Raw genomic sequence first — 60729 nt, 5'->3', positions numbered from 1 at the left:
AATGGAACAAGAAACAAAACTAATTAGTCCCTTAAAAATCAAACCTGAGTTTCCAAAAGAGTTTCATAAGTGAGTAGTGCACAAATATTAATCGTGCAGAAATTCCTAGAAATTCAAGTAAAAACTAGAGCATGAGAACATTTAATGTCAAAACTTCTCCTAAACTCAAGAATACGAATATTGCAACTAAGGTGAACCGCCATTGGCTAGGTGAGCATGTATGTCAATCAAACTTGTGTAAAAGATATGTGATAAGTGCTTGTGTGATATGAATGCGAAGCATTCTTTCCTTATGTTGAGCATTACTTTTCTCTGGTTTTTACACTAATATGTGTGTTTTTATGTTACTTTCATGCAGGTAGGGTTGTGAGGCCGAGTATGAAGGAAAGAAACCAATGTGGATCATAATGCACCGATTTTGGAGGAAATCTTGCTAAGATTCAAACGCGAAGACATAGGTCGGGTGTGAGATGCTAGAGTGTGTGCCAATCTCCTCATATTTGAGTTAACACAACCATTTGGAGGGGCACAAGGGCAGTCACACTCAAGCATTCTCGGCTAGGGTTTCGAGAGGTATTGGCTAGGGATTTGGAGAGGTTCTACGGCTCCGACATCGTCATTCCTTTGGAAGAAGGTTGGTAGGGGAGCTTCCGTCGAGGCGTATCCTATACCGGACAAGGGAATCCTTGGACGACGTGTAGAGGACTTTCCACAAGACCATCGACACGACTATCGAGGGGGTTTCTCTATGGATTCATTGATTTTACATTCTATTTCTTTGATTGTACTTAGCTCCATGGACAGCTAAACCCCTAGTGGGTACTTGGGTATTTGTGAACCCTAGGATGTATTTGTTTCATTGAATCTCTTTATTATGCTTTCAATTAATTGATGTTTGTTGTGAGTTCCAACCTTGAATGCTTGATTATATGAACATTTCCCCTAGAGTGACAATAGGGTTGAGAGTTCTTGTTGGTAACCTTGTGAGTGAGTGACACACCACGAGCGTTAGACAAAGCTAGGTTGGAGAGGGTTGAGAGGGTGAGTCGAGAGGTACAGGAGCGCCCCCTTTCCCCTCCGACGTGATAGATTCTACCTCCGTTCCTCAAGTTCTTTGCGGCCATAGTAGAGTGAATGGTCTAAGGGATGACCCTCCACTGGGGCTTAGTTGTGCGTGCAACGGAGTGAAGCGTTGAGGCGATCTTAGTATCTAGGGCTTAATCGTGGTTAGGGACCTTCCACCTGGACCAAAGGGTTAGGTCTATAATTAGGAAGAGATTTATCACTTGGAATCCCTAGAGCTCATTGCAACTATATTCGAGTGCGAGGTTGAGAGGTTATCTAATCTCTCCTCCGGGACATGTATAGAGTTAGCCATAGTTGACCTTAGATTTGGGACTATATAATTAAGGATTTCCACGACTCACCATTGCATTGATTAGGAAGCATAATAGAGGGTTCTTGCACTTGAAACAATTGTCCTAGGCGGAGCATTATCCGAGTACCCCATCTTTATCGATTGCCTTACCTCCTCCTTTACTCGTGCTCTCTTACTTGTTGTTTTTACTTTTGAGAATTGAATCATTGTCACACTTATCACTACTGATCTTTCACATAGCTAAGAAGCGGATTAAGTGTTTTTATTCCCTACTCCCTGTGGATTCGATACCCAGTCATCCAGGATTATTACTTCGACAAACCCGTGAACTTGCGGGATATACGCAAGGGGACCTTGTCATGTTTTTGGCTCCGTTGCCGGGGAGTAGACGTTTAGAGATACTTTGCACTTCGTTTTCTTAGCTATTTCACCATACATTCTATTTCATATCTTCTTATTCTATCATCGTTCTGATTTCTTTTTCCTTCTTTTTGGGTGTAGCTCCAGGTTATGACCCAAGGGAATCCCTCAATATTGATTGAAGGAGATCCTGAGCTAGAACTTACACTTAGAAGAAAAGGTAAAGAGCCTGTGCAAGAACAGTCTAATTTAGCTGATTTGGAAGTGGAAGAATCTGAAAACATGGCAGAACAGAATGAGCAACAGCGAACATTATCCAATTATGCCAGACCTTCAGTGTTGGGGACACAGTCGAGTATTATGCATCCCCCGATTATAGCTCAGAACTTCGAACTGAAGCTGACATTCATCCACATGTTGCAGCAATCCGCACAATTCAATGGTTTAGCCGATGAAGATCTAAACAGTCATATAGAGAGCTTTCTTGAGGTGTGTGATATGTTGAAGATAAACGGGGTGACGGATGATGCAATCAAGTTGTGAGCCTTCGCATTTTCCCTAAAGGGGATAGCGAAGCAGTGGCTACACTCATTACCTAGAGCATCAATTACCACGTGGGAGGAGATGGTAGAAGCTTTTCTGGCCCGTTATTTCCCTCCCGGAAAATCAGCAAAGCTTAGGAATGAGATCTCATCCTTTCTTCAGTCGGAATTGGAGTCTCTATTCGAGACATGGGAAAGGTTTAAGGAGCTCCTAAGAAAGTGCCCGCAACACGGATTCCCGGAGTGGATAATTGTTCAGACCTTTTATAATGGTTTGAACCCGAGTACAGGCCAACTCTTGGATGCGGCAGCAGGATGTACCTTAGGTAGCAAGACCCCCGATGAGGCCCGTCAGTTAATTGAAGAAATGGGGTTAAACAGCTACCAATGGAATGTTAGGGAGAAGAAAAAAGTGGCCGGTCTCCATGAAATAGATGTGGTAACTTCATTGGCAGCTCAAGCGGAAAATTTGAGTAAGAAGTTAGATCTTCTAACTTCAAATAGAGTGGCGGCCGTGACTAATTACACTGGGTGTGGTGGAGGACATGCTCTCTTCGATTGCCCGATCTCTATCGGTGATGTTTCTTCGGTGGAGAACGTTGATTTTGTAGGTAATGGCATGAGACCTCAAGGAAACCCATATAGCAATACCTACAATCCGGGTTGGAAGAATCATCCCAATTTCTCATGGAGTAATCAGGGTCCACAAAAGGACATGGGGCCACCGGGTTTTCAACAACAACAACAAGCCCCTCAGGTGGAAAATAGAGTCTTAGGTTTGGAAGCCCGAATGAATGACTTAGAGAAGCACTTGACTCGATTTGTGCAATCTACAAATATAAGGTTTGAATCAGTCGAGGCTACACTTCGCAACCACACCACCTCTTTGCATAACCTTGAAAATCAGGTGGGGCAAATTGCGAAGTCTATCTATGAAAGGCCACATGGAAGCTTGCCGAGCAATACAGAGACCAACCATAGAGAGCACGTGAAGGCGATCAGTTCGAGAAGTGGTCGTGAGGTTGAAGGTAGGCTTCCGAGTGAGAAGCCAAAAGAACACGCACCCGAGGTTATAGAGATAGAAGAGGGAACAAGCAAAGAGAAAGAGGTGGCACCCCTACCTTTCAAGCCAAGAATCCCTTATCCCTCTAGATTGAAAAATGACCAAGGGGATAAATAGTACAAGAAGTTCCTGAATTTGTTCAAGCAACTCCACATCAATATTCCTTTTGTTGAGGCATTGGCCCAAATGCCTAAGTATGCGAAGTTCTTGAAAGACTTGCTGACTAATAAGAGAAAGTTGGAGGAAAGTGCTTCAGTGATTTTAGATGCTTCATGCTCGGCGGTATTTCAAAAGAACATGCCGAACAAGAAGAAAGACCCGGGAAGCTTCATCATTCCGTGTAATATTGGTAATCTAGGTGAGGAAATGGCATTGGTGGACTCAGGGCCAGTATCAACGTTATGCCATACACCTTCTTTCAAAAGCTAGGCTTGGGCGAGCCTAGGCCTACTAGGATGACTTTGCAACTAGCGGACCGAGCAGTGCGACATCCGAGAGGCATCATTGAAAACATGCTTGTCAAGGTGGACAAGTACATTTTTCCGGTTGACTTTGTAGTGCTAGACGTCGATGAGGATGCGGATGCACCTTCGATACTTGGGAGACTGTTCTTGTGGACTTCCAAGGCATTGATTGACATGGACGGCGGAGAGCTAACTTTGAGGGTTTGAGATGACAAGCTCACATACCGCCTTGCTGAAGCCATGCGGTATTCTCTTGATTTTGATGATACTTTATACTTTCTAGACACTACTGATGAGATTGTTGATGAATACATGCAGGAAATGTTCAATCCGAATCCATACGAGGGTTTGTTCGACCAAGAGGAGGATTACGAAGAAGTAATGATGCTTGGTTCGACGGAAGAAGTACCATCTACCCCGGGGATCTTGAAGAAGGTGCTCCGGAAAATGAAGAGGGCTAGGAGATGCCACCGGAAACACTCCAAGGCTATTGGAGACGCCCGTAAACTGAAGGAGTTGGATGAACCATCGCTAGGTGGTCCGAAGCCTGATAATTCACCCTCTATCCTCAAGAGACTTTTCACATCATGCTTTCAAGTCATGGGTAAGAGGGCAACCTTCATCTATGAACCCCTGTGAGGTAAGACAAGGTACGTCAAGCTTAGTGACATTAAACAAGCGCTTCTTGGGAGACAACCCAAGTGTTTACTATTTTCTTATCTTCTAGTTTAGTTTGTTTGCATGAATAATTTGTTAAGTGTTGGTGTCTTGATTTTTAGATGCTTGTGCTGAGATTTTCTTGTGGGCTTTGAGTATTCATCGTGTGTTTTCATGTGGAATTGGCGAAGTTATGTCGTTTGAGTTTTATTCCATGTTTTTCGCTAGTAAAACTTGCATACTAGGGCAGGCTCTAAGTGTGTAAACATGTTCAGAAACTTTCTGCAGAGCCTGCAGGTTTTTCTAAGGCATCCAGTGAAAATGTACGGGCGTGTGGAATTTCCGCACGCCCGTGTATTTGTATTACGAGCTCATCTAGAGAAGGCACAAGGGCGTGCGACTGCCCCTGTGAACGACCATGTGAATATCGCACGCCCGTGGGTAATTTCCGCATGGGAGTGTGATTTCCTGCAGAGTTTGTCATCTTCATCTTTTCCCAAACTTGAGAGAGGGTTTTGGAGAGGTTCTACGGCTCCGACATCGTCATTCCTTTGGAAGAAGGATGGTAGGGGAGCTTCCGTCGAGGCGTATCCTATACCGAACAAGGGAATCCTTGGACGACGAGTAGAGGACTTTCCACAAGACCATTGACACGACTATCGAGGGGGTTTCTCTATGGATTCATTGATTTTACATTCTATTTCTTTGATTGTACTTAGCTCCATAGACAGCTAAACCCCTAGTGGGTACTTGGGTATTTGTGAACCCTAGGATGTATTTGTTTCATTGAATCTCTTTATTATGCTTTCAATCAATTGATGTTTGTTGTGAGTTCCAACCATGAATGCTTGATTGTATGAACATTTCCCCTAGAGTGACAATAGGGTTGAGAGTTCTTGTTGGTAACCTTGTGAGTGAGTGACACACCACGAGCGTTAGACAAAGCTAGGTTGGAGAGGGTTGAGAGGGTGAGTCGAGAGGTACAGGAGCGCCCCCTTTCCCCTCCGACGTGATAGATTCTACCTCCGTTCCTCAAGTTCTTTGCGGCCATAATAGAGTGAATGGTCTAAGGGATGACCCTCCACTGGGGCTTAGTTGTGCGTGCAACGGAGTGAAGCGTTGAGGCGATCTTAGTATGCAGGGGCTTAATCGTGGTTAGGGACCTTCCACCTGGACCAAAGGGTTAGGTCTATAATTAGGAAGAGATTTATCACTTGGAATCCCTAGAGCTCATTGCAACTCTATTCGAGTGCGAGGTTGAGAGGTTATCTAATCTCTCCTCCGGGACATGTATTGAGTTAGGCATAGTTGACCTTAGATTTGGGACTATGTATTTATTGATTTCCACGACTCACCATTGCATTGACTAGGAAGCATAATAGAGGGTTCTTGCACTTAAAACAATTGTCCTAGGCGGAGCATTATCCGAGTACCCCATCTTTATCAATTACCTTACCTCCTTTACTCGTGCTCTGTTACTTGTTGTTTTTAGTTTTGAGAATTGAATCATTGTCACACTTATCACTACTGATCTTTCACATAGCTAAGAAGCGGATTAAGTGTTTTTATTCTCTACTCCCTGTGGATTTGATACCCGCTCATCCGGGATTATTACTTCGACAAACACGTGCACTTGCGGGATATACGCAAGGGGACCTTGTGAATATGTGCAACATGAACTCCCCCTCCCCCCCCCACACACACTTAAGATGTAGATTGCCCTCAATGTGGGAGTGGGCAATTAAAACAATATTTCCCTGACTCCTAATGTTGTGTTTGATGGAGCTAAATACTTTGGAGTGAAGTTCCAATGGGTTGTGTCCATGACTAGTGCTCAAGTGCCATACTGACAAGACCATCGATACGTATATAAAAGGGGGTTTAGTGAAGCTCAATAAAAACAAAAACAGCTCGAGTATATACAAGATAAGGCAATGAATACAACTCGAGACAACAAAATGAAAATAAAAGACATACTCAGAAGGAAAATTCTTTCTGAGTATTTCAAGTCAGGTCTTTCGCCTGGACCAAAGGGTTAGATCTACATATAGGAATATGATTTATCACTTGGAAATGTACACAGTGTGAGGTGTTGAGACTGAGCGATTTCTCCCCAGGGGCATAGTGTAGAGTTAGTCAAGGTTGACCTTAGGTTTGGGACCGTGTATTTTTGGATTTCCACAACTTATTAAGCATCAGTCAGGAGACATAATAGTTGGTCTTGCACTTGAAGCAATAACACTAGTGGTAGCAATGTCCGAGTGCCCCACTTTCTATCGATTGCCTTTCCTCTCACTTTATCGTACCTCTCATTCTTATTTCTTTTAGTTCTTTTCATAACAATTTTATTCACACTACCATTTATTCATTTTCACAATTGTTAGATAGCAATTGTTGTGTTTCTACTCACTATTACCTTTGGATACGATACCCACTCACTTGGGATTTATTACTTTGACAAACCCGTGCACTTGCGGGTCACACACAAGGGGCGTTGTCAATACATTTAGGCTCTTATCAGTTATCAAGTAATACCTCTTGGGTAGGCATGAAGGGTCATATTCCTCAATGAACGGTGAGAGTCTCCTATTACTTCCTTTTTATTTAATCAATAGCCTAATATCTATGGTGTTTCTTAAATATACTATTACAAACTAGTTACTAAGAAACAATTGAGGATCATAAAGTGCAATTGAAAGAAGTAGGTACTCATATGAAGAATTCCTTAGCAATTACTCATGATGCGAAAGCAATTATAACAATGTTATCTAGTGATGGACCGGTGGAATTCAAAGGCCTATTGGTCCCAATCTCTTGGCAATCATATCTAAAGCACAAGAAACTTGAGATAGAATCTCTTTTAACCTAACCTCCTATGTTCACCTTAAGGTCAAGAACTCCTCTAAAAGGATAGTCAAATAGTAATTCAAAAACCTAGCAATACCTAATCTCTTAGCACATACATAGATCTAACAAGGTATGGGTGTTCTAATGAGAGGGAATCTCATCCTCACTTCATCAACCCATTAATAAACAATTAATCATGGAATGAATCACAATAAACTAGTTCAAAAATATATTGCCAATGAAAGTTAAAGTTCACAAGAAATAGCCGAGGTACACTAACATAAAATTCCCCCTCAATTGGGGTCCTATGGATAAAGAATAAAGATTAAAGAATATAAAATCCATAAGAAAGTGTAAAGAATCCTAAAACTAACTCTCTCTCTCCAATAGTTCTCTAATGGTTGAGGTTGAGAAGATCCCAAGGATGTCATAATGGTGCCGAATATCTTCGCACGCCGTCCACTATCAATACATATTACCTCCCTCTTGGGAAATTCTCCTTAACTCACTAAAATAGAGTTGATCCTTGTTTCCAACTACATTAATCTCTAGAAATCCATTTGCCTTCAAACAAAGTTGGCAAAAGAATCCTCCTCATAAATTAAACCTAGGTCTATTTACAGACTTGGGTCCTCCACGGGGTGACAATGCCCGTTGTGAAGGCTATTGTGATCAAGTTTGATTTTTTGGGCCCAAAATTGTGTCATGGCACGGTCTAGTTTTAGGCGTTATATGCACTAACCACGAGTGTTATATATGCCATGACCGTTGTTAAGGCCGTGGTGGCTCTTGTGATGTCTTCTCGTGGATTTGCACACTAGCACAACCTGACCACGATTGTGATGAGGGCATGGTAATGTTCTTAAAGTCATATTTTCATCTGATCTACCTCAAATTGCCTCATCTTTGGCCCTAAAGCGCAATTATACCCCATAGTGAATGAAAGAATGAAATTATGTACTAGTTTGGTGCTAATCATATGAACTTTTATGCTAGACATAGTGTAAATGATATATAAAATATGCATGTTCAAGCACTTATTAAACCTTCCCACACTTAGGTGTTTGCTTGCCATCAAGTAAATAAAAACAAAATAATGCACATGATGAGTGCTTGACCTCAGGCTACGAATGAAGGAGTTTTACTATTTTAAGGAAACAATAAAATGCTATCTAACATAAACATGTTTTGCAAAGAATAGTCTACTCTATAGAGAAAATAACTCTCTCAAGTGCTTGTCTCTTATTTACTATCTTACAGTCTAGATTTTGTTGCAAAAATATCAAGGTTTAATTCAACTTATCTCAATACTAACTAAGTCTTCATATAAGTATGCACACTTTGTTTTGTTCTGAGGTAGCCCTTTCCTATGAGGTTTAGGCGGCATTCACACTACCGGTTTACAGTTAGTAGCTTTCACACTTCCCAAGGGGTAGGCCTCTCTCCTGATAGGGCATACATTGTATCTGACTTGTCAAGAGTGACTATGCACCACAAAGAAGGTAGGTCTTTCTGCTGTAAATACAATTTGACCAGGAAAAGCAATAAAAATAGTGACACCCCTACTATAGAACATCACTCTCAAGCCATACGGTGCAAAGTGCTCTAAAGAACACAAGAAAGAGTAAAAACATGCAAAGTAGACTAACTCTTGAGAGACATGTAAAAAAATACTAAACTAACATATATCATGTCTCTAGACTAGAGAGACTCCAATAAATGAGTGTAATGCCTTCATTCGTCTACACTAGCATGTATCAAGCACAAGTACCAACATTGTTGATGTGAAGATCAGTAAGAAGACCATGGGGAATTGTGGAAGATATTCTAATAACAATTAAGAAGCTTGTATTTCCCATGGACTTTGTGATTTTGGATGTGGATGAGGATGTAGAGACCCCACTTATTCTTGGAAGGCCTCTTCTGAACACTTCAAGGGCTCTCATAAATTAGAGAGATGGGAAGATGACCTTGAAGATCTAGGAGGAAGAAGTAGTGGTTATCCTCCCGAGTGCCATGAAGCACTCCATGGATCATGATGATGAATGTTATTTTGCACATGAACTTGACTTTTATATTTGTGATCTTGTGCAGGATGTATTCATGGTAAATCCTTTCTAAGTGTACTTCAGGGAAGAGCTTACTGAAGAATTATTACAACATGCAAGTTCGTCTCCTACACCGCCCAAGAAAAAGAGTAAATCAACAACCACAACAATCAAGAAAATGAGGAGTAAGGTAGAACTAAAAGCTAAACATTACATCAAGGTAGACAACTCCCCTCTCCTAGACAAAGGTAATGTAGAAGTGTTCTCTTTACTCATTCTGAGCAAGCTAAAAGCCTTCTTAAGATAAGGACAGGTACGTCAAGCTCATGATGTAAAACAAGCTCTTCTTAGGAGGCAACCCAAGTTAGTTCATCTTGAAATGGATGATCAGAGTCAAATTCTTAATAGTTGGTGGTTCATGTGCCTATTTTGACCCATTTCAGCTAGTGGCATACATTAATAATGTGGTAGCTATTACTTCTCACATATTCTTATCATGTTGCAATACATGATGCTTCTCAATCTTAAGTATTGCATTGACTCAATGGATTTTATATTCTTGAACCCAATGGTGTATTGTTAGGACACACCCCATATTGCTTTAGGACACACCCCATATTTTGATGCTATTGCTTTAGGACACACCCCATATTGAGTGGGTTATTTAGTTGATCTTGGTTAGAGTTTTAGATTAGTTTAGGGATAGAGTTAATACTGAAACTTAAGTCTTATTTTGTGCTTGTCTCACGAGTTTTATGGATTTAGTAACTTTTACGGAATTTATGTTGCCACTATAAGTTTATATGTCCACCTAAGGAGATTTGGTTGTTATAGTGTTTCCGTTGGAGTTTGGGACTTAGAGATTTCAAGTAAATAAAGTCACATATAAATTATGGTATACATAAACATATAAACTTTAGATTTTTGACACTTTCAAATTTATTTATCAGATTATTTTCATTTATTTATTTCAATAAATTATCCATTGCTTATTTTATAATTTATATATTTAAATAAATTTTTAGACACTATTTTTGAATTATTTATTTCTTCAATTATTTTATTTATTTATTGGGGTTTAACTCTCCATAGAGCTAGTTACAATCAATAATGAAATCGAATGTGAAAACAAGTAATCCATAAAAAAAACCACTGAGTATTCATGTCGATGGTCTTGTGGAGTAGCCTCGTCTTCTGCAAAGGTCCCCTTGTCCGGCCTAGGGCACACCTTGCCGGATCAATGCCGACAGAAGCTCCCCCAATAACCTTCTTCCAAGTGGAGCACGGTGTCGAATCCGTAGAACCACTCCAAAGACTTGCCAAAAGTCTCTCAAAACCCTAGACGATGGGCTTCCAAAAGACAGAGAAATGTTGGAGAGAAGGGTGAAAAGGATCTCTAAAAATCTGGCTGAATTGAGGCTTAAATAGGGTTGGAATCGGGCATCCACATGCCCCTGTGGATTCTCCACACGGGCCTGTGGAATTTCCACACACATGTGGGGATTCTCTACAAACTTGATTTTCGGCCAATTGTGAACAAGAACTGTTACAGTGTATTGCTATAGTTATTTGTTATAGGAACCTGCTGTAGTACTCCACCAAAACACTCCCAATTCCACACTTTTCATCGTGACAACATAAACAGACACATGTTTATGCCGCAGATTATGACTCTTCCTTAATCAAAGGCCTCATTGGTGAAGATCTTGCTATCAATGCACAAGTCAGGTTATGCAAATGTGACTACCTTCGTGCCGCTCCAACTCATTGTAATGACTTGAATACGTGGAGGTTGGCACACACTCATGAATCTTAGAGCCCCACTTGTGTCTTCGCGTTTGTTTCTTCCAAGATTCCACCCAATAGTACGTTCACTATCTACTTTTGGCTTTTTTTTATTAATACTTAGCTTCACAACCCTACATGCGCAAAAGAACACAAATACACATGTATTAGCACTTAAACCTTATAAAAGTAATGCTCATCATAAGAAAAGAATACTTCGCATTCTTAACACACAAGCACTTATTAGTAGTATGTGATCTTTTCTTCTCCAATGAGCAGTGTCATCTTACCTCTATCCATGTCAGTGAGTGCCTTGGAGGTGCGTAAGAAAGATCTTCCCAGAATCAATGGAACTGCCGCATCTTCATCAACATCTAACACAACAAAATCTACAAGAAAAATATACTTGTCAACCTTCACTAAAATATCTTTGATTATACCTCTAGGATGATGAACAGAATGATCAGCCAACTGTAATGTTATGCGGGTTGGCCTTGGCTCTCCCAACCCTAATTTCTGAAGCAATGTGTATGGCATGACATTAATACTAACTCCTGAATTGGCTGAAGCTTTTTCATCCCCCAAACCTCTGATTGCACATGGTATGATGAAGCTTCCCTGATCTCTTATTTTGTTTGGTAAATTTTTCTAAAGCATTGCCGAACAATTGTCTTCCAAGACCATAGCCACACTCTCCTCCATATTTCTTTTGTTGGTCAAGAAATCCTTTAAGAACATTGTATAGCAAGGCATTTGGGACAGCACCTTAACAAACGGAATGTTGATGTGTAATTGCTTGAAAAGATATAGAAATTTTCTATTTTGCTCATTAACTTGGTCTTTCTTCAACCTTGCCGGATAAGGATTCTTGGAGTGTGTGAAAGGGGTGACACAGCCGGCCCCTTCTCCTTATCTTGCACCTTGTCTTTCTGTTTTTCTTGAGGAATTTCAGCATTCTTCCCAGTGGGGGCTTTAGCTAGAAGAATTTCAGAGTTATTCTCATAAGTGAGCTTCTCTTGAAGCGCTTGACCACTCCTTAAAGTGATTGCCTTCACTTGCTCTCATGGGTTAGTCTCGGTGTTACTTGGCAAACTTTGCAGAGGCCTTTCCACTAATGACTTCGCTATTTTTCCTACTTGATTTTCCAAATTGTACAATGAAACGGTATGATTTCAGAGTGTTGCCTCTATGTTTTGGAACCTTATGTTGGTTAATTGAATGAACTTTGACAAAACCCTTTCTAATTCTGAAACTCTCTCCGGAATCAAAGGTGTTTACTGAAATCTTGGTGGGGCAGTAGCTTTTTGCTGCCCTTGGTTACCCCATGAGAGATTTGGATGGTTTCTCTACCCTTGGTTATAGTTCTTGCTATAAGGATTACCTTGTCCTCTTCCCGGATTGCCCACAAAAACTACTTGTTTAACTAGGGCTGAAGTAGTAATCAAGATACGACAATCAGATGGCATATGCGAACCCCTTCAACCATTACAATTTGTGATTACGGCTACCTTTGATGAAGTCAAAGTTTTCAATTTCTTGCTCAACGCCTCCACTTGGGATGGCAAGGATGTAACCGCATCGATCTCATCAAGTCTTGCCACTTCCTTCTTTTTTCTTGCATTCCATTGGTAGCTATTAAAACCTATCTCTTCAATCAATTTTCAGACTTCTTTGGGGGTTTTGTTTCACAATGTCCCCCATGCGACAACATTAAGAAGTTGTTTGGTTCTTGAGTTCAACCCATTGTAAAATGTGTGAATTACCATCCATTCGGGGAACCCATGTTGTGGACACTTCCGCAAGAGGTTCTTGAATCATTCCTAAGTCTCAAATAAAGATTCGATCATCATCTGAACAAATGAAGATATCTCATTATGAAGCTTTGCTAATTTTCCTAAAGAGAAGTACCTTTCAAGGAAAGCTTCGACCATTTCATTCCATGTTGTGATAAAACCTCTTAGCAATGAATGAAGCCATTGTTTGGCTTTTCCCTTCAATGAGAATGGGAAAGCCCTCAAGCGAATTACATCATCTAAAACCCTATTAATCTTTAACATGTCACATACTTCAAGGAAATTCTCAGTATGATTGTTTGGGTCTTCATCAGCTAACCCATTAAACTGTGCGGACTGTTGAACAATTTGAATGAAACCCAGATTTATCTCAAAATTTTGGGATTCTATCGGTGGCCTAACAATACTCGATTGTGTGCCACGAATTATATGTCTAGCGAAATCTAAAAGTGTTCTTTGTTGCCCTCCTTGTTCTGCCATATTTTTAGAGTTATTCTCAGCAGTGAGCTTTTCTTAAAGCTCTCGACTACTCCTTAAAGTAATCGCTTGGATGGTTTCTCCACCCTTGGTTGTAGTTGTTTCTATAAGAATTACCTTGTCCTCTTCCTGGATTGCCCATAAAAACTACTTGTTCAACTGGGGCTGAAGTAGTAATCGAGATAGGACAATCGGATGGCATATGCAAACCCCTACAACCATCACAACTTGTTATTGTGGCTACCTTTGATGACGTCAAAGTATCCAATTTCTTGCTCAATGCCTCTACTTGGGATGCCAAGGATATAACCGCATCGATCTCATGGAGTATGGCTACTTTCTTATTTTCTCTTGCATTCCATTGGTAGCTATTCAAACCTATCTCTTCAATCATTTTTTGGGCTTCTTCAGGGGTTTTGTTTCCTAATGCCCACCTGCGATAGCATTAAGAAGTTGTTTCTTTCTTGAGTTCAACTCATTGAAAAATGTGTGAATTACCATCCATTTGTGGAACCCATGTTGTGGACACTTCCGCAAGAGGTCATTGAATCATTCCCAAGTCTGTAATAAAGATTCAAGCATCAACTGAACAAATGAAGATATCTCATTACGAAGCTTTGCTTATTTTCCTGGAGGGAAGTACCTTTCAAGGAAAGCTTTGACCATTTCATTCCATGTTGTGATAGAAGCTCTTGGCAATGAATGAAGCCATTTTTTGGCTTTTCCCTTCAATGAGAATGGGAAAGCCCTCAAGCGAATTGCATTATCTAAAACCCTATTAATCTTTAACATGTCACATACTTCAAGGAAATTCTCAGTATGATTGTTTGGGTCTTTATCAGCTAACCCATTAAACTGTGCGGACTGTTGAACAATTTGAATGAAACCCAGCTTTATCTCAAAATTCTGGGCTTCTATCGATGGCCTAAAAATGCTCGATTGTGTCCCCTGAATTATAGGTCTAGCAAAATTTGAAAGTGTTCTTCGTTGCACTCCTTGTTCTGTCATACTTTCAGAGTTATTCTCAGCGGTGAGCTTTTCTTGAAGCTCTCGACCACCCCTTAAAGTGATCGCTTGGATTGTTTCTCCACCATGGTTATAGTTGTTGCTATAAGGATTACCATGTCCTTTTCCCGGATTGCCCACAAAAACTACTTGTTCAATTGTGGCTGAAGTAGTAATTGAGATAGGACAATAGGATGGCAAATACGAACCCCTGCAACCATCACAACTTGTGATTACGGCTACCTTTGATGAAGTTAAAGTATCCAATTTCTTGTTCAACACCTCTACTTGGGATGCCAAGGATGTAAACGCATCAATCTCGTGGAGTCTGGCCACTTTCTTCTTTTCTCTTGCATTCTATTAGTAGCTATTCAAACCTATTTCTTCAATCAAATTTTACGCTTCTTCGGGGGTTTTGTTTCCCATTGTCCCTCCTGTGGCAGAATTAAGAAGTTGTTTGGTTCTTGAGTTCAAATCATTGTAAAATGTGTGAAATACCATCCATTCGGGGCAACCCATGTTGTGGACACTTCCGCAAGAGGTCCTTAAATCATTCCTAAGTCTCAAATAAAGATTTGAGCATCATCTGAACAAATGAAGATATCTCATTATGAAGCTTTGCTTATTTTCCTGGAGGGAAGTACCTTTCAAGGAAAGCTTCGACCATTTCATTCCATGTTGTGATAGAAGCTCTTGGCAATGAATAAAGCCATTGTTTAGCTCTTCCCTCCAATGAGAATGGGAAAGCCCTCAAGCGAATTGCATCATCCAAAATCCCATTAATCTTTAACATGTCACATACTTCAAGGAAATTCTCAGTATGATTGTTTGGGTCTTCATCGTCTAAGCAAATAAACAGTGCGGACTATTGAATAATTTGAATGAAACCCGGCTTTATCTCAAAATTCTGGGCTTCTACCGGTGGCCTAACAATGCTCGATTGTGTCCCATGAATTATAGGTCTAGCGAAATCTGAAAGTGTTCTTTGTTTCCCTCCTTGTTCTGCCATATTTTCAGAATCTTCAACCTCTATTTCAGCTGAAAAATTCTATTCTTGCGCAGGTTCCTTGCCCCTTCTATGAAGTCTTCGCTCAATTTCGGGATCCTCTTCAACCAATGTCGAAGAGTTCCCTCGGGTCATAACCTGTAGCTGAAATCAATAAAACGAACAATGAGAACAGTAAAAGAGAGAAATATGAAGTAGAAAAGTAAATGAAAATGTGATTGACTAAAGTAACCAAGTCCTAGGGTTCCTAATATCCCGTTCCCCGGTAACGGTGCCAAAAACTTGACATGTGTTCGAATTGCATGTGAACCGCAAGTACACATGTGTCGAAGTAATAATTACCTCAGTGAGTGGGTAGTCAAATCCATAGGGAATGGTAGTATTAGTATTAACCACTTCTCGGTTATCTAGTCAAAATCGATGAATGTGATGGAGTGAACTAATTGCAAGAAAAGTTAACAAGCAAACAAATGGGCAAGAAATAGAGTAAAGGAGTTCTCAATCACTGAAATGAGGTACTTGGGTGATGCTCCACCTAGGATCTTCCATGAAGCTCAAGATTTGCTAAATGCCCCTAAACCTAGTCTAATGAGTCGAGGTAATCCAAAAAAACAATTGGTCCTTGTCTCCAAGGAACTGGAACTAGTCCCATACGAGGTCCCGACGGAGAAATTGCTCAATCTCAACACCTCACACTCCATATAACCACACTAAACTCTAGGGATACCTAAGAGTGAAACTGGTTCCTAAACATAGATCCAACCCTATTTCCCAGTGAAGGATCCCTAACCCTCTACAAGGTCCCGGCGGAGAAACTGAACAATCTCATGCCTCACACCAAATATGGTTGTATAGAGTATAGCGAATACGGAGATAGAAAACACTCAATCTGAGAGGAAAGCAGACACTTCACTATCTCGTGACTCACCCTCTCAACCCTCTTTAACCTTGACATTCTAACTCTAATGGAGACCTCTTGCATCAAAGTAATAGATTAAGCAATGTAAATCAATCACCAAGATCAACAACACATGCAGGCAATGAAATCACAAGATTAAAACTCAAATCAATACAAAATCATAGATCCTAAGGTTTACATGACCAACTACCTACTAGGATTTAGCCGTCCATGGGCCTAATTACAAAACAATAATGAATACAATGGAAAACAATGAAACCCATAGATAAAAAACCCCCTTGAATTCGCACAGATTGGCCTTGATGGGTATTTCAACATCTTGAAGGGTTCCTCTCCGAAGCTAAGTCACCAATGGCTCCCAAAGTGTTATATGGTGAAGGAACATATCAAAGTTGGTGAAGAACTCCATCCAAATTGGCAAAGACCTCCATCCAAACCCTAACCACCTTGCCTACAAATTGCTCTCCAAAAGCTCCACAAAAAGTACCCCAAAAATACGGCAAATGGCGTATTAATAGCTTAGATTCGCGACTGTTATGTGCCCATGTGGATTTTCCATGCGCCTGTGTGGGCTACAGGAATTTGCACGCGGGCCCGTGAACATCAACTTCGCTACAGTACTGCTACAGTGAAATCACTACATCGCTTGCTTCAGTACATTACTATAGTGATTTTCACAAACGCAATCCAAACATTCTCCTCTTGAGGGCATATAATCGGGCACACGATTATGTGGTAGACTTTTTCTTCATCGATGTGTCTTTGATAGGTCTTGCAATCTTCACAAAGAGAAATAACGTGAAGATGTGACTGCTTTTGTGCCCTTCCAACTAGTGAATTGACTTAAATCTCCTTGAAAGTTGGCACACATCTACCCATTCACGAACTCCTCTTGTGTCTTCATTTTTAAATTACGCAAAAACTCTCAACATCATGCCTTAATAGCCTATCTTTGCTTCCTTTCGAATTTTCAATGCATTTACAACCTACATGCATAAAAGAACACCCAATACATGATATAAGACATAAACAATATATAAAATGATGCTCAATAAATATAAAACACGTATAAAAAACATGTTTACTAAAGCATTTATCAATGGTGTTGAAGGCCATAGAACCACTCCAAAAACCTTGCTAAAGCCTCTCCAAATCCTAGCCTTGAGCGCCTCCAAAGTTGGGAAAAAAATGGGAAAAAGGTTGGAAAAAGATTCTTCAAAATATCTCAAATCACGACTTAAATTGGGTTAGAATCGGGCATCCACACGGGCGTGTGAAATTTCCACATGGGTGTGTGAATCTCTAGGAATCAAATTTTCAGCGAGCTATGAACAGTAACTGCTAGGGTGATTTTCTATAGTATTGTGCTACAGCTATTTTCTATAGTGCTTTACCAAAATGCTCCCAAATGCACACTTTTCATCGAGGCCACATGAATGGGCAGACATCCATACGGTAGATCACGTTGTGTCTTCAATAAAATCATATTTGACGAAGATCTTGCTAGCACTGCACAAGTCGGAACACATGAGTGTGACTACCTTTGTACCCCTCCAATTTGCATGTTCACTCGAGCACAACAGAGGTTGGCACATACTTGCATGTCTTTAAACACAACTTATGTCTTCCCGTTTATTCACTCTAAGATTTCATCAACCAATTTCATCCACGATCTACTTTTGGTTTCTTTCTTTCATACTTGACTCCACAACCCTACATGCGCAACAAAACACAAATACACATGCATAAGTGATAAAACCTGAGAAAAGAAATGCTCAATGTAAGAAATGAATAATTCATATTACTATTACACAAGCACTTATTATCTTCCAATCAGCTTGAGGTTGTCTTCATTTCTGTGAGGTTTCCCGTAAGGAATCCCAGACTTGGCTTTTTCTTTCATTCTTTGTGCTTCAAGCTGTTATACTGATTCTACAGTGCTCAGGGCTCTAAAACACTATTTTTAATGCCAATTTCTTCTCTAATTGGATTGTGGAGCTCATCTAGGCTTCTTCTATGCCTTCAACACAAAATTAACCAATTAAACCATAAAAGGGCATTGCTTCATCAATAAAATACATAAACCATGTGCATAAATACATATAAAATACATACATTTAGTTTTTTATCAAGTGGCATCCCATTCATCTTGGACACCTTCTTGCTGAGGCATTCCTTCATCAAGGGCAATGTGCTAAACTAGGTGCTATCTTTATGGGCCCCTATGTGACTAGGTTGATTTGTAGTCTGGGTTTACTTGAGTGCACGAGGGGCATGCCCATAGTAGGAAATATGGCACCCCTTGGGCTACTTGTCCTATGAGTGATAGGATTAGTGGAGAGCAGGGGTAACAGTTACAGACTTATAAGAATTCAAGCCAGACTGAGAGGGATGAAGGGTGAGATTCAAGCCATACATCATGAACAGCGCAAGATGTGAGGCCAGCTCTACCAGCGGGTGAGCATATTAATCATAAAGAATGTCATTTACTCGTTGAGCTGGAACGCAAAGCCTACTGGGCCATTAAATAGTTAAATTCTGGTCATAAGAGGAAGCTCCAACTGAATGAGTTAGATAAATGGTGGTCTATGGCTTATAAGAATTCTATTCACTACAAAGAAAAAGTGAAAGAGTACCATGACCGACACATTGAAGTCAAGGTCGCACGCATCATTCAAGGGTTCACAAGTGTTCCCTTATGGTGCCATTGAGATAACTCATCCAGTAAAAGGGACATTCAAGGTCAACCGTCATCGGTTGAAGCCCTACTTTCCATGCAATATACCAAAGGAGACTCATAAACATCTACATGTACATATTTACATGTATTTGTGAGCATAGTTTTTGTATATTATTGATGAACCGGTGCCCTTTTTATTGGTTAATTTTTCAATTTCATGTTATAGGCAAAAAAGAAGACCAGGTGAGCTCGACGATGTGATTTAAGAAAAATTGACACCAAAAATGCCGTTTTAAGGCCCCGGTACGGTAGTAGCAATGTAGTAGCCTGAAGCACGAAGACTTGGCAAAACTTCAAAGTCTAGGGATCCTTACGGGCAACCTCATAGCCGTGAGGAAGACCTCAAGAAATTCAGAGAGTAGCAGTACTATAGTAGCTTTTCTGTAGCAGGTTTACTAATGTGTTCTCCGCAAGTGCACGAGTCGCACACAAGTAATACAGTGGTACCCTGCGAGGGGTAGGGTTGTCAAACCTCAATCAGTGGACTAAAAATACGTACTTAACACTGATCTCTAGTTAGAAACGTATTGGAGATTAGAATAACTAAGAAAAATACAAGTGTTCAAAGCATACAAAGTGACATAGTTTCTATCCTAGAGCACCTTTTCCGGTTAGCCCCTTATGGGTGGGTATAACATGGAGGAGATAACAATAAATCCAGAGAAAGAAGACATGACTCCCTTCTCTTCAAGATTTATCTCCGATGTCAAGCTCCGTGTGCTAGCACCACTTCCCTCGTGCCTCCAACTTGCTCTTTGTTGCCTTAGAAGGTGTGGGTCAACTTGATCTTCACCCTCATCAATGTCCTCCGGGTGGAGAAGAAAATCCCCGAATAAAAATGGATATAAAACCCTAGAAACTGGAGTTAAAAAGGCAAATTTCAGGCTCGACACATCAGTACATGAGCGTGTCTGGATTGTGTTGTGTCGGGGAAATTCTGAGTGAAATGGGCAAGGGCTCGCCTTGAAGATTCAGTAGAAGGGACACGATCGCGTCTTGCCCGTGCGGTGGTAGGGCACGAATGTGTCAGGAGCACCCAGTGAGTGTCACTTCTTCTTGAATAAAATTATCTTCAGGCTGAGTTTTTCAATGGCACAGACATGATCATGTCTAGACCTTGTCAAGCTTGAGAACACCCCACTACATAGATTTCTTACTGGGACACACATCAAGTTCAAATATTCAGTAGGGAGGACACGAGCGTGTCTCACAAGTGTCTAGCTTGGGTACTTAAGCCCTTTCCAAGTATTCTTTTGTTTTCTTCCCAATTTTACTCCAAATTACGTTGAGCCACCCTATTCTTGCACACACAACAAAAATACATAGAATAGCACCGCATATGCATAGATGTAAGCTTGAGAACAAGTACATTGATTAATTTAGGGCATGAAAACATATATATAAAGTGCACTCATCATTTACTATAGTAGTATTATAGCAACTTATTAAAAGTTTTGTCCCATTTTCTGAGCATCCTCATGGCCAATATGTTAACCATGAAGCAACCCGCATGCCATCCCGAGATCTTTAAAAGAGAACTTAGGGCATCATCCAAGGGGACTTTTGGCTACCATTTTTCACACATCAGATCTAGGGCTTCAAGGGAGTTGGAGAGGGTGAATTTTAGGAGCAAATCAAAGGGAGAAGAAGGTTACACTCACGGAATAAGATAAAGGAGCTTGCCGGCGTGGAGCCAGCGGATTCTCATCACTACCTTCTAGTCTACATCTTAATTGAGTTTGCTTTGAGCTTTGTCTTATATTTCTTGTTTTCTATGCTTTCTCCTTTGTTGATGATGAACTAGACTCCCAAGGTCATAGGGTATTCGGAGAACCTTGGGATGAACTTGCATGTATGGATGCTTTAGTTTACATTTATGGCATTTGTGTGATTTGTGGTTTAAGAACCTTGCGATCTTTGATATATTAGTATGCATGAGAACTCTGTGAATCAATTTCTATGTTGTACTAGATTGCATGACCGTTGCCCTAGTATTAGACACACTTGGCTTAGAAGGGATTCATGTATGAAAATGTTATCACCATTAGGTATTTCGAACCCCTCCAACCATTAGGGATGTACCTACTTAAGAACTGGCTTAAATTTGAGATATCCCAATACTTAATGCAATGATAGGAGGACATGGGAGAAAGCAATTTTGACCCAATACTTGTATGATATTAGGGGTTATTGCGTGACTATCGTGGTAACCTATTGTTGGATGTCTTGTGGCCCAATCACCATTTCCTTTGTAATTTTATCATCCCTCTAGCATTAGTAGTCCCGAGGGGATCCTAGCCCGGGGACCTCTCACTTTTATTGCTACTTGCTTCTTTAACATGCTTATGTGGTGAGCCTTAGTCCATGTGTTTATGGTTTACTCTTTTCTGTTTTTCTAACTTTGTTCTAAACCTATATTTGTTAGATTAGACAGTGCCATCTAGTGGGAAATAATAGCAGCTCTTGGGACTTCAGGGAATATGACCCTCTCGTCCATGCACGATAGGTATTACTTGACTATCCGTATACTTACGGATCCAATCAAGTTTTTGGCGCTGTTGCCGGGGATGTTCCAAGAATGCTACGAAAACCTCTAGCTCACTGCTCTTGTTGTTTATTTTTTCTTTTGTAAATATTTGTCTTTGTATGCTTCTTTCATCCTTTTTTGCATATTTATTTGTTTCCTTTTTGGTTTACAATTTTTTGTTAATTTATTGATTCTTGTTTTGTTTGTTTACACAGGGCCATGGACTTTGAAGAAAAATTATTGGCCACGGAAATCTATGCACTTTAGAAATGGATGGCCAAGGACTTTCAAAAAAACATGCTGGCTACAAAAATCTATAATCTTGAGAAATAGGATGGAAATCATAAACTATGTAATGAAAGCAATCCCAGACAATCCACAACAACTAAGACCTACACAACTCCAAGTCCCCTAATTTCAGGCTCAACAGCAGCAAGAGAGGAAATACACCCCTGAAGATGTTCTAGCAATGTTTATGATCAACACAGAGGCAAAGTTTGTAAGTGTGAACACCCGACTTGATGCGCTTGGTACAGTACTAAGGAGTGTTCAAACATAGATCCAAGCACTTGAGAACCAAGTCAGGCAACTTGCTAGGGCAAATTCTGAGCCTTCTTTGGGTAGCCCATTGAGCAATATTGAAAATAACCCAAGTGAAAACCTGACGACTGTCAATCTTGGGAGTGGCAACAAGTGGATGGCACAGTAAACCCAGACAATGAGGATGTCATCATGGCCATGGAAAAATGTGAAGAAGTGGAGGAACCTGAGTTGACCACAATTAAAGAAGCTACTTGCCTCAACATAGATAATTCCATCAATCTAAGCATTTTGGTCAAGTGCACTAGAAAAATTCCAGGAATTGTATTTAATGATGTGGATAAGAAGCTAAGATCATCCATCAACACACCAATACCAGGCTTGGATAATTCCCAACCAAAAAAATTTCCTTGGCGGCCCAAGCAAATTTTAATGGCACTTGAAGTTCATCACACTATGGTTGAGAATTTCATCACACTTGAAGTTCATCGCCAATTGATCCATCTTTGCAAAGCTTCACAAGTTCTCAACCAAACTTGTTCCCTATAAAACCCAAACAACACTTATGGGTAGTTTAAGGCAATTTGACAGTGGTTAAGAAGAAAATGCGGGTAGAAGGTTGAAACTATCCAAGGATCCACCCATTCCAAGGTTAAGTAATTCTCGACCGAACCTTTTTCTTTGGAGGTCCGAGCAACTTTGTCGGGTAATCAAAGCAATTTTAGTCAGGACCAAAGAAGAAGTGGGGAGGATGCTCAAATCATCTAAGGATCTGCCCAAGTTTAAATTGCACAATTCCTGGCCCAAGCTTTTTCCATGGAGGCCAAAAGGTAACTCATGCTTGGCGTTCAATTTGATACCATCCCGAAAGGTACGCTTTATTTTTCTTGGTAGTTCTTATGCCACTTCTAGCCGGGATGAACACACCATCTTCAAGCCTCCCTAAGGTAAGAAAGATTTACATTGAGCTAATGACGTTAAACAAGCGCTTCTTGGGAGGCAACCCAAGTTTTAAATTCATGTTCTTGTATTTTTCGTATTTTGGTTTCGTGATTGCCATGTTTGTGTGTATTTGTTTGTGTGTCTCTTATTTGGTGTTTGTTTGAATGATCCATGCATTTTCTTCATTTCTCAATTTTATCCATTGATTTGGGGTGTCATAAATGTGTTTTCTTGTATAATTCGGTGTTGTAGATGTTATACTTCGATTTTCATTGTGGTTGCAAGCATGGGTTGCCAAAAATGTTGTTTTTCCAGGCCTTGCAGGCATCCTTATGGCCACAAGGATACCCACAAGCCATCCAGAGACCTATTACAAGGAAGCTTACACCCATAAGCTTGCCCGCAAGGCTCGCGGATCACATTAAGTTATCTTTCCTCTTCACTATTTCCCTCGTAACTCTCTCATTTCTCCTCTGCTTCACCTCATTCTTTCACTATTTTTCTTCATTTTTCATCCTCTAAACTCCTCTATTACGACTTGCTACTTGGATCTAGTGGTTTATTCAAGGTTTCAGCATCTTCTTCACCAATCTTTTTCGATTCATGTTTTGAAGCCCTAACATGTGTTTCGATGCAAACTTGTTTTTTCTTCTTGATTTACTTGCTTATCTTGTTCCTAAGTTTGGGAAATTTTGTATGTATGTTTAATCATTGATTTATTTGCATTGTGAGACATTATTTGGGCTTCAAAAACAAGGGGAAACTCTTGTAAAATTTTGTTTTGTGCTACAGTAACTTTTGAATGAAACTCCTGTTGAATTTGTTTGACACTTGTAGCATCCTTGTAAACACCCTAAAACACTTACAATGGAGAGAATTGGACATAATGATTATGATTGCACAAAGGACTTTCTTGATTATGTCTTGGTTACTTGTTTAAGTTTTGTTAGTCGTTAGTTGTTTGTTTTTTTTTCCCTGTGTGATGGATGCCTTGAGGTGATGTTCCTTTCTACCTTGCAGGATGGAATTAGGGCATCGAGCACACTTTCTTTCTCCGTCATCTACCATGATCCTTGGTGGTCACCCTGATCTCATGAACTTCGAGACTCATGCTTTGAGACTCAAGGAAGTTCATAAAACCATCTTACTATGTTTTTATTGTTTATATTGTTGCATTCTATTGATTAGGCACATTGAGGGCAATGCGCATCTTTAAGTGGGGGCAGACTTTCATAAACTTTGAAAAGTTTTTAAAATTGCATGCTTAAATTACCTAATATAGCTATGATTCCACTGCTGAGGACTTCCTAGCTTGAAAGAATGATAAATGTGAGTTATATTTTATGTGCACTTGAATGTAGTTCTGTTTCTCACAATGACTTCTACCTTGTACACTCCAACCAACCCATCATAAAGATTTTGTCATTAAAATGTTAAATTCTATCTTCAATACTCTTTTAAGAGCTTTTGGTTCCTTCATTGTGCTCTCTAGCCTTAAGTGTAGTCTTATAGCATTGTTTATACCAGGGGACATGAGGTACAGTATTTCCATGTGAAAAAAGAAAGAAAAAATGAGTCTATGATAGTATTCCTCTGCTAGTGTAGCACGAATGCGTCTATGTCGACTATAATCAAGTACATTGTGTGACTCTTGTACCTAATTAGCATGTGCATCCTTCAGAAAGATTGTAAAATTTTTTAGTGCAGTCTACGTTAATCGGGCTCAAAAAGAAAAAGAAAAAAATGTGTCTACATTTATGATAAGTATCTAAATGTACATATTTTAGTACACATATTTTATACATCTTGCATGCATTTTATAGGAATTGATGCTCATTTTGTGCTTAATCAAGTATTATTTGCTTGTAGGTTGTAAAAGAGCAATTGAGAAGACGAGGATACAATTTGGGTGAGAAAAAGAAAAAAACCAGGTCTAGTAGTACTGTAGCATATTTCAATGTAGCTGGAGTACAATGGCAGGTGTACTACAGACAAATCACTGTAGCAGCACTATAGTACCTGGAGATGATCCATGACCCCGGGATTAACCCCGGTATACATTGACTTGGGAGTTATAAAGGCACATTTTGAGGACAAAGAAAAGGGACTTCTTCTTGGCTTTTTGGGCCGCTGCCGCCATACTTTCTTGAGGCCTTCTGGCCATCTTTCGGCGATGATCCTTATGGGAAACAAGCACATATCATCACCAAGTGAGAGAGGAGTAAAGGAGAAGGAGTTGGAGTGAAGATCTAAGCCACCATTACATCACCATTCAAAGCTTCATCCATTCATGGAGATCACGACCTAGAGGGGATTTTCATTACTTCTTTTACGTCTTTATCTTCCTTATATGTTGTATAAGTGTCCCTTATCATGAGGGATTAACTTATTGTAGTGTTTGGATTTGGATGAATCCTAGGGTCATCTTGTGTAAGAACTTGGGATGTTGTTATTCATTAAATTTGATGGTTGTTTGAGATTTAATCTTTCGTGCTTTGATGCTTAGAATTACATTTATGGAGAAATCCATAATTCTATTATGAGTTGTACGCGTAGATGTGACTTACTCACGCATACTAAATCTAGGAGAGATTGAAAGTGGATGCTTGTGCCGACATGCCTAGAGATCGGGTGTTGGTAGCCCTGTATTGCTTGGTTTAAGCCGAAGAAGAGTAGGTTTACTCCAATTAGAGATTTCCTTAAACTTAATGCGATCATAGGTATATTGATCCGGAAGATATTTTGATTGGCATTCATATGGGATTAGGGGTTAGTCACTGAGAGATTGGGGCTAATCTACTAACAAGGTCCATAGGTCTCAACTATCGTCAATGCATCTTTAAACCATCCTGGTTTGGGCCGTAATGACAACCCTAGGTGGATTCTTAATGACAACCCTAGGTGGATTCCTTGTCCAAACACTCCCTTCTCATGCTTGATACTCCCTTGTTTGTTTACATCCATGTGCTAGTTACCAGACCATAGGATTAGTATAAGTTAGTTTATTTGTTTTATATCCTCTTCACTTATATTAATTTGTAGGCTAGAAAGTAGATGAAAAGTGAGTAATAATACTTCCTTGGCCCCATGGAATACAACCCCTGTGTCACTCACAGGGTATTACTTGGCGTTCCCAAACACTTGTGGTGAAGCAATCAGTCTATATATATGTGTGAAAGTAATAAAGTATCTCTATTGATCTCCTGGAACCTACTGCATAGTCACTTGAGAGTTAGAGTTTTATCTAGGAACCAAAGGACTTTTAACTGAGTATTGAGGGTGTCTTTATCACGTTAATGTCATTTTCATTGTGTGTGGTGTGAATGGTCATCTTGGGGTAATCCAGGGTGTGGAGGCTAAGGTGCGAGTTAGCACTTTACTTGACTATTCATTGATCAACTCACCTTTTGATTTTTGCCCACTTGTGCGTGTGGAGTACTTTACTTTTGAGCTTGAGGTTGTGCATTTAGCTATTTATCTTCTTGCCCTTGTTCTTCATGTTTGTTTGCTTGGGGACAAGCAACACTTAGGTATGGGATATTTGATAAACATCTAAATGTATGTATTTTGTACGTATTTGTGCATATAGTTTTCATATATTATTGATAAACCAATGACCTCATTATGGTTTAATTGTTCAATTTCATGTTAGAGGCTTAAAAGAAGCCCAGGTCAGCTCAACGACGTGATTTCAGAAGAAATCAACACCGAAAACGGTGTTTTAGGGCCAGTACTGTGGCAACACTGTAGTAGCCTAAAACACGAAGACTTGGCAAAAATTCTAAGTCCGGGGATCCTTACGGGCAACCTTACGGCCGTGAAGACGACCACAAACAATTTAGAGAGCAACAATACCGTAACAGCTGTACTGTAGCAGTACTGTAGCAACGTATTAAAACTTTCGTCCATTTTCTGATCATCCTCACCGCCAGTATATTGATTGTGGAGTAGTCCGTAAGCCATCCCGAGATCATCTTTAAAAGAGGACTTGGGGCATCATACAAGGGGACTTTTGGCCACCATTCTTCACACATCATATCTAGCGTTTCAAGGGAGTTGGAGAGGGTTAATTTTAGGAGCAAATCAAAGGGAGAAGAAGGTTGCACTCAAGGAAGAAGATCAAGGAGCTTACCAGTGCTGATCTAACAGATTCTCATTACCACCTTCTAGTCTTCATCTTAATTGAGTTTTCTTTGAGCTTACCAGTGCTTTCTCCTTTGTTGATGATGAACTAGACTCCCAAGGTCATCGGGCATCCTGTGAACCTTGGGATGAACTTGCTTGTATTGATGCTTTAGTTTACATTTATGGCATTTGTGTGATTTGTGGTTTAAGACTTGTGATCTTTGATGTATTAGTATCCATGAGAACTCTGTGTATCAATTTCTAGGATATATTAAAAATACATATAATTATACAAAATCATGTATATCAATACGATCATCATGGCACATCAACGACAAATAATTAAACATAATAAAATGAAATAATTAAACCATCATTTCCAAAATACTAGCCATTAAATAATTATTTCAAAATAATAATAATTAAATAATTATTTTCAAAATAATAATAATTATCCAATAATTTAAATAATAGCCACTATCAACTCACCTGGTTTTCCTTGGGTTTCTTGCTAGACCTGGAACTCCCTCTCAAGACTGAACAACATCTAACAATATAACATAATAAAAATAAATATAAATATCACAATTAAACACAAAAAAAAATACAATAAACCAATATCTAACTCTCTAATTAGCCAACTCACTCCAATCAGTTAAAACCCGATCTTGCATAATTAAACCGGTCTCCAATTGCATTTAAATAAACCCAATTTAGGCTAGACCATTCTGAACCAAGCTCAAATTCACTGAATCAAACTCAATTTTACTGAACCAAACTCAATCTTGCCAACCAGCCTTGAACCAACTCCAATTCTTATACAAAATCTGTTGAACTAGCTTGGTTCAACCGAACCCAAATTTTCCTTGAATTTGTTCAGCCCAACATCCAAACCAAGCCCAAATCAGTCTTAACCCACTCAATTTAACCAAACAATTCAAGGCCAACCACACTCAACTTGATTAGATCAAACTTAGACCAAAATCAATCCAATTGAACCCAACCACTCCAATTTTCATCCAAACCCAACTCCAATCCATTTAATGAACTTAACTAAACCAAATCAAATTCTCTTCACTTTATTTGATCAAGCCCACTCAACTAAATTAAACCCAACTCAATCAATTCAATTCCAACTTGGTTTTATCCAATCAAATCAATTTGGCTAAACCCAACCAATTCCAATCCAACCATCATCATTAACATCTTAATCATCATAATCATCAACTTAATTAACCAAACTAAATCCTAATCTCGGTGCTACAGTAATGCTGAAGTAAAACCGAAAATCTCATCCTCCATTCAAGCTAGATTCATCATGAATACAAGGTTTTCTCAAAACAATTTCAAACACTCATCATCTACAATAATTAAACATGCTCTTCTACTCAAATCCATCATATTTCTTCATCAAATCTAACAAATATACATATATACATGCATACATGCATTCATTCATGAAAAATACATGAAGAAAAACTCTTACTAAGCAAGGTTATCTCTCCGACAAGCTTCCTCCGGCGATCTCCAATCCTCTACCTCAAATCTCCCATTTTTCTTCTCATTTCTTTTTTCTCTCTCTCTCTCTCGGGTACTGTGTAGCAAATGAAGCAGAAGAACAAGATGAACAAACCATCAAAATCTAGATTTTTCTAACTTATGTTTTCAGCTGAAATTCTCTTTTAGTCCCTAGAAATATGATTTCATATAAAACAGTCCCTAGAAAATTCACCAATGGTCCCTGAATTATGAAATAGTATTCACAAAAGGTCATTTCAAACTATCCAATGGTCCCTGAAGTATAACACAGTATTTCAAAAAGGTCCCTACCGCCTTACCTTTCAGTCCTAAGTTTTCAAAAACATTTCATATCAATCCTTTTTCTATTACTTTTTAACCCAAAATCTTTTAAAAACTTTTACATTTAGGTCCTTATTTTTCCACTTGGGGTTTCTCAACAAGATTGTAGAAAAGTCTTACTGCAACTGTAGTAATACCATGAATATATTTTTCCAACAGTTATCCACAAGTTCTAGGTATTACATATAGTCACTTAAAGGCTATAGTTTTATTTAGGAATTAAAGGGATCTTGACTGATTGTTGGGGTGCATTTAGCATTTCTAACCCAAGTTCTCATCGTGTGTGGGGTAAATGGACATCCTGGGGTAATCCAGGGTGTGGAGGATGAGGTTAGAAGTTTACATACACTCACAGGAGCACTATAGGTGAAACAAAACTATTTTTCTACTTAGTTACTTATAGAAAAACTCACTATCTTGATTTCTTTTCATTTGTGCTTGTAGAGTTCTTTATTTTTGAGCTTGAGGTCATACATTTAGCCATTTATCTTCTTTCCCCTATTCTTTGATAAGTGCTTGAGTAAACATATTTCTTTATATGTTTTACATGCATTGAGCATCATTTTTATCATGGTTTATGTCTCATAAATTGTATTTGGTGTTCCTTTGTGCAAATAGGGTTGTGAAGGCCTTGAGAGAAGAAAAAAAGCAAGATAGGTCATGAGGCACGTTTTGGGAGTCCTTTGTGCAACATAAGGGTAAAGATACAAATTGAGTTCATACATATGAGGGCGTGTGCCAACTTCTAAGAGAATTCAAGTTAGACTGTGAGTTGGAAGGGCACAAAGGTAGCCACATTCCCATGTCCCGACTTGTGTAAAGACTTCAAGAGCCTTCTTAATGTTGATTAGACGACAAGAAGCCTCATAACCTACCATGCGGACATGTGTGCGTCCATATGGCCTCAAGAGAAAAAGAGTTTATGAGCCTTGTTCATGTCAAGGACTGTAGCAAAATGCTATAATAATACTGTAGCAAAAACACTGTTCATATGACGGGGTGAAAATTTCACCCGGTTATGTGGGCAATTTTCAGCTAACACCAGCGAGTGGAGACCAACATGGTTGTGTGTGTGGAGGCATGTGACAGTCTGATTTTAGGTTATAAATAGCCGATTTGCCCTATTCTTTGGATATCATTTGTGCGGTTCTTGGTATGAGAGGTGGATAGGGTTTGCAGAGGAGGTCTTCGCGGCTTAAGAGGAGTTTCTTTAGCAACTTTGATCGATTCTCCTCTGTTATAGCATCAAGTAAGCCATCGACAACCCTAGTAACAAACGCCCTTTTTGCGTATGTACCGCAAGTACACGGGTTTGTCGAAATAATAATACCCCGGTGAGTGGGTAGTTCAATCTATAGGGAATAGTGATTAGAAACAAAAAGATTCCTATTTAACTAGAATGTACATGAATCAATAATGATGCGAATATGATAAGTGCTTGTGCGATATGAATGCGAAGCGTTCATTCCTTATGTTGAGCATTACTTTTCTCAGGTTTTTACATTAATATGTGTGTTTTTATGTTACTTTTATGCATGTAGGGTTGTGAGGCCGAGTATGAAGGAAATAGGCCAATGTGGATCATAATACACCTATTTTGGAGGAAATCTTGCTAAGTCTCAAACGCGAAGACATAGGTCAGGTGTGAGATGCTAGAGTGTGTACCAACCTCCTCGTATTCGAGTGAGCACATTCATTTGGAGGGGCACAAAGGCAGTCACACTCGAGTATTCTGACTTATGCATATAAGAACAAGAGATCCACCAACATGTACATCATTGAAGAAGCAAGTGATTCACGACGTAAAAGTGTGCCCGTTTGCGTTACCCCAATGAAAGTATGGAATTGGGAAGTCATTCAGGCCGAAGACGTAGCGAGCAACTGCGAAACACTACTGACAGAAATCTTGTAGCAGACTGCTCATGCACGGCCGAGAAATCGGAGAAGCAGAGAATCCACACGGGCGTGTGGAAATTATCCACGCCCGTGTGGAAATTCCCGAGGGCGTGTGACATCATACTACGCCCGTGTAGTCGCCCGATTCGACCATATTTAAAAGCCGATTTCAGCTCGATTTTCGAGTATTCTTTTCTCCATCTTTTCCCCAACTTGCGAGAGGGCTTGGCTAGGGGTTTTCGAGGGTATTGGCCAAGGTTTTGGAGAGGTTCTATGGCTCCGACATCGTGATTCCATTAGGAAGAAGGTTGGTAGGGGTGCTTTGATCGAGGCGTATCCTATACCGGACGAAGGAATCCTTGGACGACGAGTATAGGACTTTCCACAAGACCATTGACACGACCATCGAGGGGGTTTCTTTATGGATTTATTAATTTTACATTCGATTTCTTTGATTGTACTTAGCTCCATGGAGATCTAAACCCCTAGTGGGTACTTGGGTGATTGTGAACCCTAGGATGTATTCGTTTCATTGAGCTTCTTTATTATGCTTTCAATAAATTGATGTTTATTGTGAGTTCCAACCTTGAATGCTTGATTGTATAAACATTTCCCCTAGAGTGACACTAGGGTTGAGAGTTCTTGTTGGTAACCTTGTGAGTGAGTGACACACCACGAGCGTTAGACAAAGCTAGGTTGGAGAGGGTTGAGAGGGTGAGTCGAGAGGTACAGGAGCGTCCCCTTTCCCCTCCGGCGTGATAGATTCTACCTCCGTTCATCGAGTTCTTTGCGGCCATAATAGAGTGAGTGATCTAAGGGATGAACCTCCGCTGGGGCCTAGTTGCGCGTGCAATGGAGTGAAGCGTTGAGAGGATCTTAGTATCTAGGGCTTAATTGTGGCTAGGGACCTTCCGCCTGTACCAAAGGGTTAGGTCTACTTTTAGGAAGAGATTTATCACTTGGAATCCCTAGAGCTCATTGCAACTCAATGCGAGTGCGAGGTGTTGAGATTGTTCGATTTCTTCTCCGGGACATGTGTAGAGTTAGGTATAGTTGACCTTAGATTTGGGACTATGTATGTAAGGATTTCCACGACTCACCATTGCATTGATTAGGAAGCATAATAGAGAGTTCTTGCACTTGAAGCGATAATCCTACGTGAAACATCATCCGAGTACCCTATCTTTATCGATTGCCTTGCCTCCTCCTTACTTTTGCTCTCTTACTTGTTGCTTTTAATTTCTGAGAATTGAATCATTACCACACTTATCATTGTTGATACTCCACATAGCTAAGAATCAAATTAAGTGTCTTTACTCCCTACTCCCTGTGGATTCGACCCCGCTCATCCGGGATTATTACTTCGACAAACCCCTGCACTTGCGGGATATACGCAAGGGGACCTTGTCAGAATAAGAATCAATGCTAATAGAATAAGAAAAGAAGAAGGAAGCGCAAATAAAAGATAGGAGAGGCAATCGACGATAAATGGGGCACCCGGACATTGCTCACCCTAGGACTATTGTTTCAAGTGCAATACCAATCATTATGTTCTCTAACTAATGTTTAATGAGTCATGGAGATCCTTAAACACACGGTCCCAAAACTTAGGGTCAGCCATGACTAACCATAAACTATGCCCAGTGGAGAAATCTCTCAATCTCGATGCCTCACACTGTGCTAGGTTGCTTTAGGCTCTAGGGATTCCAAGTGATAAACCTTATTTCCTAAAATAGATCTAACCCTTTGGTCCAGGTGAAAGACCCCTAGTCACAATTAAGCCCCAGATACCAAGGATTACTTCAACGCTTCACTCTCTTTCTTACGCAACTAAGCCCCAGCAGAGTTTGTCTCTTAGCATTTCACTCTATTATGACCGCAAAGAACTCTTGGAATGTGGAGGTAGGATAAATCACGCCGGAAGGGAAAGGGGACACTCGGCTACCTCTCGACTCACCCTCTCAACCCTCCCCAATCTAGTATTATCTAACACTCATGGTGTGTCGCTCATCCACATGGATTACCAAAATGGATTCTCAACCCTAGTGTCACTCTAAGGGGAAATCAACTCAATAAGTATTTAAGATTAGAACACAATTAAAACATCAATTAAAGGAAGCATAATAGAAGGTCAAAGAAACAACATCATTTTAGGGTTTACAAGTCCAAGTACTAACTAGGGGTTTAGCTCTCCATAGAGAAAAATACAATCAATAATGAAATCAAAAGTAAAAATATGCAATCAATTAATAAAACCCCCTTGTTATGCTTGTCGATGGTCTTGTGGAGTGGTCGCGTCTTCTCCAATGGTCCCCTCGTCAAGCCTAGGGCACACTTCGCCGGATCAGTGCCGACAAAAGCTCCCCCAATAACTCTCTTCCGAAGGAAATGCGATGTCGAAGGCAGTAAACCCCTCTAAAACCTAGCCAAAGTCTCTCCAAACCCCAGCCGCGGATGTCTCCCAAAGTTGAGAAAAGATAGAAAAAAGATGGAAAAAAAGATATTGAAATCGGGCTAAAATCGCCACTTAAATAGGCTAGAATCGAGCATCCACACGGGCGTGTGAAATTCCACACATCCGTGTAAATCTCTAGGAAATCGATTTTTTGTGTCCTGTTAACAGTAACTGCTACAGGAAATTGATACATTGATTTGCTATATTAACCTGTTACAGTACTCTACCAAAATACTCAAGAATCCACACTTTTTATCGACGCAACATAAAAGGGCACACATCTACACTGTAGATTGTGTTGCATCTTCAAATAGAAGCACATTCGACAACAATCTTGCTAGCTTTGCACAAGTCAGTGCACATGAGTGTGACTACCTTTGTGGCCCTCCCATTTGCATATTTCCTTGAACACCATATAGGTTGGCACACACTCACATGTCTTTGAGAACAACTTGTGTCTTCACGTTTGTTCACTCCAAGATTTCATCAACTAAGTGCACTCGCAATCTACTTTGGCTTCTTTCTTCTATATTTATCTCCACAATCCTACATGCACAAAAGAACACAAATGCACATGCATTAGCAAGAAAATCTAAGAAAAGTAATGCTTATAGTAAGAAATGAATACTTCGTATTACTAATACAGAAGCACTTATCAAACTCCCCCACACTTAAGCTTTTGCTTGTCCTCAAGCAAAAAAAAAAACATTGAAGTATAGAAGAAGGAAATATTAAAAGTTCTTGGCCTTAGGTTCACCAAAGCATGCAAGGGAAGGATTCTATAAGTAAGGGGAATTTCAACACTAAATACGAAAAGTCAATGCTCTAGCTAAAAACTCGAATAAAAAAGGACAACAAATCCGAAATCGTGTGAGTATGTGTAGACTCACTCAAGTCGACCAAACGTATACTCCTCAAAGTTCTAAGCATAGGGGACTTATTTATGTACAAAACAAAGCAAAGAGACGGCAGTAGCTTCACACATCCTCTAAGGTAGCCCTTTCCAAAGGGGCCGCTAAGGTGGTTTTCACACTTTCGAGGTGATAGCTCTTTCTACCAGGGTAGTAGCTTTACTAATCCCATGAGATAGTTCTTTCTCTCATTAGGGGATAACTAATATCTGACTTATGAGAGTAGCTTTATACTTCATAGGTGGCAGCTCTTTCCACCCCAAATACACAGCTAAAACAACCATTTTTTCTTTCTTTTTCCAATTTTTTTTTCAAAAAGCTTCAGAGTGGATTCCATCAAGATGTTGAAGCTCTCGATCAGACCATTGAGTCATATATAGGGGGGTTTATTTTTATGGCTTTATATACTTTCATTCATTGATAGTTTGTTTTATATATTGCTCCATGGAGAGCTAAACCCCTAGTGGGTATTTGTGCTTGTGAACCCTAGGATTCTAATTTTGTGTGGATTTGCTTTGTGTTTCTATTTAATCCAAGTTTGGTTGAGGTTTCAATCTTGTTTGCCTAGTGCTTGCTTGCCTTATTAATATTATGTTTGTTTGGTTTGTATAATTTGTTCACCTTGGTGAGAGAAAGGTCTCCATTAGGGTTAGAACATCTGATTGAAGAGGGTTAAGAGGGTGAGTCATGAGATAATGGATCGCCCACTTTCCCCTATAATTTGTATATTATATCTCTCTATTTCCTAAGCTCTAAGCAAACATATGCGGTGTGAGGTGTTGAGATTGAGAGAGATCTCTATCAGAACCTCGTAGGGGTTAAGGACCTTTTACCTAGAGGTAGGGTTAGGTCTATTCGTAGGAATTGGATACACCTTTTGGATTCTCTAGAGTACTATGGGGTCATATGTGGTGTGAGGTGTTGAGACAGAGATTTCACTATCGAGACCTTGTAGGTGACCAGTATCAGTGATCTTGAGGCCAGGATCCAATTATCTTTGGATTTCCATGACTTAGCCTACTCATTCTAGAAACACTTTGAACACCTGGTAACTAATACCTGAATTCTAGGGGGAGCATTGGCTGAATAGCCCACTTTTATAGATTGAGATCTCCCTCTCTTTTACCCTTGCATATTCATCTTAGGTATTCATTTCTTCACCCACTAGATCATCACATCATCCCATTGATCATTAGGCTAGATAGCAGAAAAGTAGTTAGTACTAGTTACCCTATTCCCTACGGATTCGACTACCCGACCCGTTTGGAATTTTATTACTTCTGCACCTGTGCACTTGCGGTACATGCATCCAATTGGTGTGTCATTCTTCATGATTGTTTGCTTGAGCACAAGCAAATGCTTAGATGTGGGGATGTTTGATAAATACCAAAATGTATGTATCCTATACATATATATAGGATACATACATTTTTGGGTATTATTGATGGGCATCCTTTATGATTATTTGCTTGAGCACAAGAAACGGCGTTGGGCACTGTAAGACGAAGAAGTAAAAAAATGGTGAAGTCTTGGGTTTTATTGATGGGCATCCTGACGGCCATGAGGATGCCCGCAAACAGGCTATAGAATGTATAGTACTATTTCATTTTACTGTAGCACTTAATTGTACCACTTCATAGAATTTTTTGCAGAAGTCCAGAGGTTCTCATGGGTTCCTTCGTGACCACGAACCAGACTATGAAGCAAACCAAGAATTGTTTTAGAAGAAGTTTTTGTTGCTTTTTGGGTAACAATCTCCTCCTACCCTAGAGCTCTCATCTCCACCTCTAAATCCAGGGTAAAGGAAGCCGAAAGAAGATATCTGTGGAGTGGAAATAAAAAAGAGAAGCAAGATTTGGAAAGATCTCCAATCATCTCCTTGTGCAAAGGCTTGTAGAGAACAAGGAAGCCAACCCTTCGGTGGCGTCGTTAGAAAATTTCCACAGCTTATTACTCCTCATTCATCACTTGAGGGAGTTTTATGTTGCTTTGTTGGGTTGTTTTTATGATTTTGGCATGTATTTTGTTAGCATGAACAACTAATGTGGTATTTCGGTATATTTTCCCTTGCTTGTTACTTTGTTATCTTGGTCATTTTAGTTATTTTCTCATTGTCTTTGGTTTGGGGCATCTTGCCGAATGTTTGACGATGTGTTTAGGGTTAAAAAGTGGTTTTCAAGGTGAGCATGGTCGTGCTTGATGAGTGCTTGTGTGATAAGAATACGAAGTGTTCTTTCCTTATGATGAGCATTAATTTTCTCAGGTTTTAATGCTAATATGTGTGCATTTATGTTACTTTCATGCATATAGGGTTGTGAAGCCGAAGGTTAGAGAAAGAGGCCAATGTAGATCGTTAATGTACTATTTGGAGGAAATCTTGAGAATGTTCAAACGCGAAGACATAAGTCTTGTTCGAAATGCGGGAATATGTGCCAACCTCCTCATATTCAAGTTAGCACAACGATTTGGAGGGGCACAAGGGCAGTCACATTCAAACATTACCGGCTTGTGCATGTATAGCAAGATCTCCACCAACAAGTCCGTTATTGAAGAAGCAAAGAGATCTATGACGTAAATGTGTACACATTTACTTTACCTAGATGAAAGCATGGATTTAGGAGTGTTTCGGGCCGGTACTGTAGAAGGGCACTATATGAAATACTGTAGCAAGTACTGTTCACAACCGCCCGAAGAAGGAGTAAAACAAAGAATCCACACGGGCGTGTGGAAATTCCACATGCCCATGCAAAAAATCCACAAGGGCGCCAACATGAGCGTGTGGATTCCCAATTCCATCCCTATTTAAGACTGATTTCAGCCCCGATTTCATTATTCTTTTCTCCATCCTTTCCCCAACTTGAGAGAAGGCTGCGGCTAGGGTTTGGAGAGGTATTGGCTAGGGATTTGGAGAGGTTCTATGGCTCTGACATTGTGCTCCGCTTGGAAGAAGGATAGTGGGAGAGCTTTCATCAGCACCCATCCGGTGAGGTATATCCTAGGCCGGACAAAGGGACCCTTGGACGAGTAGAGGACTCTCCACAAGACTATTGCCATGACTATCGAGGGATTTTCTATGGATTCCTTGTTTTACATTTTATTTCATTGATTGTAATTAGCTCCATGGAGAGCTAAACTCCCTAGTGGGTACTTGGGTATTTATGAACCCTAGGATGTATTCGTTTCATTGAACCTCTTTATTATGCTTTCAATTAATTGATGTTTTATTTGAGTTCCAATCTTAAATGCTTGATTGTATGAATACTCCCTTAGAGTGACACTAGGGTTGAGAGTTCTTGTTGGTAACCCTTCTGAGTGAGTGACACACCACGAGAGTTAGACAAAGCTAGATTGGAGAGGGTTGAGAGGGTGAGTCGAGAGGTAGTGGAGCATCACCTTTCCCCTCCGGTGTGATTTATTCTACCTCCATTTCCTCAAGTTCTTTGCGGTCATAGTATAGTGAATGGGCTAAAGGATGACCTTCCACTGGGCCTTAGTTGCGGGTGCAACGGAGTGAAGCGTTGAAGTGATTTTAGAACATATGGCTTAATTGTAGCTAGGGACCTTCAACCTGGACCAAAGGGTTAGGTCTACATCTAGGAAGAGGATTTATCACTTGGAATCCGTAGAACTTATTGCAATTCTATACGAGTGCGAGGTTGAAAGGTTATTCAATTTCTCCTCCGGGACATGTATAGAGTTAGGCATGGTTGACCTTAGATTTGGGACGATGTATTTAAGGATCTCCACGACTCATTATTGCATCAGTTAGGAAATATAATAGATGGTTCTTGCACTTGAAATTATTGTCCTAGGCAGAGCAATATCCAGGTACCCCATATCGATAACCTTACCTTCTCCTTTACTTGTGCTCTCTTTCTTCTTCTTTTTACTTTTGTTATTTTACATCTTGCCACACATATCACTATTCATCTTTTACTTAGTTAGGAAACAATTTAAGTATTTTTATTCCCTACTCCCTATGGATACGATACCCACTCATCTGGGATTTTATTACTTCAACAAACCCGTGCACTTGCGAGATATACGCAAGGGGTGTTGTGAAATTTTTGGCGCCGTTGCCCCAGAGTAAGCGTTTAGAGATACTTTGCACTTTGTTTTCTTAGCTATTTATTCATTTATTCTAGTTCATTTCTTCTTATTCTATCATCATTCTGATTTTCCTTTTGTTTCTTTTTTGTGTAGCTCCAAGTTATGACCCGAGGGAACCCCTCAATATTGATTGAAGGAGATCCCGAGCTTGAACGCACACTTAGAAGAAAAGGGAAAGAACCTATACAAGAACCGTCTAATCTAGCTGATTTGGAAGTAGAAGAATCTAAAAACATGGCAGAATAGAATGAGCAACTGCGGACATTATCACATTATGCCACACCTCTAGTATTGGGGACACAATCGAGTATTGTGCGTCCCCCGATTATAGCTCAGAACTTCAAGCTAAAGCCGGCATTCATCCACATATTACAGCAATCTGCATAGTTTAATGGTTTGGTCGATGAGGATTTAAACTATCATATAGAGAACTTTCTCGAGGTGTGTGATATGCTTAAGATAAACAGGGTAATGGATAATGCTATCAAGTTGAGAGCCTTCCCATTTTCCTTAAAGGGGAGAGCAAGCAGTGGCTACACTCATTACCTAGAGCATCAATTACCACATGGGAGGAGATGGTAGAAGCTTTTCTAGCCCATTTTTTTCCTCCTGAAAAATCTACAAAGCTTAGGAATGAGATCTCATCCTTCATACAGTCGGAATTGGAGTCTCTATTGGAGATATGGGAAAGGTTCAAGGAGCTCCTAAGAAAGTGCCCGCAACACGGATTCCCGGAGTGGATAATTATTCAGACCTTTTACAACAGGTTGAATCCAAGTACAAGGCAACTCTTGGATGTGGCAACAGGGAGAAGAAAAAAGTGGCTCGGCTTTATGAGATAGATGCAGTAACTTTATTAGCAGCTCAAGAAGAATTATTGAGTAAGAAGTTAGATCTTCTAACTTCGAATAGAGTGGCAGCTGTGACTACTTGCACCGGGGTATGAAGGAGGACATGCTCACTCCGATTACCTAATCTCTATTGATGATGCATCTCCGGTTGAAAATATCGATTTTGTGGGTAATTCAATGAGGAACCAATGGAATCCATATAGCAACACCTACTATCCGGGTTGTAAGAATCATCCCAATTTTTTGTGGAGCAACCAAGGTCAACAAAAGGCCATGGAGCCACCGGGTTTCCAACAACAACAAGCCTCAAACATGGAGAACCGAGTTTGTTCAAGCAACTCAACATCAATATTCCTTTTGTTGAGGCATTGGCCCAAATGCCTAAGTTTGCCAAATTCTTGAAGGACTTGTTAACTAACAAGAGGAAGTTGGAGGATAGTGCTTCAGTGATCCTAGATGCGTCTTGCTCAGCGGTGTTGCAAAAGAACATGCCGAACAAGAAGAAAGACCCGGGAAGCTTTATTATTCCGTGTAATATTGGCAATTTGGGTGAAGAAATGGCATTTTCAGACTTAGGGGCCAGTATCAACGTTATGCCATACACCTTCTTTCAGAAACTAGGCTTGGGCGAGCCTAGACCTACTCGGATGACTTTGTAATTGGCGGATCGAATGATGAGACATCTGAGGGATATCATTGAAGACGTGTTTGTCAAGATGGACAAGTATATTTTTTCGGTTGAATTTGTAGTGCTAGACATCGGTTGAGAGTTGGACATGACAAGCTCATATACCGCCTTGCTGTAGCCATGTGGCATTCTCTTGATTTCGATGATGCTTTGTATTTTCTAGATACTACTGATGAGATTGTTGATGAATACATCTAGGAAATGTTCAATCCAGACCCGTATGAGGGTTTGTTCGACCAAGAGGTGGAAAATGAAGAAGTTATGATGCTTGGTTCGACTGAAGATGTACCACCTACTCCGGGGATCCTGAAGAAGGTGCTCCAGAAGATGAAGAGGGTGAGGAGATGCCACTGGAAATGCTCCAAGGCTATTGTTGACGCGCATGAACTGAACAAATTGGATGCACCATTGCTAGGTAGTCCTAAACCCGATAACTCCCCCTCTACCTTCAAGATGCTTTGCACTTCATGCCTTCAAGCTATGGGTAAGAGGGCAACCTTCATCTATGAACCCTCGTGAGGTAAGACAAGGGTACATCAAGCTTAGTGACGTAAAACAAGCGCTTCTTGGGAGACAACCCAAGTGGTTACTGTTTTCTTAGTTTGTGGTTTAGTGTTGGCACGGATAAAGTGTTGAGTGTTGGTGTCTTGATTTTTAGATGCTTTTGCTGTGGTTTTTAATGTCATCGTGTGTTTTCATGTGGATTTGGCAAAGTTTTGGTTGCTTGAGCTAGTTTCTCATGTTTTTTATTGGTTTAGTTTTGCATAATAGGGTAGGCTCTGAGTGTGTCAACAAATTCAGGAATTTTTTTCCAGAGCTTGCAGAGTTTTTAAGGCATCTAAAGAAAAAGCACGGGCATGTAAAATTTCCGCACACCCGTGGATTTATACTGGAAGCCCATCCAGAGAAGACACAGGGGCATAGACACGCCCCTATGAGCAACCTTGTGATGGTCCACGCCCGTGGGTAATTTCTACACGGGCGTGGGCCTTCCTGCAGAGACTTAGCAAATTATCCCGAGAGCACACAGTGGCTTGGACTCGCCCCTGTGGGCAAACCTGTGACAAACTCACGGGCATGGGTATTTTCCACATGCCCGTGTGGATCTCTGTAGAAAAGCTCTCTCCATCCCGAGAAGACACAGGGGCTTGCGTTCACCCCTATGAGTTGGCTTGTGAATGGCCAAGCCCATGCGTAATTTTTGGACGGGCGTATGAAACACTTAGAATATATCTCTCGGTTGGATAGATAAGCCACAGGGGGGTGCGGCTGCCACTGTGGGTTGGACGCATGGGCGTTGGTATTTTCCGCACGCCCATGTGGTTGCGTTCAGAGAGATTGAGTGTTATCCCGAGAGGGCACAGGGGCGTGCGTCTGCCCTGTGGCTCTCCACTGTGGAGACACACGGGCGTGGGTAATTTCTGCACGCCCATGAGGAGTTACAGAATGCCAAGAGATGCGAGTTACTTTTAAATGACCACCATTCCTCTTCATCCTAACATTCTTCATTCGTCCGAGAGCACTCTCACATTGTTTCCCGACCTCGCATTGCTGAATTTTAAGGATTTGTACTTGGTGTCCGACCGATTCAAGGTTTTCAATCTCAACTCATCGCTAAGCCCTAGCTTTTGTTTTGTTTTCTTCACCAATTCTTTATCTTAATCGATAAAACTAGTCATTGATGCTTCGTCTCTACAATTAAAATGATTATGCATGTTTAGAACAAAGTTAGAAGCGATTTAACGGTGTATTATTAGATTTTTGAGGTGCGGCAGTACGTCTTTTTCACTCCCCTTGGATCCACACAGGTGTGTGGAAATTTCACACGACCTTGTGGATTTCTGCAACATTACTTAATTAACTGGTTTGATCGGTTTTATTTCAAATTTTACAGATTATGTCACCTCTGTCAAAGAAGTAAGCTGATAAACAGCCGCGTGAGTCATCTCCTAAGTCCAAAAGTATGAGGTTTGCTATTCCCAAGAACCAGGTGCGTTTTAAGCGTTTGTGGAGACTTCGGTTTGGACACACTCGATTCCTGGACATGAGCATATTGAGAGATCTATAGCAGGGAGATGAGTTCACAGATGAGGTCGATGATCTCGTTTCAGTGGGAGGTTGGAGGCAGTTATTGTCGACAGGGAGCCAGTTATTCGTAAGCTTACACTTGAGGTCTTATCGTCATTCGAGTTCGATAAATCTTATACGAGATGCAACAGTCTTGACACCATTCAGTTCAGAGCATTTGGACATCTCACCATAGCATGAGCATTACTCAGTTTTCAATTCGTCTTGGTGACAAGGTCCCCTTGCGTATATCCTGCAAGTGCACGGGTTTGTCGAAGTAATAATCCCGGGTGAGAGGGGTTGAATCCACAGGGAGTAGGGAGTAAAAACACTTAATTTGATTCTTAGCTATGTGAAAAATCAATGATAAGGAGTGTGATAATGATTCAATTCTCAACGATAAAAGCAACAAGAAAGAGAGCAAAAGTAAAGAAGGGGGTAAGGCAATCGATAAAGATGGGGTACCCGGATAATGCACCACCTAGGATAATTGTTTCAAGTGCAAGAACCCTCTATTATGCTTCATAATCAATGCAATGGTGAGTCGTGGAAATCCTTAATTACATAGTCCCAAATCTAAGGTCAACTATGCCTAACTCTATACATGTCCCGGAGGAGAAATCGAACAATCTCAACACCTCGCACTCGCATAGAGTTGCAATGAGCTCTAGGGATTCCAAGTGATAAATCTCTTCCTTATAATAGACCTAACCCTTTGGTCCAGGTGGAAGGTCCCTAACCATAATTGAGCCCTAGATACTAAGATCACCTCAACACTTCACTCCGTTGCACGCGCAACTAAGCCCCAGCGGAAGTTCATCCCTTAGACCATTCACTCTACTATGGCCGTAAAGAACTCGAGGAACGGAGGTAGAATCTATCACGCCGGAGGGGAAAGGGAGAGCTCCTATACCTTTCGACTCACCCTCTCAACCCTCTCCAACCTAGCTTTGTCTAGCGCCGTGGAGTGTCACTCACTCACAAGGTTACCAACAAGAACTCTCAACCCTAGTGTCACTCTAAGGGAAATGTTCATACAATCAAGCATTCAAGGTTGGAACTCAAAATAAACATAAATTTATTGAAAGCATAATAAAGAGGTTCAAAGAAACAAATACATCCTAGGGTTCACAATACCCGAGTACCCACTAGAGGTTTAGCTCTCCATGGAGCTAAGTACAATCAAAGAAATAGAATGTAAAAGCAATGAATCCATAAATAAACCACCTCGATAGTCATGTCGATGGTCTTGTGGAGAGTCCTCTACTCGTCGCAAGGGTTCCTTTGTCCGGCCTAGGATACACCTCGCCGGATCGGTGCCGACGAAAGCTCTCCCAATAACCTTCTTCCAAATGACGCGTGATGTCGGAGCCGTAGAACCTCTCCAAAAACCTTGGCCAATACCCCTTAAAACCCTAGCCGAAGCCCTCTCGCAAGTTGGGGAAACGATGGAGAAAAGAATACCAAAATCGGGGCTGAATCGGCTTTAAATAGGGATGGAATCGGGCGACTCCACAGGCGTGGATACTCCACGCGCCCGTGCGGAATTTCCACACGGGCGTGGATAATTTCCACACACCCGTGTGGATTCTCTGTTTCTCTGGTTTCTCGGTCGGCTGTGAACAGTACTGCTACAGTATTCATCCTGAATAGCTTCCCAATTCCATACTTTCATCGGGGTAACGCAAACGGCCACACGTTCACATCGTGGATCACTTGCTTCTTCAATGGTGTACACGTTGGTGGAACTCTTGTTCTATGTGCATAAGTCGAAATGCTCGAGTGTGACTGCCTCTGTGCCCCTCCAAATGGATGTGCCAACTCGAATACGAGGAGGTTGGCACACATTCTAGCATCTCACATCGACCTATGTCTTCGCGTTTGAACCTTAGCAAGATTTCCTCCAAAATCGGTGCATTGTGATCCACATTGGCCTATTTCCTTCATACTCGGCCTCACAACCCTACCTGCATAAAAGTAACATAAAAACACACATATTAGTGTAAAAACCCGAGAAAAGTAATGCTCAACATAAGGAAAGAATGCTTCGCATTCATATCACACAAGCACTTATCACATGGCTTATACGAGTAGGCATTTACTGACACCGAGGAGTATTTCCAGTTACCGACAGATTACCCTGGAGCTTTGACCTTGCAGAGAGCGTATAGAGCATTGTGTGGTCAGGGTCGGTATGAGTCATGGGTGTCCAAGGCCACGTGCCTTTCCTGACCTGTATACCGATATTTACATGCTATTCTGAGCAGGTCGGTGAATGGCCGTGGTGATAGCACTGGTGTCCTAAGCTGGCAGGAGCTTCTGTACCTGTATTCGATGGTTCAGCGCATACCGATTCATATAGGGCATATCATCGTAGAGTACTGTAGTAGGGCACTACAGCAAGTAACGTAGCAAAACACTTTAGTAGGTACTGTTCATAACCGGTCAAAGAAGGAGTAAAACAGAGAATTTCCACACGGGCGTGTTGAAATTCCACAAGCCCGTGCGAAAAATTCACAGGGGCGCCCATATGGGCGTGTGGATTCCAAATTCCAGCCCTATTTAAGGCCAATTTCAGCCTCGATTTCACTATTCTTTTCTCCATCATTTCCCTAACTTGAGAGAGGGCTGCGGCTAGGGTTTGGAGAGGTATTGGTCAGGGATTTGGAGAGGTTCTATGGCTCTGACATCGCGCTCCGTTTGGAAGAAGGTTAGTGGGAGAGCTTTCGTCGGCACTGATCTGGTGAGGTGTATCCTAGGCCGGACAAAGGGACCATTGGACAAGTAGAGGACTCTACACAAGACCATCATCACGACTATCAAGGGGGTTTTCTATGGATTCTTTGCTTTTACATTTGATTTCATTGATTGTAATTAGCTCCATGGAGAGCTAAACCCCCTAGTGGTTACTTGGGTATTTGTAAACCCTAGGATGTATTCGTTTCATTGAACCTCTTTATTATGCTTTCAATTAATTGATATTTTATTTGAGTCCCAATCTTGAATTCTTGATTGTATGAATACTCCCTTAGAGTGACACTAGGGTTGAGAGTTCTTGTTGGTAACCCTTGTGACTGAGTGACACACCACGAGAGTTAGACAAAGCTAGATTGAAGAGGGTTGAGAGGGTGAGTCGAGAGGTAGCGGAGCGTCCCCTTTCCCCTCCGGTGTGATTTATTCTACCTCTATTTCCACAAGTTTTTTGTGGTCATAGTAGAGTAAATGGGCTAAAGAATGACCTTCCCCTGGCGCTTAGTTGTGGGTGCAACGGAGTGAAGTGTTGAAATGATTTTAGCACCTAGGGCTTAATTGTGGCTAATGACCTTCCACTTGGACCAAAGGGTTAGGTCTACATCTAGGAAGAGGATTTATCACTTGGAATCCCTAGAACTCATTGCAATTCTATACGAGTGCAAGATTAAGAGGTTATTCAATTTTTCCTCCGGGACATGTATAGAGATATGCATGGTTGACCTTAGATTTGGGACCATGTATTTAAGGATTTCCATGACTCATTTTTGCATTATTTAGGAAGTATAATAGAGGGTTCTTGCACTTGAAACAATTGTCCTAGGCGGAGCAATATCCGGGTACCCCATTTATATCGACTGCCTTACCTTCTCCTTTACTTGTGCTCTCTTTCTTGTTCTTTTACTTTTGTTTTTTTACATCTTGTCACACATATAACTATTCATCTTTCACTTAGTTATTAAACAATTTAAGTGTTTTTATTCCCTACTCCCTGTGGATACAATACCCACTCATTTGGGATTTTATTACTTTGACAAACCCGTGCATTTGTGGGACATACACAAGGGGCGTTGTCAGTGCTTAACCTGAGTCGGTCCCCCTGATTTTTCCCAGGAGAATCCGGGCACTGAAACTATAAATTTTAGCTCCGACACGCCCGTGTCAAGAGCACTCAGACCATGTTCTTTCTTTAGATTGGTGCTATAGTAGTTTTGCTATAGTACTGTGCCAGCTCTAGCATGCCAATTGCTTGGGAAAATGAAAAGGACAAACACGATCGTGTTCCAACCGTGTTCCACCTGAAATATCGGGCGTTCATCTCTTTAAAGTCCAGTTTGAGCCAGTTTCTTCACTTATCTTCCCTCAAAACCTTTCCATTCCCTCCTCCTATTTCCTCCGTTATTCTCAAGGTTTAAGGGGTGATTTTGGTGGTATTTATGGGCTTGTTCTTGGATCCCAAAGGATGATCATCACTTGATTCATGGTAAGCAGTCTTCCTTGCTTGTTCTTCCTTCTTAATTGGATGAGTACAGCTAGGGTTTTGTTGTGGATTCAAGTGGGAGCTTGATTCTTTCTCCTTTTCTTCCTCTTTGATGGCAAAAGCTTGAGAGGAGTATTGGTGTTGGTTTGTAAGACCTTGTTATCAAGAAACCCTTGAACCTTCTTATTCCTTGATTTTGGGATTACTGTAGCACCAAAAAAATTTGGTTTTTCTTGCTTTCCTTGTTGATTTCAAGGGTTGTGAGGGATATATTCTTGTTAGATCTTCTAGCTAGCGAGTTTTGAAAACCCTAGAAGTAATCATTTCACTATTTTGAGCATTTTCCTTCATTTCAATTGATCTAGTTGTTTATGTTGTTTGGTTATTTGTTTAGTTTGTTTAATTACTTCTAGGAGGTGAAACTTCAAGCAAGGAGAAAGAGCCAGTGGAGAAGTAACACTAGAGGTTTCTAGCTCGCCAAGTTTGTGAGTGGGATTTACTAAAGTTTGGACTATGATTTACTTCTGTTTGATTAATATTTAAGTTCCTTGCCTTTGAATGATAGACACCATATTACGAAATCTCTTTAAAAGTTTTACCTAGAGTTTAGAAATCGTGGTGATTTATGATTTGGCTTATTGCATGGATATTTGCGAAGTACATATATATTATTGTTGTTTGGAAACCCTATGTTTTGAAGTATATGTTTCAAATTATGCATTTTTAAGAGATTTGATGTTCTTGTTATGATAACCAAAAAGGCATGTGAAAACTGAGTTGAATTTTATTATGATGATGAAATCCTTGAAGTATATTATCAAAAGATAATTTTGTATGATGTTCTTGATGAAAATGATTTCATGGCAAACTGATAAGTGCTTGTGTACTAAGAATATGAAGTATTCTTTTCTTACGATGAGCATTACTTTTATCAGGTTGTATCGCTAATACTTGTGTTTTTGTGTTCTTTTGTGCATATAGGGTTGTGGAGCTAAATAGAGAAGAAAGGAGCCAAAGTAGATTGCGAATGCATTATGTTGATAGAATCTTGAAGTGGACACATGAGAAGATGCAAGTTGTGCTCGAAGACATATGAGTGTATGCCAACCTCCATTATGCTTGATGGAATATGTAAATTAGAGGGACACAAAGGCAGTCACACTCATGTGTTCCAACTTGTGCAAGGCTAGCAAGATTCCTATCAAATGTGCTTTACTTCATGATGCAACGTGATATACCGAAAGATGTGTGCCCGTTTTTGTTGCCTCGATGAAAAGTGTGGATTCGGGAGTATTTTGGCGGAGTAATGTAGCAAATCACTGTAGCTATTTACTGTAGCAGTTACTTTTCATAGACCACCGAAACAGATTACCTGCAGATTCACACAGGCATGTGGAAATTCCACATGTGCGTGTGGATTCTCGATTCCAGGCCTTTATTAAGCCACGACTTGTATCGATTTAGGGATCCACTTTTCCAATTTTTCTCCATCTTTTTCCCAACTTTGGAGAGGCCTGCAGCTAGGGTTTAGAGAGACTTTGGGAAGGTTTTTGGAGTGGTTCTATGGCCTTTGACACCGCATTCCGTCAGAATATAGTTATTGGGAGAGCTTTCATCGACATCGATTCAGCGAGGTGTACCCTATGCTTGAAGAGGAAACCTTTGAAGAGGCCGACGCTACTCCACAAGACCATCGACATGAATACCAAGGTAGTTTTATTTATAGATTGCATCTCTTTACTTTTAACTTCATTGCTGATTGTATTTTGCACCATGGAACAATAGTCCTAGGGGGAGCAATGTCTGAGTGACCACTTTCTATCGATTGCATTTCCTCTCATTTTATTGCGCCTCTCTTTCTTATTTTCTTTAGTTTTTTTCATATTGATTTTGTTCATACCACTACTGATTTACCTTCACTTTAGTTAAATAGAAATTTTAGTGTTTCTGATCACTATTCCTTGTGGATTCGACTACCCATCACCGGGGTATTATTACTTTGAAAACCCGTGCACTTGCGGGTCACACGCAAGGGGTGTGTCAATTTTTTGGCGCCGTTGCAGGGGAATAGGCGGTTTAGAAACACTTTGCACTTTGCTATTTTAGCTATTCATCATTTATTCTATTTCACACTTTCTTATTCTATCCTTGTTCTGATTTATTTTTCTTTCTTTTGTAGCAGCTCCAGGTTATGACCCAAGGGAACCCTAAAACATTGGTTGAAGGAGATCCTGAACTTGAACGAACACTTCATAGAAGAGGCAAAGAATCTGTGCAAGAATAGAATCATTCAGCTGAGATAGAGAGTGAAGGATCTGAAAACATGGCTGAACAAGAGGGCCAACGAAGAACTCTTTCAGATTTTGTTAGACCTACTATTCATGGGACACAATTGAGCATTGTGAGGCCACCAGTAGCAGCCCAGAATTTTGAGTTGAAGCCAGCCTTTATTCAGATGGTTCAATAGTCTGCACAATTTAATGGGTTAGCCGATGAAGACCAGAACAATCATATTGAGAACTTCCTTGAAGTGTGCGACATGTTGAAAATCAATGGGGTTTCTGATGATGCAATTCACTTGAGGGCTTTCCCATTCCCTTTGAAAGGAAGGGCCAAAGAGTGGCTCCATTCATTGCCAAGAGCTTCCATCATATCATGGAATGAAATGATTGAAGCTTTCCTTACAAGGTACTTTCCTCCAAGAAAATTGGCAAAGCTTCATAATGAGATATCTTCATTTGTTCAGATGGAGCTTGAAACTTTCTTTGAGACTTGAGAACAATTCAAGGACCTTCTGCAGGAGTGTCCACAACATGGGTTCCCCGAGTGGATGATCATTAATACATTTTATAACGAGTTGAGTTCAAGCAACAAACAACTTCTAGATACCGCCACAGGAGGTACAATGGGGAACAAGACTCTGGAAGACGCTTGGCAATTGATTGAAGAAATGGGTTTGAATAGCTACCGATTGAATGCAGGAGAAAGGAAGAAAGTGGTCGGACCCCATGAAATTGATGCGGTTACATCCTTGGCATCCCAAGTAGAGGCATTAAGCAAGAAATTGGATATATTGACTTCACAAAGGGTAGCCATAATGACAAGTTATGATGGTTGTGGGGGTTCACATATGCCATCCGATTATCCTATTTTGATAACTACTTCAGCCCCAACTGAACAAGTAGACTTTGTGGGTAATTCTGGAAGAGGACAAGGCAATCCTTATAGCAACACCTACAACCAAGGATGGAGAAGCCATCCCAACTTTTCTTGGAATAACCAAGGGCAACTAAAGGCCATGGCACCACCGGGTTTCCAACAACAACAACAAGCCCCAAACAGGGAGAACCAAGTTTCAGGCTTACAAACCCGGATGACCGATCTAGAGAAAGCTTTGATGAGATTCATCTAGTCATCAGACTCAAGGTTTCAATTGGTTGAAGCTACACTTCACAAACACACCGTATCATTGCACAATCTAGAAAATCAAGTTGGGTAAATTACAAAGTCATCATTATTAGAGAGGCTTCAAGGAAGCTTGGCTAGTAACACTGAAACTATTCCGAGAGAACATGTGAAGGCGATCACTTTGAGAAGTGGTCATGAGGTTGAGGGTAGGCTTCCAAATGAGAAGACCAATGTTGAAGCACCTGAGGTTGTGGAGGTTGAGGAGAGAGCAAACAAGGAGAAAGAGGTGGCAACCCCGCCTTACAATCCAAGAATCCCTTATCCTTCGAGATTGAAGAACGACCAAAATGATGAGGAATATAAGAAGTTCTTTGGTCTATTCAAGCAACTGCACATAAACATTCTTTTTGTGGAGGCATTATCCCAAATGCCTCGGTATGCAAAGTTTTTGAAGGATCTTTTGATCAACAAGAAGAAGTTCGAGGAGAGTGCATCGATGATCTTAGATGCCTCTTGTTCGGTGGTTTTGCAAAAGAATATGCCAAACAAGAAGAAAGATATCGGAAGCTTTGTTATTTCGTGCAACATTGGTAATATGGGTTAAGAGATGGCATTGGCGGATTCAGGGGCTAGTATCAACATTTTGCCATACTCGTTCTTTCAGAAGCTAGGCTTGGGAGAGCCTAGGCCCACTCGGATGACACTTTAATTGGAGGACCGAATGGTTAGACATCCGAGTGGTATTATGGAAGATGTATTGGTGAAGGTTGACAAGTGCATATTTCCTGTGGACTGTGTAGTGTTGGATGTCGACCATGATGTAAATATTCCTTTGATACTTAGAAGGCCATTATTGCATACTTCCAAGGCACTTATCAACATGGACGGTGGGGAGTTGACACTGAGGGTTGGCGACGATAAGTTGACATACCGCCTCGGCGAAGCTATCCGACATTCTCTTGACTTTGATGATACTCTTTATTTTCTTGACACTACCGATGAACTAATAGATGAATATGTGCAAGAAATGATGAATCCGGACCCATATGAAGGGGTGCTAGACCAAGAAGTGGAAAATGAAGAAGTTGATATAGTGTAACGTAAGCATAAAAAAAAGAAACCAGAACGAGAGACCCAAGTAAGTGAGAGGAAAGACAGTCTATAGAAGTGGGGTACTCAGACAATGCTCCCCGTAGGACTAATGTTTCAAGTGCAAGACCTACTATTATGCTTCCTAACTAATACTTAATGAGTCGTGGAAATCCTAAAGCACACGGTCCGAAACCTAAGGTCAACCGTGACTAACTCTACACTATATGCCGGTGGAGAAATTGCTCAGCGTCAACACCTCACATTGTGCAAAGTTGCATGGAGTTCTAGGAATTCCAAGTGATAAACCTTATTCCTATGTGTATATCTAACCATTTGGTCCATGCGAAAGACCCCTAGTCACAATTAAGCCCCAGATACTAAACTCACTTCAACGCTTCACTCTATTGCTCACGCAACTAAGCCCCAGCGGAGTTCATCCTTTAGTTCTTGACTCTGTTGTGGTAGCTTTCACACTTTTGAGATGGTAGTTCTTTCTACCGGGGTGGTAGCTTTCATACATCCCATGAGATAGCTCTTTCTCTCATTAGGGCATAACTAGTATCCGACTTATGAGAGTAGCTTCATACATCATAGGTGGTAGCTCTTTCCACCCAACAAGCACAACTAAACAACAAAACTATTTTGTTCTTTCTTTTCATTTTTCCATTTTTTTCAACAAAATAACATAAGAAGAAAAACTAAAACTAGTCCCTTTAACATCAAACTTGAGTTTCCAAAGGATGTTAAAGAGTAAGTAGTGCACAAGTGTCAATCGGGCAAAAATTCCTAAAAAGTCAAGCAAGAACTAGAGCATGAGAACATTCAATGTTAAAAATTCTTCTATACTCAAGAATACAATCATTGCAACTAAGGTGAACCACCATTGGCTATGTGAGCATGTATAACAATCAAGACTCATATAAAAGATATGTGCACTATGAACCCCCCCTGACTCCTAGTGTTGCATTTGATGGAGCTAATTCATTGGGAGTGGTGTTCCAACGGGTTGTGAAGCATATACAATCAAATGTCGAAGCACCTTGGCCGTGTCTATGACAAGTTCTCAATTCCCATGATGACAAGACCATCTGCACGGATACACGAGGGGGTTTAGTAAAGCTCCATAAAACAAAAACAGCTCGAGTACATAAAAGATAGAGAAATGAATACAACTTGAGACAACAAAACTAAAATAAACTCAGAAAGAAAATCTTTTTTGAATATACAAGTCCAGAAGGAAATCCAAATAAAGAAATGAAAATAAAATCAAGTGTAAGTGTCGCGCTGTCTCCTCTGCTGCTATTGGTAAAGATGACAACGCTGGTGGATCAACTGAGGTACACGGTGGATCAGCTAGTGCTGGAGTAGGTGATGGTGTTGCTGGAGGTGTTGGAGATCTGCTCATCAATAGCTACCGTAAGAAGTCAAAACAGGTAATCATATCAGTATACTGTGATAACTGTATCGCTCGAATCTCGATGATCACATACCACACGACACTCACAGTGCTCTTGAGCCTCTCAATACGCTCATGGGCTCAGGAAGGGGTAATCGTACGCTCTGCGATCTCGGTCGCCATCGGTGCAGAACCCTCCGCTGCATCCCTACCACCCTCGGCACTCTCAGTGGTGGAAGTGGCCAAAATGTAAGTTCCAGGCCCATATCTATGCACCACTCCCATTATCCTGAGAGTATGTAGTTCAAGCGGAGCGGGAATAACTGTCTGATCTGTATCTCGAAAAGCATCACCGAGACCCATCCCTAGAATAAGTCTAGTAATGTATGGACCAACAAATAATACTTTCACTCTCCCGCTATGGCCCTGGTATCGCATGTAATCTACCACAACGTGCTCCAGATGAATGGGCACGGACCTAACCATGGAATACAGATAAAGTAACCCCTATCAGCTCAGAACACTAGTGGTATCACCTCGGTCATCCACAGATCTGCTAATGAAGGTGAATAAATACTTGTAGCTCAGCCGAGAAAACATGTGGCCTTGGATACTCCCGATTCATGCTGCCACTTCCCTCATAAAACCTGGTAAGCCTGTTGTGGGGTCAAGGTGCCAGGGTAATCTATTGGCAAGTGCCCATACTCCTCCATTTCTGTGCATGTCTTGTTGTAAATGCCCATGCAAACTTAAAACTCTGTGACACTCATGGCAAATTAACATCCGAAGGCTCTAAACTGTATGGCATCAGTGATGTCAAAACTCAGTGGCCGGAAAACTGGCTCTCGTATAGACAATAATCTTTCTAGCATCCCACGGGCATTAGCGTGTCAAGTTCCCTGACTAATTTATCACCCCGCTGGACTCCAGTTAGCACACTCAAGTCCATGAACCGAAATTGGCTAAACCTAAGTCCCGATAACAACTCAAAATGAGCCTGATGCTCGGGATTCGAGAATTCAGTATGTGCCAACTCGGGTGAAGATTCTCTAGGGCGCTTCCCTTCTTGCCACTTTGAGTGCGGTGACATACCTGCGATAAATGAGGAAGAAATGATCAAATAAGCTCATAAACAACATACTGTAGAATTCCACACGGGCCTGTGGAAATTACCCATGCCCGTGTGGATCTGTGGGTTGTGAAAACCACACGGTTCCATGTCAATTCTCCAAAAATATAACCTTAAACCACGTTTAAACGCTTTCTAAACATGCACAAACCATTATAAAGTGAAAATTTGTGCAACTCAAGACTTTTAATCCACAAAAAATAAGAAATGACAAATAGAAGAGAAATTAAGAGGTTTACCAATGAAATGGGTATGAACACTTTGAATTCAGCGTGAAACTTTTCTGAAAACCCCTCTAAAACAGTGGTGAGAGGCCGGGAAATTGATCAAGAGTGGTTTTCAGATGGTTGGAAGTGAAGAAGAGGAGAATTCACAAAGATTTTAAAGAAAAACTCATGTTTCTTGGAATTCTGTGCATCCACACGGGTGTGTGGAAATTACCCACGCCCGTGTGCCTCCACAGGAGAGCTTCACTAGTGCAGAAGCACACCCCTGTACGCTCTCAGGAAAATCCTCACTGCCTCTGAATGCATCTTTGTCCAACTGAGAAGAAACGTTAAGTGTTTCGCACGGCCGTGCAAAAATTTCCCACGGGCGTGGACATTCACAGGCCCAACTCACGGTGGCAGCCGCACGCCCCTGTGTCTTCTCAGTATGGAGAGAGTTCATCTGCAGAGATCCGTACGGGCATGCAGAAAATTCCCACGTCATGTATTTGTTGCAAGTTCACCCACAGGGGCGAGTCCACGCCATTGTGTGCTCTTGGGATAATTTGCCAAGTCTCTGCAAGAAAATGCACGCCCGTGCGGAAGTTACCAACAGGCGTGCGAAAATCGCAAGGTCGCTCACAGGGGTGAGTCCACGCCCATGTGCCTTCTCTAGATGAGCTCGCAATACAACTTTACGGGCATGCAGAAATTCCACACGCCCATGTGTTTTCTCTGGTTGACTTAGAAAACTCTATAGGCTCTGCAGAAATTTCCTGAACATGTTTACACCCTCAGAGCTTGCTCTTTTATGCAAAATACACCAGCAAAAAACATAAAAAACAAGCTCAAGTGACTTAAACTTCGCGAAATCCTTATGAAAACACAGGATGACATTAAAATCCACAATACAATACACAGCAGAAGCATTTAAAAATCAAGACACTGATACCTAGCAAGTTATTCATGCAAAAACTAAACTAACAACTAAGATAAAATAGTAAACACTTGGGTTGCCTCCCAAGAAGCGCTTGTTTTACATCACTAAGCTTGATGTGCCTCATTCTTACCTCACATGGGCTTATAGATAAATGTTGCCCTCTTACGCATGGCTTGAAAGCATGACGAGCAAAGTCTCTTGAAGGTAGAAGGGGAGTTACCGGGTATGGGACCATCTAGCAATGGTTCATCCAACTAGTTCGGTTCACGCACATTTTCGGTGGGGTCTCCTCGCCCTCTTCATCTTCCGAAGCACCTTCTTTAGGATCCCCGGAGTAGACGGTACTTCTTCCATCGAGCCAACCATCATTACTTCTTCATTTTCCTCCTCTTTGTTAAACAAACCCTTGTAGGGGTCTGGATTGAACATTTCCTCCATATATTCATCAACAATCTCATTAGTAGTGTCTAGAAAATACAAAGTATCATCAAAATCAAGAGAATGCCTCATGGCTTTGGCAAGACGGTATGTGAGCTTGTTATCTCCAACTCTCAAAGTTAGCTCCCCACCATCCATGTCAATCAATGCCTTGGAAGTTCGCAAGAACAGTCTCCCAAGTATCAAGGGTACATCCGCATCCTCATCGATGTCTAGCACAACAAAATCTACAGGAAATATGTACTTGTCCACCTTGATAAGCACATCTTCGATAATACCCCTCGGATGTCTCACCGTTCGGTCCGCCAATTGCATAGTCATCCGAGTAGGCCTAGGCTCGCCATAGGCCTAGCTTCTGAAAGAAGGTGTATGGCATGATGTTGATACTGGCCCCTGGGTATGCCAATAACATTTCTTCACCTAAATTACCAATGTTGCATAGAATGATGAAGCTTCTCGGGTCTTTCCTCTTATTCGGCATGTTCTTTTGCAAAACTGCCATACAAGAAGCATCTAAGATCACTAAAGCACTCTCCTCTAACTTTCTCTTATTAGTCAACAAATCCTTCAAGAATTTTGCATACTTAGGCATTTAAGACAATGACTCAACAAAAAGAATGTCGATGTGGAGTTGCTTGAACAAACTCAGGAACTTCTTATACTGTTCATCCCCTTGGTCATTCTCTAACCTAGAGGGATAGGGGATTCTTGGCTTGAAAGGTGGGGGTGCCACCTCCTTCTCTTTGCTTGTTCCCTCTTCAAGCTCTATGACCTCGGGTGCGTGTTCATTGGGCTTCTCACTCAGAAACTTACCTTCAACCTCACAACTACTTCTCAAGGTGATCACCTTCACATGCTCTCTAGGATTGGTCTTGGTATTGTTTGGCAAGCTTCCTTGTGGTCTCTCCAATAGAGACTTCACAATTTGCCCCACTTGATTCTTAAGGTTATGCAAAGAAGCGGTGTGGTTGCGAAGTGTAGCCTCAACTGATTGAAACCTTGTATCCGATGATTGCACAAATCTAGTTAAGGCCTTCTCCAAATCAGTCATTCGGGTCTCCAAACTGGAAACTCGGTTCTCCATATTTGCGGCTTGTCGTTGTTGTAAACCCGGTGGCCCCATGGACTTTTGTGGAACTTGGTTACTCCATGAAAAATTGGGATGATTCTTCCAACCCGGATTGTAGGTGTTGCTATATGGATTCCCTTGATTCCTCATCGCATTACCCACAAAATCAACATTCTCAACCGAAGATGCATCACCAATGGAGATCGGGCAATCGAAGGGAGCATGTCCTCCACCACACCCAGTGCAAGTAGTCATGGCCGCCACACTATTCAATGTTAGAACATCTAACTTCTTACTCAATGATTCCACTTGAGCCGTCAATGAAGTTACTGTGTCTATCTCATGAAGTCCGACCACCTTTTTCTTCTTCCTAGCATTCCATTGGTAGCTATTTAACCCCATTTCTTCAATTAGTTGACGGGCCTCACCGGGGGTCTTGCTACCTAAGGTGCCTCCTCTCGCCGCATCTAAGAGTTGCCTTGTGCTCGGATTCAACGAGCTGCAAAATGTCTGAACAATCACCCACTCCGGGAATCCGTGTTGCGGGCACTTTCTCAGGAGCTCCTTGAACCTTTTCCCACATCTCAAATAGAAACTCCAATTCCAACTGTACAAAGGATGAGATCTCATTCTTAAGCTTTGCAGATTTTCTGGGAGGGAAATAATGGGCAAGAAAAGCTTCTACCATCTCTTTCCATGTGGTAATTGATGCTCTAGGTAATGAGTGTAGCCACTACTTCGCTCTCCCCTTTAAGGAAAATGGGAAGGCTATCAAATTGATGGCATCATCCATCACACCGTTTATCTTTAGCATATCACACACACCTTGAGAAGGTTCTCTATATGACTGTTTGGATCCTCATCAGCCAAATCATTGAACTGTGCGGATTGCTGCAACATGTGGATGAATGCCGATTTCAGCTCGAAGTTCTATGCTGTAATCGGGGGATGCATAATACTCGATTGTGTCCCAAATACTGAAGGTCGGGCATAATCGGATAATGTCCTCTATTTCTCATTTTGCTCCATCATATTATGCGACCCTTCAACTTCCAAATCAGCTAGATTAGACTGTTCTTGCACAGGCTCTTTCCCTTTTCTTCTAAGTGTATGTTCGAGCTCGGGATCTCCTTCAATCAATATTGAGGGGTTCCATCGGGTCATGAACCTGGAGCTGGACAAAAAGAAAGAAAACAAATCAGAACGATAATAGAAAAGAAGATGTGAAATAGAATGAATAAATGAATAGCTAAGAAAACAAAGTGCAAAGTATCTCTAAATGCCTAGTCCCTGGCAACGGCGCCAAAAACTTTACAACGCCCCTTGCGTATGTCCCATAACTACACGAGTTTGTTGAAGTAATAAAATCCCTGGTGAGTGGGTATCATATCCACAGGGAGTAGGGAGTAAAAATAATTAAATTGTTTCTTAACTAAGCGAAATATTAATAGTGATTTGTGTGACAAAATGTAATACAAACAAAAGTAAAAGAGACAAGAGAGAAAGCACAAGTAAAGGAGATGTAAGCAAATGGATATAAATGGGGTACTCGGATATTGATCCGCCTAGGACAATCATTTCAAGTGTAAAAACCCTCTATTATGCTTCCTAACTAATGCATTAATGAGTCGTGGAGATTCTTTAATACATGGTCCCAAATCTAAGGCCAACCATGCCTAACCCTATACATGTCCTGGAGGAGAAATTAAACAATCTCTCAACCTCGCACTCGTATAGAATTACAAAGAGTTCTAGGGATTCCAAGTGATAAATCCTCTTCCTATATGTAGACCTAGCCCTTTGGTCCAGGCGGAAGGCCCCTAGCCACAATTAAGCCCTAGATGCTAAAATCACTTCAATGCTTCACTCCTTGCACGCACAACTAAGCCCCAGCCGAAGGTCATCCCTTAGCCCATTCACTCTACTATGACTGCAAAGAACTCGAGGAATTGGAGATAGAATAAATCACACCGGAGGGGAAAGGGGACGCTCTGCTACCTCTCGACTCACCCTCTCCAATCTAACTTTGTCTAACTCTCATGGTGTATCACTCACTCACAAGGGTTATCAATAAGAACTCTCAACCCAAGTGTCACTCTAAGGGAATATTCATACAATCAATGCATTCAAGATTGGAACTCAATAAAAACATCAATTAATGAAACCATAATAACAAGGTTCAATGAAACGAATACATCCTAGGGTTCATAATCCAAGTACCAACTAGGGGGTTCAGCTCTCCATGGAGCTAATTACAATCAATGAAACCGAATTTAAAAGCAATATATCCATAGAAAATCCCCTCGATAGTTGTGATGATGGTCTTGTGGAGAGTCCTCTACTCATCCAAAGGTCCCATTGTTCGGCCTAGGATACACCTAGCCGGATCGGTGCTGATGAAAACTCTCCCACTAACCTTCTTCCAAATGAAGCATGAAGTCAGAGCCGTAGAACCTCTCCCAATCCCTAGACAATACCTATCAAAATCCTAGCCGCAGCCCTCTCTCAAGTTGGGGAAAAGATGAAGAAAAGAATGCTGAAATCGGGGCTGAAATCGGCTTTTAAAGGGTTGGAATCGGTAATCCACACGCCCCAATCGATATTCCACACGGGTTTATGGATTTAACATACAGGCGTGTGGAATTTCCACACACCCGTGTGGCTTCTCTAGCCAACTCCTTCTTCGGGCAGCTGTAAACTGTATCTGCTATAGTATTTTGCTAGAGTGTTGCTATAGTACCCTACTGCAGCACCTGTCCGAAACACTCCCGAAACCATGCTTTCATCGAGGTAACGTAAACGGGCACACATTTACGTCGTAGATCACTTTGCTTTTTCAATGAACGTCTGCGTTGGTGGAGATCTTGTTACACAAGCACAAGCCAGAATACTTAGAATGTGACTACCTTTGTCATTGTGCTAGCTTGGATACAAGGAGGTTGGCACACATTCTAACATCTTGAACCCGACTTATGTCTTCACGTTTGAACCTTCTCAAGATTTCCTCCAAATGGTGCACTCACGATCTACACTGGCCTCTTTCTCTAAGATTTGGCTTCACAAACCTATATGGATAAAAGTAACACAAATGCACATGTATTAGCGCTAAAATCTGATAAAAGTAATGCTCATCATGAGGAAAGAACATTTCACATTCTTATCACACAAGCACTTATCACTGAGAACCCTCGATATCATCACCCTCACCCTCGGCTATCTCTGGGGTAGGTGTAATCAAAGCATATACTCCCGGCTGAACCCAGTGAACCATCCCTATCAACCTCATCGTCTCTATGCACAGGGGGGCAGGTATACTCGCCTTCTCAGCTCCTCAAATCGCGTCTAAGAAACCTATACCGACAACTAGTCTGATGATGTATGGGCCCAAGAATATCACTCCTAATCTGACATATTGCCCCTGATGCCATATATACTCTGCCAAACGGCGTGTATGTGTCTATAACTTGGCCAAGAGATATCACAGCTTCTATCGGCTGAGCACACCAGTGTTGTCACCACGACCATAACTACCTGCTCCAAACGGCGTGTATGCGCCTATAACTTGGCCAAGAGAGAAATGTGGCCTTAGACACCCCGGTCTTATACTGCCCCTGTCCACATAGTGCTCTGTATGTGCGCTGCGGTGTCAATGCGTAGGGGTACTCCGTAGGCAACTACTTGTAGTCATCTGTATCCATGAATGTCGCATCATAAACTCACAGTCTAATCGAGAACTGGGTGACTGACATGCTATGATGATGTGCAAATGCTCTAAACTATATAGTGTGTACGCTGTCAACATACGGATTGCAGGATCCCGTATGGCTAGCAACCGACTCCATCCGCCTACCCCAAGCATCTCCTCTACGACATCACCTGTCCCTTGAACCTCTCTCACTGCATCCATGTCAGGAAAATGTGTTTTTCCAAACCTTAGCTTCGCCAATCTCTAAAATCATGCCTGATGCTCAGGAATCACGAATTCCATCTACTCAGGTTCAGCTGATGACTCATGCGGACGTTTCTCATATTGCTTCTTTGACTGAGGTGCCATATCTGTAGAAATTAAAGAACAATCAATCAAAGAAGTTCACAGAATAATATAACAAAAATTCACACGGTCATGTGGAAATTCCACATGCCTGTGTGGATCCATGGGGCGTGAAAAATGCATGGTCCCACGCTAAGAACTCACAAATACATAATTAAATCTCTTCTAATTTCTTCCTAAGCATGCATACCGCTTCTAATTATAGAAATAAAGCAACATTCACTAGTTTCATCGAAGAAAATCAAGAATTAAGAAAGAAAAGAAGGAAAAAGGGTTTACCGACAAGTTGAAGATATAAAACTTCGAATCGGAGAGAAAAATAAGTAAAAATCCTTCTAAAATGATGGTCGAGGCCAGGAGAGAGTAAGGGTGCACTCTCTGATTGATTAGGAGTGTGAGAATGAAGAAACATGACGAGACTTTCAAGGAAACTCGTGCCTCTTGACGTTCTGTACATCCACACGAGCATGTGGAAATTACCTACTGATAAACACCTAAATGTACGTATTTTTATATGTATTAATCTTGTATTATTTGTGTATATTTTATTTAATTGATGCCCCTTTAAGTCTAAATTGGTTATTTCGGTGTTGCTGGCCGTAAAAGAGCCGAACGAAGCTCAAAAATGCAAATTAGACAAATTCGACACCAAAAACAGCATTTTTGGGTTTCGGCACTGTAGCAGGTACTGTAGTGGTACTATAGCGGAGTCA

General features: G+C 41.0%; 7 non-coding genes across 7 annotated transcripts; 4 read left to right on the top strand and 3 right to left on the bottom strand.

Moving 5' to 3' along the window:
* Positions 1-2410: 2410 nt before the first annotated feature.
* LOC120250762 lies at positions 2411-2517 on the bottom strand. Its single transcript, XR_005533101.1, has one exon. It is a non-coding gene; the product is annotated as a small nucleolar RNA R71 (small nucleolar RNA).
* Positions 2518-12920: 10403 nt separating this feature from the next.
* On the top strand, positions 12921-13026 carry LOC120250878. Its single transcript, XR_005533210.1, has one exon. It is a non-coding gene; the product is annotated as a small nucleolar RNA R71 (small nucleolar RNA).
* Positions 13027-13925: 899 nt separating this feature from the next.
* On the top strand, positions 13926-14032 carry LOC120250909. The gene has a single exon (XR_005533239.1). It is a non-coding gene; the product is annotated as a small nucleolar RNA R71 (small nucleolar RNA).
* An 899-nt stretch (positions 14033-14931) lies between these two features.
* LOC120250892 lies at positions 14932-15037 on the top strand. The gene has a single exon (XR_005533223.1). It is a non-coding gene; the product is annotated as a small nucleolar RNA R71 (small nucleolar RNA).
* Positions 15038-39073: 24036 nt separating this feature from the next.
* Positions 39074-39180, bottom strand: LOC120250783. The gene has a single exon (XR_005533120.1). It is a non-coding gene; the product is annotated as a small nucleolar RNA R71 (small nucleolar RNA).
* A 9821-nt stretch (positions 39181-49001) lies between these two features.
* LOC120250764 lies at positions 49002-49107 on the bottom strand. Its single transcript, XR_005533102.1, has one exon. It is a non-coding gene; the product is annotated as a small nucleolar RNA R71 (small nucleolar RNA).
* A 7390-nt stretch (positions 49108-56497) lies between these two features.
* On the top strand, positions 56498-56605 carry LOC120250915. The gene has a single exon (XR_005533245.1). It is a non-coding gene; the product is annotated as a small nucleolar RNA R71 (small nucleolar RNA).
* Positions 56606-60729: the final 4124 nt, after the last annotated feature.

This window comes from Dioscorea cayenensis, chromosome 19, assembly GCF_009730915.1.
Source record: "Dioscorea cayenensis subsp. rotundata cultivar TDr96_F1 chromosome 19, TDr96_F1_v2_PseudoChromosome.rev07_lg8_w22 25.fasta, whole genome shotgun sequence".
NCBI classification, from domain to species: Eukaryota; Viridiplantae; Streptophyta; class Magnoliopsida; order Dioscoreales; family Dioscoreaceae; genus Dioscorea; species Dioscorea cayenensis.
This window is presented reverse-complemented; position numbering and strand designations above follow the sequence as displayed.